Source organism: Cyprinus carpio, unplaced genomic scaffold (assembly GCF_018340385.1).
Source record: "Cyprinus carpio isolate SPL01 unplaced genomic scaffold, ASM1834038v1 S000006678, whole genome shotgun sequence".
Taxonomy (NCBI): Eukaryota; Metazoa; Chordata; class Actinopteri; order Cypriniformes; family Cyprinidae; genus Cyprinus; species Cyprinus carpio.
This window is the reverse complement of record NW_024879296.1, coordinates 1,052,681-1,124,769: the sequence shown is the minus strand read 5'-3', so window position 1 is coordinate 1,124,769 and position 72,089 is coordinate 1,052,681. Positions and strand designations below refer to the sequence as shown.

The 72,089-nt window shown below is 40.9% G+C and overlaps 1 protein-coding gene across 1 annotated transcript; it reads left to right on the top strand.

The window, feature by feature from the left end:
* Nucleotides 1-29,253: 29,253 nt before the first annotated feature.
* Nucleotides 29,254-30,000, top strand: LOC122144459. The gene is given in 1 exon segment (XM_042755370.1): nt 29,254-30,000. A coding segment is annotated over 1 exon segment (747 nt).
* Nucleotides 30,001-72,089: the final 42,089 nt, after the last annotated feature.

Sequence of the window (72,089 nt, the reverse complement as noted above, 5' to 3'; positions counted from 1 at the left end):
TTTGGTCTGTTATAATTCCTGTTATGATTATGAAAGGAATCTGAAATCATCCCGATGTTCAGTGGTGGTGGCAGAGTTGTATTAGACCTTATCGTTTATATAGTAACTGAAACAGAGTTGTAAGTTTCTAAACGTAAAGGACACAGAGTTTAGTTGTTTGTGAATAATTCTGATGAAATTCTAAAGTAACTGAATTGAACCGCGACACAGTGTGGCACATGAATTCTTTTATTGTGTGTTATAGAGTATTGAGTCAGATGCACCGTGACTCTGTGAAGTTTAAAACCTGAAGCAGTGTTGTTTTGCCCGATGTACTGTGGCGAAGTAAACTGTTTTAAAAATATAACATAAAACCTGAAGTAGTGTGGTTTTGTCCAATGTACTGTGACAGTGTTACATTTTTAAGAGTTAAGTGTTGTGAAGTGTAAGGCCCGAAGGAGTGGCGGCTTGGGTCTGGAGAAGTGAAAAACTTTGGTTTATAATCCCGATGTGGGTGTGGCTGTTTTATTCCACTTTTGCGTCCCACAGCACAGGAGCTGTGAATTATTAGACTAACTGGTATCTTAAAGTTACTAGATAAAGGTTCATTCAGTGGACAGGGAAAAGAAGCTTATTGAATTGCTGAACACAATTCAATAAGAATGTGAAAATGGAAGAGTTGATTGTTAAATACATCGCTAAGCACGGCTCAGTAGGAATGTTTTGATGGGATAGAGAAGACAGACGACCCCATACGAATAGACCTAGTGCCGCAATTCAAAAATTGTCACACAAACTTTTCCTAAAAACTAAGAGGTAAAAGTTGCTAATTGCCACTTCAAGCTCTTTTTGCCTCATACAAGGTAACTACGGGGGGGGTAGAAAGATTAGAAGAAATTAAAAATAGACAAACAAGTTTGCAAAATTCTCACTAGTCAGCGTCTCTATGCATCTATTATTGAGAAATTGTGAGGCTGAAGACATCATTTTGACAGGAACAAAATTTCAAAGTCCGAAACAGAGAGGGAAGCATTTAGATGTTTTGTATGAGGGAACAGCTAGACAGTTGGTACGAGCCCAATCCAATTCTGAATATGACAAAAATAACTGCAAGAAAGCCTTTAGTCAACAGCATAATACTTCAGATGATTCTGTGAGATTTGCAATAGCACCAGTGGCACACAAGAACTGGCTGGAATGATGAGAGTCCTTCTTGATTCAAAGAAATGACAATGGCCCAAGCTGTTAGACAACTGTCCTTTTATGGACTTTCAAAGTCTTGTTTACAGCAGTGGGTACTTTTGGTACTCTGATAAAAGGATCCTGTAGAGTTTTTGTCAGAACTGGAGAAGCTAGTGGATGTTTATTTGTGTGTCAGACAAGATGCTTGTAGACCTTCGTTATGATCTGCATACTATGCTCATTAACTAGCGATCTCTCACCAGAAGTTTTGTGTGGTTTGTGAACAAACAGAGCAGACAAAGGTGTGCAGGATAGAGAATTCTCTACTTTAAACTTGCTGGGACTAGTTTGTTTCACTTGAGAAAGATAACTGGGTGACAATGCAATTGGGAGCATTCCTCTGCATTTGCATTCAGGTAGTGGGAAAAGTTCAGCTGTTAAAGTGGTTTGCCAAATGCAACTAAACAAAACCTCATGTTTAAGTCTGCATTAATTGCACAGAGTAGTTCACACATGTGAGAAGCCATTGCTATGCATGTAAATGTAAATACACCATACGAGCAAATAATTTTCAAAAACAAAGCATTTCAATGTAAGAAGTCAAATGAAAGCTTCCGAATCTAGACATCCAGTTGCTGCATTTGGCAGAAGAGAATGTTCTAGATTATCTAACGGTTTCCATCAGAGACCAAAGAGATTAGAAAGAGTAAATTCAGAAGGTGTTACTCTCTGTTATGCATGTGGAAAAGCTGGTNTGCTGACTGAAAGTGAGTTTTGAGCTCAGCTTATTTTAAAAAGTTTTTAATGTTGATGTTATACCTGTTACCTTTCTGAAATGAACGTCGCGCTGACACTCTCCAGACGCGAAGAAACTCTGCCTCTGTTCCTAATTTTTAAAAAGTTTTAATGTTGATGTTATACCTGTTACCTTTCTGAAATGAGCGTCGCTGACACTCTCCAGGCGAAGAAGCTCCGCCTCTGTTCCCCTAACCCTCCTCCTAGCCCCAACTGTCAGCTTTGGCCCCAGGTTTTCGTCGGGGCCAAAAAGCCACAACCGTTGGCCCCGAGGAAGCTTGACGAGGCCGCGATCAAGCCCGGAAGTGATGACAGTGGAAGCAGCGACTGGCCCTGGCCGCGCGCTAACTGCGCCAGCTTTAAGCCGACAGTGGAAGCGGCTATTGCTAGACGTGTCAAGAACAGCGAGGGAACCTCATCAAAGTCTGTCATGCATGTGGAAAGTTGATGGTCACATAACAAGACATTATTTAGAGAAATTTAGGAAAGATCGGGAAGTTGCTTGCCTTGCTTGTGAGAAGTATGGGACACACGTAAGAACAATGTCACTTTTCACACACAAAAGAAGGATAAGCTATCGTGGTTTGCTTAAGAAAATAGGCAGTTTAGAAACCCAGTTGCTTTTGTTGAAAGGGAAATAGGGGAAGAAGCCATTCACACCATGCCAGGCACAGCACTGCATGAACAACATGACTGTAGCTCAGTCACAGTGCAAGATGCTGATGCGAATTGGAGGAATTGTTGTAGAGATAGCAAAACATTTTTAGAAAATATAAGTTTTACACATCAAAAAGGGAATGATTCTTTTATAATTTCTGAAAAATGTGATAATTGCATTAATATTTCCATTTAATTTATAAAAAAAATATTGAACTTGCATTTGGTGACTAAATTTCTGTATCTTTGATGGTTCAATTGAAAAGATTCCTTGTGGGGGCAAGGGGGGTGCAATCTCTATCTCGTCTTTTTGATCTCTTTTCAGGTATAATCATTGAGATGTTGTTGTGTTGAAAGGTGTACCCTCCTGGAGCAGGAAAGATGCATCCGAGTCCTCTGCATGGACAAGAATGCAAAAACAGCCAGCACACGCTGGAGACCCATGGGAATTTCCAGAAGAAAAAAAGGACACTTCTTCAGAACAGGGATATATCCACATTCAGACAGTAGTGATCATCAGAGCACATGAAATCAAAGGACTCTTCAAGACCTTGCAAGATCTAGAATTCCAAGCATTAAAAGATTTAGAAACTTGAGACCCACAACAATTGCCAACGACTACCGTAAACACCCAATGTACTGCCTCATTCAGAAGGAATCGTCCAAACTGAAAAGGACCATGGTACCATTGGAAGAATGAAAGCCAAGGAGAGATGAAACCTACTTCAGAACTAAGGACATCGGCTTTTACCACTGGGACGGAAAAAGAAGTGGGCAACCAACATACCCAAACCGAAGCAACATGCACAAGTGCCACAGACTCACATGCCACTAGGACAGAAACATACTCTGTGCATACTCGAATGCAGAAAATATATTCTTGTCCTGTTGAAATCGGCACCCATGTGGACAGAAGGACGTCCACACTGAGAGAAGGGGACACACCTGCAAGTGACAAAACAAACACACACACACACCCACACACACACACCACACTGTGTTGCCTGTTGATTCATGTTTTTGCTCCTTTGGCTTTTGGCTATTTCTTCTACTCGTAATAATGTTTAGACACATTTAGCAAATCCCTTTTGTGCTGTTGTGGTCTCTCAAGTGCTCCTCTCCCCAAATCATTTTGCCAAATTTTAAGAAATGTCTCTATGATAAATTTTGCTTAATTGGATGGAGCCGATATAACCAGTGTGCATGAGGTGAGGACCCAATGACGGGTAAGATTTTCCTTTGGCCAGAGGGGGACAACCTAAGGCAGGGCTCACCGCCACTGGAAGGGAGGTGTAATCTGTGTAAGGGAGTGGTTGCGATGCTTCTTTTGGTTCAAGAGTATTGAAGAGGGGACTGTAAGAAATTATAGTCTGCCTCGACCCAGCTTCCACTCCACAATATATTTCATCATGCTCATTTCCCAAAATGGCTTACTTAATATATGGACCAAGAACAGTCAGTGTTTTTGTTGTTTGAAAAGACCATTTGGGATGACTACATCCTGAGCAAATGGTGACCAATGTTAAGAATGGGACAGGTGTGGGCTACTGACAACCACCTCAGACAAGGGGTGTCAGACCTTAATTAACATACAGACTACATCTGTTCCAAACGGGATCAACTTCATTTACATTACGTTGTAGTAAACTGAAAAGGTATAAAAGTGTTTGATCTTAGGTTTGTTCTGTGTTCATCTCGGACGTCCGCGTGAAAAAACCATAGGTGCAACAAGTACTTTGTCACTGCTAGTCTGCAATAAACATCTTCATGCAGATCTGTTAATATCCACATCAACTTTTTCTTACAAAAAGCGATAAGAAACAGAAAGATTTATTCACGTTTTTAAAAACCTGAGGCCTCGGTCTCTGATTAGCGCACCGCTTATCTTGACAAGTCTTTTCAGTTTGGGAGTCGTTCTTTTCATCACAGGATCCAAGCCCCATAAGCTTTAACCATAGCCTGTATGAAAAGGCTTTAACCTATCATTCATTCTTTTGCTCACGTGACAGGACAGCAAGGGATAGATACGATTAATTTACAAGCTGCCTTATGGTAGTTTCAACACACTGGGGGGGGGGATGAATGATTGGCCCGCGTAGCACTCATTTGTTTTTTCGGCCTGCATGTTAATCAATGAGTGCGTGAGCATCAACACGTGAGCATTCCGGGGGGGGGGAGGAGCAGAAGCGTCGCGTGAGCAGCATTGAAGCGGTGGGTTTTTGCGCGACGAGTCCTATTTTTTGCCTGTGCTGCTGGACGCTCATTTAAGTGACAGTGACACGTTTTTGATGGACAAACAATAACGATGATTTCACACAAAAAACAGGCTAAAACCAGAATAAGCATCCCCTGCCTCGTCCTCGTAAAAAAAAATTCGGAATATGGAGAGTGCAGGAAAGAAATGAAGAATAAAAATCTGTATAGAACGAGGATTTAGGGATAGGCTACCCATTTTAAAAAACTTGTTTTGAATTTGTAATTGCCAATGATCAAATGTATAACACTTAAAACATTGTTGTCTCAAGTTCACAACGAACAATTTCATATATGCTCATGGGATCCTAAAATTACAATGGAGTATTACATACGAACTTCTTAATGCCATTCAGTATTGACAGCTTTTGTAAATTTGTGTGCGTTCTGGAAATATTGCACCCACCGTGTTTCTCTTACCCGAGTAACGGACAAACCGTACTCCCTTTGACTTTTTATTTTTCAGTGTTTGTCAGTTGCAGAACCACAATAAATGTACCTGAGCCATAACTGGACAGCTTCAACACTTTCGTCTCTAAATAAAATCTAAACGCTCAGCGTGATCACCGTGGTTTAAAACGAGCTTTTCCTTGTTTTAGATTGAATCTCTAGGAACACAATAATGACTTAACATATAATATTTCGCACTTAACACTGACCTAAAATTAGAATCGACTACCTATATTGCTCCGAGGCCTTTCAGTTAGCAACACGGCCAAGGCACAAAAAACTTTACAAACACAGGACACAAGACGAACACAGAACCACAAAAACAATCGTATAAATAATATTGACAAGCTTCTAAGAAAGATAGTAAGATTTAACATTAAGATTATCTAGAAACACCACAGCCTAATTTTTTATTTCGGCCGTCTAGCATAAATACATGTTGACATTTCCTACTTAGTCCTAACGATTAATCCAACGAATAATTCACATTTCCTCCCCGATCAACTTACAAAACTTCAATCACAGTAAATTTACATAAAAGACTAGTTGACAGCTTCTAGAGGACATGGACATGGAGATTATGGAACACACTGAGCTATAAACTTGTTAAGAAGCGCCCGGCATCTGGGCTAAGTGCCTAATGGGTAAAAGTATGTATTATTTATCAAAAATATAAATAAATAAATCCAAAATCACACCTAGGCTATATAACAGCAAGGTTCTAGGTTTGAGTAGGTCCTGAAACCGTGACCGAGTAGGAGCAAGTTTTTTGTGAGTTTGTTTACCACTTTCCATACACTCGAATCCCTGTGTTCACAAAACTTTTCAAGACTTCAAAAAAACATATGAGTCAAGTTTATAACTTGACTGCAAGACTCTAAACAAAATCACTGTTCGTTGTCTTTGTTCTACTAGAATATGTTAGCGTGTCGGGAGTCCGCTGGCTCGGGAGCTTGTATCAAAATACGTCTTCCCAGTGTGGAATACTCGGGTGCCATTTCCTCTGCAGCTGCTCTCCCACTCCGCTCCCCGGCGCTGCCGTGTGAAACAGGCGTTACAAAACGGATTGCATAGTTACCTCTTAACTATTATTTCTTTTCATTTATTCATCATTATTCTATATTATATATTTACTAGTTACGTGGTTCTTTACTCTACGCTTACAAACTACGGCATTTCTTGTCTCAAATTGAGGCTTTTTTATTCTTTACAGCTAATTATAATGTGTAATTTTCTGTCTTGATGGTTATGTTTCCAGACACTGAATGTTTTATACAAAGGTAAATAATGAGTATGGTTATTAGTATCATTATTATTAAGTTCTTTCTTTCGAGCTCAGACTGCCATAGGTTTAGTTTTAGGGGTCTGTCTCACTTGATGGAACGACCGACTCAAAATGCAACGAATCTTTGTCAAGAACTACCCACTCACTATAACCAGAGGGTAGGCATCATGTGGCAGCAAAAAATATTCAAAAATATCAGCTGCTAATCTCCTTCAGTCAATTGTCCCATTCCCCCCCCCCCCCTTTTTCAATCACGACATCAGCTTACCCATGATAAGTTTTCATATGGGTGGATGTCTCTCAATGGGGAGTTGAGTCGCATATAATGCGTACGTCTCTTTTTGTCAAGGTTATTCAAACAGGTTTAAGACAAAGCTATTGGTTTACGATATAGCGCAGACTATCGCTGCATGTTTAAAAAACCAATTTTGAAACAGATGCTGCCGATCCTGGCTTGGTGGGCAATCATTAAAAAAATGTAGTAATTAGTTTGCACTTGTTTCTCATATTATTTGTAAACTAACAGTAGGCTTACTGATATCAGGGTAACATGACGCAGAATGCTGCACGGTCTATTTTTGGAAGCTCATGTTGCACCGTTAATGTGCATTTAATTAGACGCACACCGACCTTAAAACATTATTTCATTATAGTATCTATCTTGTAATGACGCATTGTATGTTGAATTACCTGTTTATTCACAGCACAAACGAAGCCAGTTATTTAAGAGGGCGCGTGCCTTGTTTACTCTGATTACACTACATAAAGATTCACTGGTTTTGAAAATCTAGGTTGTTATGATGACATTCTTGATCATTTATTATTATGTAGGGTGGTAGGCCTATGTAATATTTTTAACTCCTGAGAAAGCCTGTGCTTGCAACCTTTTGTGAAAATATCCTATGCCTAGTCACCTTTAAGGTATCTGGTGTCCCCCTTGTTTAACTCTCAATGTTTGTGTCTATGTTCCACTACATACAGTTATTATGTTTTATTTGTGTTTATTCTGCTACAGCAATCTCTGGATACCTCATCCTGGAATGGGGTAGGCCTAAGTTTTACGAAGTATGAGTCTTATTGTGTAGCCAGTTTCTTGCAAAGTGGTCCTCGCTGACCAGTTGTTTTCTGTCCATTCCTTGACAAAATGTCCTCTGAAAGAGCATGAATGAAAACAGACACATTTTCTCACTTTTGGTCCTTAACATTAAAAGTTACATTAAACGTTGAAGTTAATCATAATATCCTTAAAAAAAAAAAATTCAGGTTGAGAAAGGTGTTTATGCTTTACCGATCCTTTTCTGTTAAAACTTAACTTCTACGCATTCCTATCAGTCTTTACTACCCTATGGCTTCTTTCGATCACACAATGCATTTGTTTTAGAATCCCATGACTGTCGCACAGACCGTGCCATCACTCATCTTTTACACAGGTGATTACTACTAATGCAGTCCTCTGTCAAGGTGATGCACACATGGTCATGCTCCCACTTTGAGATCTATGTTAGCTCTGGTCGCTAGATGCTCAGTAAGGGCCTGCTTTAAGAAGCTATAAGTCCACAAGGCATGTGTAGTCCTTAGCTATCTTCTGATGTTAGAGTTCATTTCGGTTTCCCGTCAAATCTATAGGGACATTTGGTCGTGACTTTGGTTCTAATCGTTGGCCTTCATATCACATAGTCCTATCTCGTGCCCTCTGTATAACATGGTTCTATCTAGCCTGTTTTTGCAGTATCAGACAGCCTATCATTGACTCACAAATGTCAAAAATCGACTGTGGCTAAATGTTAATATGATAATACGTAGTTGTTTTTGCCGGAAAGTCAAGGCGGTAACCTCGGAAAAGTCCCGTTATATAAGATTGTCATATGCCTTACATAAGCAAAAACCGTCTCAAATTTCATTTTGCTAGGCAAAACATCGACAGATCAATCTTGAAACCTTAGTCTTATAGGGATGCAACTTAGTTTATAGTACTTATTCCTCCGTCAGCTCAGCAAAAAACAATAGCTAGCTGGAGTAGACATTAATATACAATTGATAAACAACAAGAGACGCGAGGCGGCGGCTCAGACGCTGTGAAGAAAAGCGTGCTCAAATTGCCGAAAAGTGAGTGAACGTTTAATGTATTTCAAATGCGCTCTAGCACAGGCCACCTTGCATATTATGTCTAAACAAGACACTAGAATATGTTTTGTTGCATGGTAAATTTTAGCAATGGTACAGGTAGAATTTCCAACTGCCCGCAAAAATACACAAAAATTAACAAATTAAACATATTAAAAAAAAAATAAATAAAATAAAAATCCCCCCACTGAAAATCAAAAGCCTAAATATACTACCTGCATCCTGCTCAACACCAACCCCCCAAAAAAAATGCACAGCCATCCTAAATATAAGTAATTACCTTTATGGTAAACTGGACACTCCTTAGGAGCGCCGTCTCAACTTCCCAACACAAACCGCATCTAAAGCAAGCTGACAGACCAGACAACTGATCTCATAGAGTTCACGTCAAACGGCGCAATAAAGCTTGCAGAAAAAAGAGAGACTATTTCTACAACGACAATCAAGTCGACAACTTGTTTGTTTTATTGGTCAACACGTCGCGTCATGCTCAGTTATTTTTGTTCAATTGTCACCCCACCGCACTGATACGGTGCCTTGGTGCACCCTGTGCAAAAATAACATCACAAGACATTGCCTGCCAGATGACTGCCTGTGCAGTTGTTTTAGCACTACATAAAACTATCACGACGAAGTGTGCTGAGACACCACTAAATTTAATATCCTGTTGAATAATAAACTATGAGCACGGGGAAACATATCATGCAACACGAAGGAACCCAGAGATTTTCTGGTTCTAAGCCCGGACTAGCGCCGGGGAATGTTTGAAATCCTAACCAGGAACAGCGATCCTGAAACCACCGCGCAACTTCTGGCTTTCGCGCCCGCGCGGACGTAGGATGCTTGAATCTGGGGTTACCAATATAAACCCTTACAATGCTAGACTACCTTCATATACGACAAGTATACCCACCATGAAAAAAAAAAACGTGAAAGTCACTTACCAAAGTTTGTATCACTCCTCTTGCCTTAACGTTAATCTCGACCGTTGTAGTGATCCAATGATGCTGCCTCTTGAAGATTTAATTTACACAGCAATATGCTGTAAATTGGAGTCAACCCAACACGTGACCCCCAGAATGCATTGCAGTGGAATGTCTCAAGTGATGCTGTAGGAGTGCGTGTGCGCGCGCACATGCTGTGGTGTTAGTAAGCTGTATTTTTATTTTGGCAAACCATTCATGTACGTTGCATCCCACTACACGACATATAACCACACAGCTAGTGATACAAGGCGAGATGCATACACCACACAGAAACCCAGCGATCACGTCAAAGATAGTATGATCAAACATAGGACATAAACCATATACATTTTGGAAATGGCCAGGTATGTGACGTGCATGTTATAGATTGCCCATGACACATGTGGCCTGCTTTTAGTTGTCCCAAATACAGACCGTTGCATGTTGCCTAAAGACGTATATTGTAGAATATTTGTACTATTTTAAATAACTGCTTGTCTATTTAATAATTTAAAAAGTGAATTTATTCCTGTGATCAAAGCTTAATTTTCAGCATCATGACTCCAGTCCCCTTAATCCAAGTGTAACAAGATACACTATACCATTAAAAAGTTTGGGAGTCAGGACTATATTTATATATAGAAACGTTATAATAGGCACACGTAGCGGTGGATTAATACAACTAATCATGTAGAAACAATGCGGTGCTGGCAAGTATATAAAAAAATCTATTTGAAAAAATAGATAATAAGAAGAATAAGAACAGTAATTACCCAACAACAATAAATAAAATTACTGCGGTGAAAGTGCACTTGTTTGGGCGTTTTGCCTATCGCCGGGACTGGCCATTTTCGGGCTGCTAAATAGGGAGGCGTGACCATCAGCCATTGAAAGTTATAATAAACGAGCTATTTTGGAAGCGCTTGTCAGAAGAACAGTCGAGCAACAGATAAGGACAGCATTTTTGTAAGCTGTTTGTTCTCGTTTTTTCCTCATTATACTACGGCGTGATCGTTTTGTTGCGAGCAAAAACTTTGCGTTATTTACTCTGCGTTGTCTTAACCCTAGGTAAATACGTGGGAACGTGGCGCTTGGTCTCTGTTTTGCGGTTGCCTATCGCGGACCTGCCCATTTTTTCGGTCTGCTAAATAGGGAGAGTGACAAGCTGACCGTCAAGCACAGGTAATCAGTCAAATATATAAGTGGTCGGTGTCACCACGAGGCAGCGGATGCAGTGCTGGCAGAGCCCTCCGTGTGAAGCCTCCTCGTATGAAGACCGACGCGTGTAAAGACCATCACCTCATACCCTGCGGATCTCCACTGAGCAAGCGACACCGCGAACAGGGCACGTGATTATTGCTTTTCTACCCTCCCCTTCAATGTTTGTAGCAGCGTGTTCTGCAAATACTTATTTTTGGTCCACTTGTCGTCACTATGTGCTTTCGATCTCTACGTTTCACTACTAACAACTCGGAGCGCACGCTATGTACTATATCGAAGGAGGCCTGCCCGATCAATCGTAGCCTCTGTCCCTCTGACCTTCTACTACTATGCCTCTCTCTTCCAGCTTGTTCTCTGGAACGGCCAGTACTGGGCTGTTTAACAAAGCAGACTTTCATGTTCTGTCTATTGCTACTCATTCCGGTCATCCAACTCATGGCACTTCGACATGAGACCTGGATCAAACCTGAAGACCCTGCCCTTTCACATCCCCTCACCACTCCTCCATACTAATTTCACTTTGATTCCCGCACACCCTCGTACACGACTGGGATAGGTGGAGGTAACTGGGTCTCCTGATACTCGAAAAATTGGAAATTTGATCATATACAAAACCTCCAACCTACAGAGATACGGTTTCATTTATGAACTCACATGCGGGTATCATGCGTAACCCCCACCCACTGTATAGCAAAATCGAACATTTGTGGTCATTTATTCGTCCCCCCAGGGTCAATTTGGGCAATTTCCTTGGAGGAGTTGCATGTTCTGCTACTACAAACTAAAATCCTGAAGATGGGACTCCTCTGGTACTTGCTTGTATGAACTTCAACATCCACCATAGATAAACCCCAGTGCTGCGCACCCCTTGCAACTCTCTGCTCGCCTCATTTTGAATCACAAGCGAGTGTCTAACTAACAACGCGACTCACAAATCTGATAGCAACCATACTGGGACCCTCATCTACACACGGCATGTTCGCTCCGTGGACAACGCGTTAGGTGCTGCTCCACTGTCACAACGCGCATGTCACCATTAATTACCTACCCTCACATCTGCTCCATCTACTGCCTATCACCCTGTGGTTTCATCAAGCACGTACTTCACTAGCTGCAGTTGTTCAGCTCGGGCACGAACATGCTAACGGACACTTGTTGCTCCCTCTCAAACCCTCTTGCTTGACAACTTTTGCACCCACCTTCTCGTCTAGCAACCACAGCACGCACCCCCCCAACTGCCCCCGTGGCTGTCCGTGTTCTCCGTGAACTCCGCTCTACTCTCAGGGCTGCAGAGAGGAAAGGGCATAAATCAAGAAACACGAACCGGGGGGGGGGGGATCCTACAGTGTGTATAATTCTCCTCCACTTCCTTATACCTTCTCTGCAAATGCCTTCACTGCTAACACTATACATACTACCCAGAACAAAATTAACAACTGTTGTGATGCTCGACACACACTCGTCACAACTTTCCTACGATGCTCTTCTTAATCCGCCTCCCACTCCTCCCCTCCATCGACTCTTTCAGCTTGACGACTTTGCCGTTTTTCCTTCACAAATAAGACAAGAACCCATCAGTGACCAATTTCTCCACACCGCAGACTGAGGATACTTCCACAACAACTAAAGCACAACGCTCTCCTGCTTCTTCTCTTCACTCTCAGAGATGGACATTTCCAAACTTATCCTGAGTCCAGTCATCCTACGACTTGCCCACAGTGAGCATTCTCGATCCCCCCTCACCTCCTTCAGCGATTTCTTCGTCTCAGGCCATACCTTCACTTACTCCCCTTATCAACTCCTCTCCTTCACTACTGGAACATTTCCCTCAGCATTTAAAGCGGTTCTCGGTTAAGTCCCCACATGCCTGAAGAACCCATCTCTTAATCCAGCACTTCTAGACAAACTACAGACCTTAACATCCACCTCGTCCATTTCATTGGCAAAGACACTGAACGCGCTTGATTGTTCAACCAGCGCTCTCTATGGTTCTTAGTACAACAACAACACCTCCTGCGACAAGTCGACCCAATCTGGCTTCTAAAGCGGTCCACAAGTCAACTGAGCCCTGCCAATGCTCATCCGGCTTACTGACAGCACCTGCGACTGTGGCCAATAGCAGCTTCAAAATCCTCGAGGAGCACTGGCCTTTTATGCTAGGACCTGTCTGGCTGGCTTTTTGACACGTTTTATCCACCAGATTCTCCTAGTCCCACCTACCTCAGAAAGTGATGAGCATCGTCGAGGCTACCGCCACTCGAGTGGTTTTAAAAGTCACTAACCTTTCTGATATATCCTTCCATGGTGGTGCTGGAGGGGTGAAGTCATTTTCTAAGTCTACAACAACTTGCTACTGGGTTTTCCTCAAGGCTCAAGTACTATGGACCACTTCTCTTCTCTAGCTACATGACGTCATTAGGATCTGTCATTCAGAAGCAGGGCTTTTCCTAGCATCTGCTACGCTGATGACATCAACTCTACTCCTCATTCCATCCAATGAGTCCCCCGAACACTGAGTTGCTCCGCAGTTCAGCCAGTCGGATTGACATGTCACTAACTGGATCGAATGCGCATCACCTTCAGCTCAAACCGTTACTCAAGACACAACGAGCTGTATGGTTGCCAGCGAACCTCCATCGTTTTCAGCACAACTTCTCTATACAGCTGTGGTCGGCAACCATTAACTCCTTCCAGGACAGCCAGAAACCTAGAAGTTTGATGGAGTCATCAGTTAAGCTTCACAGACCATATGGCTACAATGACCCTGGTCCTGGCAGATTTGCCTTATACAACATTAGGCAAGATTATACCCGTCCTGTCAGAGCAAATCCACCCCAACTGCGTTGTCCAAGCTCTTGTTCTCCCTCCAGACTGGACTAGTGTAGATGCTCTGCCCGGCGGGCCTTCCTGCATGTACTATCAAGCCTCCTCTGTCCACTGATTTCCAGAATGCAACACCCTCGAGGGTTGGTCTTCAATGAGCCCAGCGAACACAACATCCACACTTACTCCTCAGCCTCAGCGGTTCACGTGGCTACCAGGAGCCAGGTATAGCGCATCAAACATTCAACCTTTGGCTAGGTGTTGCTGCTACTCAGAGCTCACTGAGAACTTGGTTCATAGCACTTGTTATAACCCTCGGGTTTGTTCTCTATCGTTGATCTGATTACGTTTTCTATTGTTCTTCATATTGTAAGGATGATTCGCTTTGGAGAAAAGCGTCTGACTAACTGAATTAAATGTAAAGAACTAGAATAGTTTTTTTTTTTTGAGTAACACATCAGAATATTAGAACTGATCTCTGGAAGTATCGTGTGAATGGAGTAATGATGCTAAAAATTCAGCGTTGAAAAGTCAGCTTCGTGATTGTTCCTAATAAACGGGTTTTTTTTTAAAAAACTGGAACTCGCAAGTGTGAATGATCTCAGTTATTTTAGGGGCGACTTAAATAGAATTCTAATTCTAAACTGACAAACATACAAAAGAGTCTACATATTATACTGATGTCTCACATTCTTTCTTGTAACTCTTCCCTCTCAGTCACTCACCATGGCTGAAACGGCTCATTATGCAGCTCATTATGTGTGGGTCTTGTGTCTTCTCAGGTGTTGAATCAAACTAAGATTCATGATAGTTGACACGCCTACTCGCATAATGTAGCCCTTTTGAAACAAAAGTGTCCTTAGAAAATTCTAAATTAATCTATTGTTTTCTGTGTGAGGATGTAACAATGAATTTCTTTCACCATCATTTTTGAAGCAAACTTCTAAGGCTACAAGCTCCAGGTTTGACAGTCGTGGGAACAAAAGGCGCTGTATGTGTTTTAATGACCGTATTTCAGTGGCTTTCAAACTTTGTTAGTTTGTTACTACAACCATGCCTAATCTCGGTTGTGCTCGCGCCCTTCAACAACACCCAATCATGTTACAATGCATGCTATTTACATAGTATTGTTAGCCCATTTTTAAGTACGTACGATTACAGTGTTAGTAGAACTTTAGCCATGTATCTATGTATAGAGCAAATGAAAAAAGCACAAAAGTAAGGTGTGTGTGTCAAATTGTTGCTACAGGCCACCAACACCCCCTTGCAATCTCCGAGGGGTTAACCTGCCACAAGGAGCTGCCGGAAATCAGTTGTACCTAAGCAACTCAGTTGAGTCTGTCCCCTGTGCACTGATTTTCATAAAAACCTGTATGTTTTACGAAGTCACGGGTGTTTACAAAAATCAGATATCACGACAGACCTGTTCAAGAGAAGGGTTCGGACTGCTGAAAGGCAATTATTGGTGCTCGCTACCTCCTTCCCACCCTCCAATAACTGTATAACATGCCAGAGTGAGGAAAAGGGCTCAGGGAAAAATCACTCTGGATACTTCACATCAAAAGTTACACCCTGTCTTTGAACTTTTTGCAATACTGGCCGGGCGTCTCATGCAGCCACAAATACCGAGGAGCCCGTTCAGGCACAAGAACAGTTGTTCTTCCGCCCAGGCTAATTATACCTGCAGGAACAGTTTAAATGTTTCCCCACCTAGGCAATAAAAAGGTGCAATATCCTTATATGTATGTGTGTTTCCTACCTCCATTCCTTAGGACATCCAGGCCTATACCTCATCTCTATTCCATTATCATACTATAGAACAAGGACTGTTTATACAATTTATTTGGTTCATGCAATTTGTAGTTTACATTTTTATGACTTAGTTTTTTGGTCTGTGTGGTGGTTGTCTCTGCATAAGCGAGGGAAGAACTTACACTGAAAAGGCCCGCACCCACTGGTGAATTATTGTGTCTGTTCTGGCCTCACTGCAAGATGGTCTGCATGGGATTCCCTGACTTTGGCAGCTTGATAAGAGTAAGGTCTTAAGTTAAGTACAGACCACTTTACAAAGTATGCTGTGGCCATTTCCCCCACCGAACCAGAATGCCAAAATGGTGGTGGAAATGTTTGTGGGGTCAACAATTGATTTGTCTGTCTGGAAAGCATGAAAAATTGCATAGGCTACCAAGGTCAAGATTTGAAATCCACACATCTCGAGCAGGAAGGTTATGTGAAGTGACGGGAGTATGGAAAGGGCCATACAACCACTTATCATCCCGGGGGAAATCCAGTCAAAAAGATTGTGAGTAGGAATTCTTTGAGTATGCTTTGGACACCCCTGGCAAAACAAGAAGAAAAAAAGTAAAATCGAAAAGGGACTATGATTCCGACCAACTGAATTCAGTCGCAGATAACACTCGGTTTGGAACGGAACCCGAAGATCTAAACTTCATGTTGGTACTTTACTTATTCGAGATTACCCTCGTGAAGGGACAGTGACGAGGAAAGTTAACATTCACATACATGTGAGAAAAACTTGTTTAAAATCCAACATCAAGGAAAAAATGTAAATTAAAACATTGAAACTGAAGCATGCTTAAGAAAAAATGTGGCGGGTCAATAAACAAAAGTCTGTTTGGATAAACCGAGTTACTGCATCACACGTTGCACCAAAGATGGACCTGGTCCCTAGTACAAAATGTTCACCTGAGAGGGAAGAGAATAAAACTGCAGATAATGGGAGGGAGTGGTTCTATTGAAGTGGTGTATCAGCGTGGTTGACTTTACTTGATATAAGGTACGACCTACGAAGAACAAATGCTGGGCCTATCGTCACTCCGAAACATTACATAGGAGGGATCTGCTACTCCATTGTGGAAACCGTCATTCTGAAGTGGATGATCATGTGACTCAAATTAAATTTTCAAAACGTAAAAACCATTGAAGCAAACCTGTAATTATGGCTACGTTTACATGCAACCAAATAGTCCGGTTTTGTAAATCAGATTGGATGGCTTAATCGGACTGAAAAAGCCTTGCATCTACAAAACCAAAAACACCCTTTACTGGCTACAATTTGAGCTGTGATTCAGAATGATGGGGAGGGGCTTTTTTTTTTTAAACATGATACTAGGGAGCAGCAGGGCCCTCAGCGGTTTATATTTATTTTACAATAAATTGTAAATATTAATTCTGCTGTTAAAAGAAACAAATAAAGGAAACCATTTCAAGTAGAGGTAGGTGCAAAAAACAGTGAAAACTCTATATTTGTGAATGTGGCAACTGTAACGAGGAGTCAGGAGACACTGGCATCCAATGTGTGCAATGTCTTTCATTAGGACAAAAACGCAGGGAAAGAGTACACAGGCAGGAGGTTCAGACAACCAGCGGCAAGGCTTATATCAGCGGAAAATCAAGGCATCAAGGGTCGGTACTCAAGGCCTTGAATCAGGGCAGGCGGGAGACAACAGGTAGGTCGAAGACCAGGCAGAGAGTCCAATGGGGCAGGCAGCGGAGGATTGGTAGAATCAGAACAGTCCATAAACGGTAATACACCGATAATTCAGGCATAGGATAAATGCTCAGGAAATGCTAGACAGGCTAACAAGTACTTCGCAAAAGGGTGTTTGGCCCCTTCAGCATATATGGGGAGTGAAATGAGGAACACCTTGGTGGGGGGGTTGGGAATTTTTTTTTTTAGTTTTCACCCCGAGGGTACGGGGCATTATGGGAAATTGTAGGGCCATTGAGAATTTATTCCTCCGGGTTAGGGTGCCCTTTTCCGCTGGCCGTCGGATAGAGCCACACAAGGCCTGGGGTCGTAAAAAACAGTGGGCATGTACAAAAAACAAAAAAATCAATGCCGAGATTGAAGCTTGTGCCATATAAAAGTGCGCAGCAAACCGATCTATACTTTTATTAGCGTTCATGTAAAACACTTAAACAATCAGATTCATCAATTGGAACTGCACTCACGCGGAATTTCAGTCCGATGGGCCCAAAAAATGGTGCAGATGTCAATTTAGCCATGAAGGCTCCTGAAAACCAAGAGGCCAAAATTTTTTCGTTCTGTTTTCTGGATGAACGGGGATGTAGTTCTAGTGTTTAAGAACCCTGTTTCAAAATGTGGATGAGGTCCTCTGGTCTCCCAAAAAGGCAGTTATGTGAAAAAACAATTCTGGACACCCCCAAGTGGAAGTTGCTCAGTCACATCAAAAAAAGCAAACTGGATGGAAAATCAAGAATGTAGCAGTTGACCGTTAACCTGAGGGAGTCCACAGTTACTGAGCCGCGAAAATTGAGTGGATCCTGATGTTTTGGACGGGTTAACGGTTGATGAAACCTGTGAAAGAAGAAAACTTACTGGGGAATTCCGAAATCCAAAATGTGGGGAAAAGAGTCCCACATGAAAGTAGTTCACTCACATTGAAAATATGCTAGGAGAATGAGGGAAAAATCTTTTTGATTCAAATGAAGGGGACTTTGGCAAGAGGAAGTACCAAAATGATTCAGAACAAGAGCAGTCATGCCAATGATAAAAAACACTGAAACAGAACAATATGAGAATGAAGTGAGGAAGGTCTTTTCCAAACAAACAGAGATGCATTTATCAAGATTTTTAGCTTATACACTGACAACTGGGCAATCTTCTTGGAGGATAGTTAATTCCCTTCTCTTCCACGTTGTCTTACGTATGGGCCCCTTGCAGATCCTTAACAAAAGTTTTACTTGGCATGGTAAACAACAAAGTTGCAAAAGGGGACTTTGCACATATTAATAAAGGGGAGGGTGTAGGGCCCAGGTCCAAGCATGCATAACTGATAAACCATCGGTGGCCGGGGAAATACAATAACCCAAATTCTTAGTTGTCCCAGCAAGGTTATGTTAAATAAAAATAAAAATGCAAGTTACATTGTTCATATAAAATTTACTAGAAATATGTTGGCCGAAAAACAACCTTACCCTTTTTTTTTTTTTTTAAGGTTGAAATACAGGATTGAAGATGACGATCCACCAATACTTATGATCTGGACAGACGATCGGTCGGCTCCGCCGCTATGAAAAACAACAAATGTTTACCAGTAGAGAATGCTGATTCGGTTGTTGACCTATAGGTAGAGAGGTTTTGGCAGAATGCCTCCTGGAAAACGATACGGTTAGAGGAAAAAAAAGAACTGAAAATAGAACCTAATTCGACACTGTGATTTGGAAGTTAATAGTTCGCAATAACCTGTGGGGTTGCGTGCGTTATTGTATTTTTAGTGTAAAGAAATACTACATCTTTTAGAAAGAGTTTGAGTTAAGTGTGTCAACTGCATCACAAACGGCGTGGCATTCAACATTTGAGCCGTTCATTTGTTTTGCAAACGCGGGCTAGGGTGAGTTTTCCATTTAGATTGAGAACTGTTTTTGGTGTGGGGGGGACAATGCATTATATGAAACCATGAGATAAAGTAGTGGTATTTGGTTTCTAGGTATTTCGACTTTAATTTCTCTGATGTAAGATGACTGGAATTGTTTGACCAACTAAAAAAAAAAATGTGTCAATAAGTGCTTAGGTGAATAATTGTTCGGGGATGCAAAATGAATTTAAAGATTGTGAGAGTTTCATGCACAGTTTCATAATTAATTGTCCAGTGTTTGTTCAGGCCGCGGTTTTTTTTTTGTTGTTGTTGGTTGGTTGACGTGGATTGTGGTTTGGGACAACACTCCACAGATGTCAGTTGGGAGCTGCTTCCATTCGTAGACCGGACATTGATGGCAAAACCAACCCCATAGAAGCTCACTGGTTGTCTTGGATTTTTCTGCTTGGGGATACTGTATGAGTATTATTTTTGAGTTTCTTTCAGCATCATAAGACCAACAGTTCGAACAACTGAGCCATTAAAGCAACTCACCTATTTGTTGGCCTGAAGTGTTCATACAAACACAAACTGGATATTGGTTATTTTTCCACCGTACAGGGACTGCGGACCGGGGTTCATAAACAATGTTTATGTGACTATTGACTGTTGTAATTTGTTATTTAAGTTGGCTTTGACTTGAGGTGTTTAATTTGTTATGTTTGTTGAATTTTTTCTTAATGGTGAGGTTGGTATTTTTACTCGACCCTGCGTATTCAGGTGGTTATTAATTAGAGTTTAGTTACGGGACCTGGAACTGTGGGGACATAACCTCTGGGACAAATTAATATAAATTTAATATAAATATATATCTATATATATATATATAAATAGATATATATATATATATATCTATATATACTTAGTTAGTTATATTATTTACAAATAGCTTTCAAGATAGCATTTGAAATAGTGTTTCTTTTCCACAATTAATAGGTGGGTTAAAGAAACCTCAAACAGGGAGATTTCAGTTATTTGACTGTGACCAATTTTCTTTTGCATTTTCCATTGGATTGGAAATTATTTTATTTTAATATAACATGTCTGCACTATGATTTTTTAATACTCTGAATTTGTTTTTAATTGGTTTCCTTCTTATTTCACGTATTGTGTTCCAATTGTAAACTGTATAAATTTTTCCAAAGCTTTCAGTTTTTGAGATAAAAATTAGATTAGCTATTGTAATTTTTGTTTTTCCACAAACGGCAATACATACAGAAAAAAGTTAAATACTTTTCCTCGAGAGTGCGTGTGTTTTATGCCTCCTGCGATTACCGACAGCTTATGATTGGCCCTTTAATTTTTGTAAAATGATCTAAGGAAAGTTTTACTTAACCTGTACTGGGTAAAAAGGTGTTACTTAAATTTAATATTTGTGTCTGTATGCACGAAAATGGGGGTGGCAGTGAAAGGGGGTAAATCAATCAAAATATTTTGCACAAACAATTTATTTGGAATTAAATTTATTTTAAAATTCTATAAAGGTAGTTACATCTACAGTATGTGAGCACATTATTTTTGAGAATGCTCATTAATATGTATGCAATACTTAACAAACTGCATTACAACAACTGTATTGTTAAAACAACATTACTGTACGTGCCTCAGCTGTGCTCTGTTGGGCCTTGATTATATTACTGCTTATTGATCTCTGGTAATGTTCATGTCCATCCTGGCCCTTCTTCTGATTTTTCTTTCTAGTGTGTGTTTTTCCTATGGATTTTGTGGCCTTAAATAACATATGTTTTGATGATTTTTGTAAACCGCAATAACGCCTTGGGTTTTGCATGTAACCGCAAGAACCATATTACCTAAACTGGACCAGCTTAAAGTATGGGTTGAGAGTTTCTAACCCTGACGTTTTTTTTAGTAATCACTGAGACATGGTTGCGTAACTCTATTCCCTACCCTGACTTGTATTTATCTGGTTACAACCTGTTTCGGCAGGATAGGTCATCTAAGGGGCGGCGCTGGTGGGGTTTGGTGGCAATTTTGATGGTGTGGACACCAAAGAATAATCTTCAAATGTAGTATAGCCCTGGCAAAGTCTATACCCAAACAGTATGATCTTCTTGGTTCTTAACATGGGAAATTATCAAACAGCTTTTCTTTATCTGTGGCTGGCTGCTATCGCCCTCCATCTGCACCAGCATGTACCCTAGAGGCCTTAAGCAATGCTGTTGCACCTTTCATTTCACCAGGTCCGAGGTGATCATACTTGGGCGATCTTAACTGGGACATGCTTAAGCCCCCCCTGAGAAATTTGTACAACAATTTGACTGCCTAAACCTTCACCAAAATCATAAACCTGGCCTACTAGATACAACCCAAAAAGTTGTCGACAAGGACTACATCGATAGATGTTGTGTTTACAAACGCCCCACCTCATGTACCCTATCGGGTGTTTTTTTGCAATGACCTCAGTGACCCACTGTTTCATTGCCTGTGTTTAGAGAGGGAGAAAACAAACCTCCTGCTCAAACAGCATGTTGTAATCACTACTAAACGATTATCTGAAACATTTCGATGCTCAAGCTTTCTTACTTACGATCTGACCCATGTAAGCTGGTAGAGGAGTCCAGCCTGATTCCCACACGTGAGTGATGCATGGGTGGTGTTGTTTAAAGATCTTGCTTTTTACTTTTTTTTTTTTGCTAGTGACGCAACAACATTGCCCCATAACAAAAAGATACACATAAAAAAACGCAGATAGCCCATGGTATATTAATCGTGATCTAGCTGTTCTGCTTCAGCAGAAAAATACAGCCTGGCGCAAAGCATGCAAGCCACATTCTGTCAAAGACACCCTTTTATTTCGTCAAATTAGGAACAACGCCACACAAGCGGTGAGGGAGGCTTCTAAAGCTGGCTTCTTTAAAGAACAGTTCACACAGTTCACACTCCCTTCACAAACGCCGTAAAATTCACTGGTTCACCTTCATTTACAAGACCCTTCTCGGACACTCACCTTCATTACTTAGGTCACCTGCTGCAGCCAAAGCCCGTCACATATAACACCCGGTCCTCACTTCATCTTCAATTAAGCATTCCCAAAACCAACTCTGCGTTTGGTCTTGCATCTTTTCAATCTGCTGCCGCTCGTGACTGGAATGCTCTGCAAAATATTCTCAAACTGGATAAACTAATTACAATTTTCATCCTTCAAAATATTATATCATACTTGTTCACGGACATATGCAGTTGCTTCTCTACATATCTATTTTTTACAGCAACATAGATTGATGATTCACCACGCTATCACTTTCCTATGTACCTGTACACTTAGCTGGTTATAAGTGTCTGTTGTTCCACTCTGTTGTGTTTTTTAAATTGTATTTATGTAATGCTAACCTGGTATGTTTTCTAATGTTTTGTATTTATTTTAGTCCGCCTGCTTCCCTTTCCCTAAGTGGTTATTCCCACTTGTCAGGCCGACCATTGTAAATAAGAACCTATTCTTAACTCACTTGCCTGTCTAAAAATAAAGGTTTAAAAATTACTAGAGCTTCCACAAGTCCCTAACCTTTTAAAACTTCTCTTCTATTACGGTCACTGATTTATATATAAAATGTTCTATATATTAATGTTTGGCACACATTAGCTTTTTCAAATATCAAATATATGAGGCTGATTATGGGCTTAAAGCAGGAAAATCGAAATGACTTACTGCTACAAAGAAATGACTATCAATAAAACACTCTTGCAGAGAAGATGCAACCGGTAATATGTATTACATCGCAGAAACGGCATTTCAAACTTACAGATACTGGTCAATAATTAGCAATATCATCAAAAAAGTTGATTTATATATCACTAATTCCATTCAAAAAGTGAAGTCTCACTGTCTATTATTCTTCATTCATTACACACAAACTGTACTACGTTGCAGCTGATGTAAACATCATGACGATTACCGTTGCGCTTATCTGTAGGATAGTAAACTGCAGTTGTTTTTAACGCAGTGTTTTGTGACATCCCTTATCTAAAAACGTGCATTTAGCCAAAAAACAAATCATTAATGGTTACCTCTCACTCTAATATGTCTTGCAATTATCCATCTGCGTGGCAAAGGGCTTCTGCATGATCCTCTTGTTTAATATTGCTCAGAGGGTCTGAATCCGGCTCAAACTGATATAGACAATATTGATGCACTCCTTAAGCTAAACTGGAGCAGACAGAACTTGCTGCTTTGGCAAGGGGCGGGTGGTAGTACTGAACACCATCTGAGCTGTTCGCCAAACTCACTACACAGGCGCGGGGACACGCTAACCAATCACAACAACATTTTGTTTTTTTGGAAGGCGTGCAGGAGGAGGACCTTCATCAACCCGGAACTAATCGAGCCGCCGTTTGTGCAGGACTGGGGGAGAAAGGTTTGTAATTAATGTAAATTATGTGAAAAATAATGGCGTTTTACAAACAACCAAGCATGAGCAGCATGTTTCTAGTACAACCTGCCAAAATGAAATCAAGACTTTATAAAAAGAGCATAATAGGACCCCTTAAAACACTCCTATCCCGCCCAAGGTTTTGAAGTTAGAAATTCCTGTATCTTACCACTAATTCACGTACTTTGTCAATAAGATAAAGTTGGTTTTGTTCAAAGTTGCTATTTATCCAGCAGGTCTTTGATATGAATTTTTTTTGGTACATAAATATCGCCGGCTAAAAAGGTAATTACTAATTAGTACTGACTGAGTAGTTTTTGTAGAGGAGTACTTTGTACTTTTTACTTACAAGTTATACTTTTTGACAACCAGTAACTTTTACTTGTAATTGAATAGTATTTCAGCAGTGGAACAGTACTTGTACTTAAGTACAAATTTTTCAGTACTCTTCCACCACTGGTGATATTGTTCATGAGTCTCTCTTTCTGTTTGTCCTCCTACTGAACAGTTAAACCTTGCCTGCTGTTCTTCAGAAAAATCCTTTAGCTCCCACAAATTCTGTGGTTTTCCAACCTTTTTGTGTAATTGAACCCTTTCCAACAATGACTGTATGATTTTGAGATCCATCTTTTCACACTGAGGACAACTGAGGGACTCATATGCAACTATTGCAGAAGGTTCAAACATTCACTGATGCTCCAGAAGGAAACACAATGCATTAAGGGGGTTAAAACTTTTTGAATTTGAAGATCAGGGTAAATTTAACTTATTTTGTCTTCTGGGAAACATGCAAGTATCTTTTGTAGCTCCTGAATTGCAGTACTAAATGAAAAAATATATTTAGGCAAAATAAAATAGATAAATGCACCCATCTTCATTCTGCTTCAAGAAAGTTTTCAGCCCTTTTAATTGTGTTTCCTTCTGGAGCAACAGTGAATGTTTTCACTTTCCAGTTAATTACTATAATTATAAGATATATGAATTGTAAACAAAAATTAATAGTGACTGGTGTGGTTTGGGAAGATTGGATCATTTGCTTTAAAAATCACCATGATCAGAATATTGACAAACGCGTAATTATGCATGCACTTTATATGGCTTTTCCACATCATAAATATTATCCAAGGTAAAGCATTTTGTGATTTTCCTGTAATTTTCCATTACACACTTACTTTAATTATTGACTTGAACATGAAAAATAGTTTTGTGCCTAAATTGACACACAGACACTATAGCATAGCTAGAGGACTATGACTGTCATGACCGGGTATATTGTTCAGTATGATCCTGAGTGTGAAGTTATTTGAAAGAGCATTTCTCCAGAAAGCTGCAAGCCACAATCGGACCTAACAAACAGTATGTTTTGAACAGCACTAGTAACATTATCAGGCACTCAATATTATCAATACTCAGTTATACATCGTGGCATTCAAATAGCTTGAATAACTCAACCTGCACTGAACACTTAAAAAAAAGAAAAAAAAAGAAAAGGGACTCACCTTGCTATTTGACAGTCCCAGCTCTCAAGTGGAACCTGAAATTGACACAGATTGTTATATAGTGTTGCTGGACAATTTCTCAATTCATTTACTCAAATAACATGGAGCATATCGTTAATAGAAATAAAAGCATCTTTTTGCAAATATTTTTTTTAGATAAAAAATCATACCAAACAATATAATGTAATACATGTCTCTCTCCTCTCTCGGTGCCTTCACCCTGTCTGGACACACCTCCCATATTGGGGGGGGGGGGTCGCTATATGGTGTGTGTGGCCATCCCACACTATCCATAAAGAGACTCACAAATTCCCCAAACCCACCCACCCACCCACCCTCCCTTTCCTGCCTCTTCCTGTTATCCCTGTTTCACAATCACCACCGATGACTCCTGTCTGCTCCTCTGCTCACTCTCAGACCACAATATGTACGCTTAATACGCGCTGGCAGGTCTGCCACTCTCCATCGGCGTCATGGCTAGAGGATCCCTTGGCTGGAGGATCTCTTCGACCCAGCGGCTCCACCATAGCTCCCTTCGACCCAGCGGCTCCACCATAGCTCCTAGCTCTCCACCATGGCCTCTCAGTGCACTAGCTTCCACCCAGGCTCCCGCGTACCTCCGACTCTGTCCTTGGTCTGTGTCATCGAGCCAGCCACTACGCGGTCGAGACTCCACTCCCCGTGCACCTCAGTCCTCTGTCGCTCTCGGCTCCACCAACGTGCCTTCCAGCATCCTCACCTCGGTCCACGGTGCCATCAGCTCCAACCTTGGCCTTCCGGATCCTCTCTGTCACCCTGGCTCATCGGCCTCCGTCTCCGCCTCGGCTCCTCCTCCACCTGCTCCAACTGCCGTCGGTCGGCCCCCTAGGAGTCCTCAGCCCTTCCGTAGGCTCCCTACCGTCCTCATCGCCCTCGCAAAGCCCGCTTGGCTCCACCGTGGGCCACCATCATGGCTGTGGCCTGGGTCCTGCCTGGCTCCTCCTCCTGATCTGGTTCGGTTCTGCTGTTTTCTGTTGTCACCTCTGGCCTCCTCCTGCAATCATCACATACCCTGGGACTCTGTTTTATCGTCCTCTCCCGTTCATCTCGTTTTTAACCACCTCCTGAACCTTCTCTAATCTCTTTTTTCCATCCCACATTCACTCCTTTGTCCTCCTCCATAGTTCCCCTCCATCCCATCCCTTTTTCTCCAAATCGTGAGGTTGCACCTTCCGGGAGGGGGGTGAAATGTCACAGTTACGGATGTTTTGTTGTGTTTTTCATTCCCCATGTTCTCTGTGTGACCTAGTTTCTGTCTCCTGTTGATTGTGTCATTATGTTGAGGTGGTTGTCTAGTAATTATCCCCCTTTACGTTCCCTACTATATAAGTTGCAGTTCTGTTCAGTGTTTGGTGGTACCGGGTCTCATCTATGGATGACATCTGTACATTGACCCTGTGTGTGTGTGTGTGAGCTCACTGGGTTGTGTGTGTGTGGTGTGGGTGCTTTGGGTGTGCCTGATCGTCGTGTTTCCCTGGCTGTGGATTTTACCTTCTGGGGAGTATTTTGTAAGACTGTTTATTTTAAATGTTTCTATTTGTTCTTCGCGCTGACTTCTCTCATGAAACACACAGTTACATATTTAGAATTGTCTTGATAACTGATGAACAAGTATTTTCTTTAAAAAGTTATTTGTTGTCCCTGTTTAGTTATGGATTCCCAGGAATAATCCCTGTTTACTGATATACATGAACAGATAGTATTATATACTAATTTGTTCACGGAGAGGGCCAAGAAACAAAATTTTTTTGCACTCACGTGAGACAAATTACAATATGTTTGGTCTTTAGCAAGCATTTTAGCTAAACTTAAAGGGTTAGGTATAGTTTTTCAAATATGAAAATTCTGTCATTAATTAATCACCCTCACCTCCGGTACGTTTTCAGCACGTAAGATTCTCTCGTTTTTCACTTCCGTTACACCAATTAAGATTTTTTTTTTTTCCGATAGAATCTGTGGAGCGGTCTGACCCTGCATTACAGATGTTGACGGGCAACTTACAGTTAGTGAGTAAATAATATAAAAATTATATATTATACTATACTATATCTATATATATATACATCATATATATATATATACAGGGCCTTCTCAAAAAGTGAAGCATTTGGGGGGGGCGGTGCGTGATAAAGTTCAGTATTTTCCATAATGTAATGATTACAATATAAACTTTCATATATTTTAGATTCATTGCACCACCAACGAAAATATTTCAGTTCTTTTAATTGTTTGAATACTGATGATTTTGGCATACAGCGCATGAAAACCCAAAATTCCTATCTCACAAATTAGCATATTTCAATGCCGACAAATAAAAGAAAAGTGTTGTTCATACACAAAAAGTCACCTTCAAATAATTTTGTTTCAGTTATGCACTCAATACTTGGGCGGGAATCCTTTTGCAGGAAATTACTGCTTCCAATGCGGCGTGGCATGGAGGCAATCAGCCCTTTCTGTGGCACTGCTGAGGTGTTATGGAGGCCCAGGATGCTTCGATAGCGGCCTTAAGCTCATCCAGAGTGTTGGGTCTTGCGTCTCTCAACTTTCTCTTCACAATATCCCACAGATTCTCTATGGGGTTCAGGTCAGGAGAGTTGGCAGGCCAATTGAGCACAGTAATACCATGGTCAGTAAACCATTTACCAGTGGTTTTGGCACTGTGAGCAGGTGCCAGGTCGTGCTGAAAAAAAACGAAATCTTCATCTCCATAAAGCTTTTCAGCAGATGGAAGCATGAAGTGCTCCAAAATCTCCTGATAGCTAGCTGCATTGACCCTGCCCTTGATAAAACACAGTGGACCAACACCAGCAGCTGACATGGCACCCCAGACCATCACTGACTGTGGGTACTTGACACTGGACTTCAGGCATTTTGGCATTTCCTTCTCCCCAGTCTTCCTCCAGACTCTGGCACCTTGATTTCCGAATGACATGCAAAATTTGCTTTCATCCGAAAAAAAAAAAAAGTACTTTGGACCACTGAGCAAACAGTCCCAGTGCTGCTTCTCTGTAGCCCAGGTCAGGCGCTTCTGCCGCTGTTTCTGGTTCAAAAGCACACGCCTGTGCACGGTGGCTCTGGATGTTTCTACTCCAGACTCAGTCCACTGCTTCCGCAGGTCCCCCAAGGTCTGGAATCGGTCCTTCTCCACAATCTTCCTCAGGGTCCGGTCACCTCTTCTCGTTGTGCAGCGTTTTTTTGACACACTTTTTCCTTTCCACAGACTTCCCACTGAGGTGCCTTGATACAGCACTCTGGGAACAGCCTATTCGTTCAGAAATTTTCTTTCTGTGTCTTACCCTCTCGCTTGAGGGTGTCAATGATGGCCTTCTGGACAGCAGTCAGGTCGGCAGTCTTACCCATGATTGCGGTTTTGAGTAATGAACCAGGCTGGGAGTTTTTAAAAGCCTCAGGAATCTTTTGCAGGTGTTTAGAGTTAATTAGTTGATTCAGATGATTAGGTTAATAGCTCGTTTAGAGAACCTTTTCATGATATGCTAATTTTTTGAGATAGGAATTTTTGGGTTTTCATGAGCTGTATGCCAAAATCATCAGTATTAAAACAATAAAAGACCTGAAATATTTCAGTTGGTGTGCAATGAATCTAAAATATATGAAAGTTTAATTTTTATCATTACATTATGAAAAATAATGAACTTTTATCACAATATGCTAATTTTTGAGAAGGACCTGTATATATAATATATATATATATATATATATATATATATATATATATATATATATATATTAGAAGTTAAATCTACTTGAATTTGAATGGATATTTACAAGAGAAATGTGCACTCCATCATGCACTGACATTGTGTCAGTATGTACCAATTCAAGTAGAATTGAAAACGCCCAGTTTGTTAGATCAGAGGAAGTTCACAACCACAGGAGGGGCTGATAGTATTTAAAAGAAAGAGTTGTGAGCAAATAATGAAGCAAAGATTTAGAGAAAGAGGCAATGGGCTCATAAGTGTCATTTGTGCCTTCTGGAATATATCTCTCTCTCCACACCTCACACGTAAAAAAAAATATTATACTGTACAGTGTTTGCATTAAGTGAGGAAAAAGACTATGATTTGAATATTCTGCTTTTTATGTTGGTATGTTTTCATTTAATTAATGTATAACATAGTTATTATTCAAATATTCTTGTGTTTTCAGGTACCAGTGGAGTGACTGAGACTCATGTGTTTCATCAGTTCTGGTGAAAATGTCAGTCTGCCCTGTAATAATGCTCTTCATGACTGCACATCAACTACATGGCTCTATAACAGACATTCAGCAGCAGTTGAACTGATTGCTGGAGGGATAATTATGAAACAAATCAAGAGACATGAGAGACTGAGTCTGGGGTCTGACTGCTCTCTGAACATCAACAACATCTCAAAAGAAGATTATGGATCTTACAGCTGCAGACAATATGTGAATGGACAACAAGGAACTGATGCTCGTGTTTTTCTGCTGTTCTTCATGGTATTTTTAAAATCATGTGGTCATTTTAAAAGGGCAAATTCTTGGTTTAAACTCCCATGATTTTTTGTGTTTTAGTCTCTTCACCAAACCTCATCCTCATCCTCACAGACTGAGATCAGTGCAGGTCTCTCTGTGACTCTCTTCTGTCAGCTGTATTCATATCCTCGAGTCTCTTGTGATGATTGGATCCGTTCTGAGAGAATTCAGCTGTTCTGGGTGAATCAGGCTGGTGTTAAACTGACGAGATCAGACTCCAGATATCAGATATCATCCTCATCAGATCACTGTATCATCACTCAGAGTATAACACTCCTGAATGAAGATCAGAACAGAGAGTGGAGATGTGAAGTTACTCAGAGAGATCAACTCAAGATCTCAGTCACATACACTGTCAAGAGTTGTGAGAAAACAAGCCTATCAGTCAGTTATGAAGAGTTTCTGTTAGATGTGCAAATATAATGATAGATTGATGAGTTATTATATTGTAAGGTATAAATAATTAAAAAATTATTGGTTCGATGAATCTGACCAGTAAAAAATCATCTGATTAACAATATTCATTCTTTTTCCAGGTCAAGCGTAATTCCCCAGGTCCCGCCAAAGCAAGTGATTTTCAGTCCAAATCACAAACTCTCAAGTATCCTCAAGAACGGACCCCACCCAAACCCCAATTTAACTAAACGGACATCGTCAACTGTATTTCTGCAGACATAGTGTTTGACAAGTGGCTGTACAGATACCGTGTATCTTAGAATCAGGTCTCTAAATATAATGTGATTTCTCTATGAAGACATTTAAGAGATACAGGGGATTCGAAAGACTGTGCACCTTATTAACTCTAATTAACTCGCATTGTGTGTGTGTGTGTGTGTGTGTGTGTGTGTTGTGGGTGTGTGCCGCACGTGTATCCCATTGCAACCCCCATATGTCAGAAGTAACTTTTAATGTTTGCAAGGCAAACTCCTAGCAATTGAACATGAGTGATGAACACGAAAATGTTTCTCTTGATGTTCACGCTCTCAGTCATTCATTTCGAGTGGATTGCACATTTTTGCCTACATATAAAGCTTCAGATACTTTGAGTCGCATGGAACAAACCCGGTTTCACAAAAGAATTACCATTTCTTTCGATCTTTTTAAATTTGATTAAAATAGAAATAGAATTTATGCTTGTTATAGAAAACTAAGAGTGATGTAATATTAACCTGGAGTGTAAGTTCAGTTTATGAAAGAGGCTTCTGAACTTATTCCTTAAGAGAAATAGATGCAGTTAAATGCACAATAGCGAGAGCACAATTAAAAAAGAGAAGAGGACAGTGTGATTGCACAGCATCGGACAGCCTAATCTGGGTTCAGAGATGATCAATGATCTTTTGTGGTCAATTTTTCTTACAGGGTTACACCAACACCAAAAAAAGTGTAAATCACAGCTCTGAAAGAACCCAACTCCGCAACCTGCCTATAACTAATTCCTGATTGTAGTTATTGAACAGTGTTTTAAAATGCTTGAAAGCAAAGTCGCGACATCACTGTTAAATTCATATGTAATAGTCTGTATGATGATGATTCCATAATCACAACAAACAAATTACCTTTTATGTTTACTCATTATTATTAACTTTTCTTCTTTTATTAGTTCAGTTGCTGTGTAGTGCTTTTCGTATCAATGCATCTTTGAAAAACATCAATCATGATGTGTTACAACCTCGGTATCTCATTCCACTGTTTCATGTTTCAGAGAATCTTAGGTTGAAGCATATTCTCTGTTCCTTTTGTTCTGCTGTGTCACTTCCTGGGTTTATTTCCTGTTGTCCTTGTTTTCATTCTGCCGTGTTGTTCCATAGGTTACCCTAGTTTGTTGTCATGGTGTGATTCATTGAGCCCTCACATTGTCTTTGTTATCCTGTGTATTATAGGCTCTTGTGTTTCATTAGTCTGCTGTAGTGAATGTATGGGAATGTAAACATCACCAAAAACTTGTTATCATATTGTATAACATAGTAGGAAGAGAGGAATAGTCTAAGGCAAAAGAGTAATCAGGGCTGAAAGGGAAATGGACCCTTGAGGGTATATTGGGAACAACAGGCGAAGGGGTACAGGATGCCACAGAAAAAGGTTTGCGTGGAATATCAAAAAGGATTCTAGTGGGATATTATAGGATTTAGTTTATTGTTTTCATTTATTATGGGTATAGATGTGTGTGTGTATATATATATGTCTGTACATGTGTGTGTGTGTGTGTGTGTATATGTGTGTGTGTATATGTATTATGAGGTGCCAAACAGGAGAAAATTGCATAAAAATCTGAATATATAGTTATAAGTCTGAATATATAAATGTAAATCTGAATATATGCTTATTAAGGTCTTCTGAATATTGTATGAAATAATTTAGGGGGAAGTCAGGGCCCGTACTGGTTACGAGGAGGTATGACTCCAACACTAAGGGTTGTGGGTTTAAAGTCTCGGGCCGGCCGGCAATAACACGACCTGAGGTGCCATTGAGCAAGGGCAATCGAATCACACAACTGCTCATTCCGGAGATAGCCGCAGGAATAATAGGAGTTCCTGCCCACTGCTCCGCGTTAGGTGTTGTTAAATCTATGTAGCGTAGCACGGTTGCGGTGCTCAGTGCGTGCGTGTGCCGACGCGTGCAGTGCGTGCTGCCTGCGTGCGGTTGTCTGTGCGGCGAGCAACACTTTGATATCGGGTAATATGCAGAGCACGACTTCTGAGTATGGGTATCCCCAGTACTTGGCTGTTGTTCACGTCACGTGTTTTTTTCGACTTTCACATATAGAAGTAAATCTGAACTTATATCGTAACTAAAAAATGGCATCTCATGTATCCACGTTGAAGAGTTCTAGACAGTAATCTGAATATGTCTGTTAAATAAATCGCCCAACTATATAAGTAAAATCTAGGGAATATATAGTTAGGTAAATCTGAATGTATGCCTTTACCTGTAAGGTCTGACTATATCTAGTCAATACTATGTATACTCCGTTATACATCTGAAAAATAGAAGTAAAAATCGGAAATATTTAGTGTATAAATCTGAATATCACGAAGTAAATCCTTGAATATTATAGATATAAATCTGAATATATGCTTACATAAGTCTGCATGTATATAATAAGTAAAAGTCAGATAGTGTCTAGTTAGACACTGAATACTAGGCTAACTACGTCGAATCGAAGACGGAACTCAGCATAGTATTCGTATCTCCCGGCTAGAATTATATATAATTACATCTGAAAATAGATCTTACTTATACCGTCCAACTATACTGAGTGTATCTGACTATCTACTTCTCAGGTCAGGATATATAGACCATAACTATCTGAATTATTATTGTTCTAAGTCTTGAATATCTGTTTATCAATCGGAATATTATGTTTATGTAACAGTCTGAAATATAATAATAGTAATATCTTATAATCTAATAGTTATAAGTTTAATGAATAAGACAGGTTGCATCTCACATAATAGCTTTGTCCGTGGAAAAGTTTCCTTATATTTCAGTATTCTACCTCACATTGTGAATAACTTCATGTATTAAATAGAAATTCTATATGCCACACACAGCTGAAGTAAGTTTAAGGGTCTTTTGGTATCATAATTAACTTGTGATTTTGTTTTTTTTTTTTTTTTTTTGCTTTGGGCTTCCCAGGTAACAAAAACCCACAATTGTTTACTATTCTCGAACAAAGGATATATACTTGCATACGACCATAAAATAAAAATCATTTTTTATGGAATGTGGGCCTTAGCTGGAAGATAGGTAATTTAACTGTACCTGTACTCAATACTATGGTAGGCCTCCTTTTTCCGTTTTGTTTGCTATTTAATTTTCCTGCCCTACATTTGGGCGTGGCCATGAAGCGCGTGATCAGTTTGTGGCTACTGCTGAGGTTGGTAGTGAGACAGCCCAGGTTTCTTTGACAAGTGGCCTTCAGCTTCATACTAGCCATTTTTTGGTCACTTGTTTCTCAATGTCCGCTTGACTCCATAGGCTTCTCCTCTTGGGGGGATTGAGGGTCTGGTGAGTCTTCGAACTGGCCAGATCCACAGCACCACGAACCACACCTGGTCCTCTTTAACCCACAACTTTGGTGCTTTTGGCAGAATTGGGTTCGTGAATTACGAGAAACCACTCTATTGTGAATTGTAATACTATAACCGAGGGCCAGCTGCACATGGCATGTGACTTATATTCATCCAGCTGCCGCTGATCACAGCATGAGTCGAAATAAGGCAGTCGCTGCAGCGCCAATATCAGCTTTTTTTGCTTTGGAGCCAAGCAATAGAACATTGTTCTGCGTCCTGAGTACATCTAACTGACAGAGAATAGGTCTACCTGAAGTTAAGGTTCACCGTGCTCTTGAGAGTTTCTTTGTGTTGCGTGGTACAGTGCTTCAGCTTGTGGTGAGTGTTCCACATGTTTGGTGGTTGCTATACTACCCCTGTTTGTCGTTGAAGGTGTTACCCTCCTCCCATGTGTGCTTTCAGCACACTTAACATAGAGCATTCTCAGGTGCGTGCTGTTTATAAGACAACGGTGCCATGGCCACACATCACGTCACCGTCACTGTAAGCGACGACAATGTAAGGGTCTAGCTATAGGCAACACAACGTATCCCGTGGGCTATTGTCTTGGATGTGTCAAGGTGTTGTGCCAATGGTTGCTTGAGTGATGAGTTCACCGTTCGCTGACCGCGAGCGTGCTGGGGTGTCCTTCAGCTGAAATGTTGACGCACACACCAAATAGGTCTAGAAATTGCGTACACCAATGGTTCCACGCACATTCGGGTTTTATAAAAATAAACCTTGCCCGATAAATATGTACGCACCTTATGGGAATTCTGATAACCATGTGTACACCCTCGTTTTCCTTGAGTGAGATCAAGGTACTCAATTCACCAGTCTGCTTTATTGTCAATACTTCCACACCCTGTCCATTACCATACACTAATAGAGATATTGACGAATGCATCTACTTCCCCTCAATGACAGCTGACAGTAGAGGCAGAACAATACACGATAGATATATATGCAAATGTATAATAATACAACTCTACAAATAAGGGCATTCTTAAAACAAACAACACGTTAAATTACATGCCGTGCCAAGTGCCTAATCGGCAGCTAGGGTGCAAAACAGCGTAGAACAAACAGGGCAGAGTAAATTTGTAGTTGTATGCAACAAAAGCTGTATGCCAGTCTGATTCAGTTCAGTAAAGTTAAAGGGAAAAAAGGGCTCAAGAGAGCGGTTCTTTTATTTAAACTGCTGAGGAGGGTATGTGTATGAAGGATGTTCAGTTGTCATGCTGAGGACTGAGGGCAGTGGGAGAAGACCAATGGTGCTTCACATAAGTGAACTGGTGCATGTCACGTCATGTGCGTGGGGACGGGGGTAGGGTGGAAGAGACTGAAGAGGTGGGATCTTGGGGGGGTTACATAGTTTCAGTGGTGGCCTGGGGCAGAAGAGGGAAAAGGGGGGAAGCATGTTTCGGGAGGGTTCAGGTTTCCTCAGCGCTGAGAATAGAGCTGTCCTGCAGTCCTGCTGGCCTGGCTGGACACTCCGCAGTCTCCTCCTGATGGCAGCAGCCCTGATAGCGGTGTGACAGTGGGTGGATCACCGCTGCTATGCTTTCTTGGCCAGTGCTGCGTGTTGTCAGGCAGGAGAGGCCCTCTGTGATGTGCACACCCAGGAACCTGTGCTGCTCACTCTCTCCACAGCGGCAGACCGTTGAATTGTCAGAGGAGCATTGTTGTAATCACTCTCCTGAAGTCAACAACAATCTCCTTCGTCTTCTCCACGTTCAGAGAGAGATTGTTGTCATTGCCATCACCGGCCGGCCAGCTCACCCCTCTATCCTGTATTTGTCCCCTCATCTCGTATGCTAATTGAGACCCACCCAGTCCGTCGTTGGTCTTGTAGACCGTATGGTCTGTATCCCTCCACAGGCTACCGAGTGTCTCTCTGCTGTCCGCTGAAACGATGGGCTATCCTCCTGGAGTACTGTCTCTTAGCCTGTCTGATTGACGCGGGATAGGTTGGCCCTAGCGGTCCTCAGGACCCAACTCATCTCCAGCTGTACTGAAGGCAGCGTTCGCGGCGTCTTCAGGAGTCTGTAGACCTCCCCTGTCATCAGAGGTGGGTTAGTAACTAGTTACATTTACTTCGTTACATTACTTGAATAAATTTTTGGATAACTAATACTTTTGGAGTATATTTTACAGATGGGTACTTTTACTCTTAAGTAAATTTTTTGGGGGGGGAAAATCTGTAAACTTTTGGTACTTCGTTACTGGTGGGCGACGCTCCTCCTCGTTACTTTATCTTAATGCAATAAAAGTTATAATGCTTCAGTTTCTTCCAAACGCGCCGTCTACTTTCTCTTGGCAATGAGCGATGCCCATTTGGGAATGATTCATTCTTTTGAGTCAATTCTATTCAAAGGCTTGATCAAACCAGTTGGCAAAGCAGTGAATTGGTTTGTGAATCAGTTTGAATGATTCGTTCAGTTCCCTGCCACGCGCGCTGAGCCGTCTGAAGCGGTCCACTCAGAGTTGTAACAGAAAGTTTATGAACATCAAGAACGTTGAAGACGTGGCTTTGGATCTGCACTGAATTAAAAGCAAATCTGCAAAGGATATTGTTTGCTTGCGATGAAGATCTTTATTAGCTGAACACCGCCGTGCTGTCGTGCGGTTCAACAGGTATACAGGCTACATTCCGATTACAGTACACGATGACATAAACCGCTGTTTTAGTTGTATGTGGCAACTTCTAACAGAGGGAAAGCCAAGTTGAATGCCAGCTTCCAAAAGACAAAAAATAGCCGATTACTATTTTTCCATATTTGATACAATCACAACCGGCATGAGAACGTTCAGTGAGTCATATCATCAGCTGCTAAATTCAGATCTGCGATTCGCTGGCACTGAGCCATAGGACCAGACGCGGTTTTTTTTTTTTTTTACAGCGCTGCGCATTATAACTCAATCAGTACATGATTCTGTTTGAAGGCTTATGAATGCAATGCACCACTCAGGGGACTGTTCAGGTGAGTATCGATAACAGAAGCCCAGTGTGCTTCCTTCACTCACTCGCTGACTGAATACCTCTTTCTGGAGAATTCTCTCAGAAACAACACAAGTGCAGATGTGTGTACGAAGCTCTAAATAGATATTGAATTTCACATCGATGTTAAAGGAGTTTTTGAGAGTGCTTGACTCTAGACTGTCATGTGAAAATGTTACTTTGATAATGTTAATGTTCTTTGGCTCTCTTTCTGTCCAATGAAGATTAGTAGCCGTTTTTAATATCACATATTACTTTCAATGTTATTATTCACATTTAATCTAAAGTCTAAGGTTTTTCTCGCACTCGTTAATAGTGACTAAAATGTTAGGCTACTTTGACCCATCGCATATTATCTAACATAAGTCTATGACAGCCTGAGCATCAAGACTATTTCATGACTATAGTTCTTGCGTCTGGGAATGTTCCGTACTAAAACATTAAAATACAATAAATAATGTCTTTCCATAATAATTTGCCAATATGCTGTTGGAAAGGCTGCTGTGTGTCACCATGAGCGACCCCCCCCCCCCTCCCATCTCGTGAACCCCCTTCAAATAATGGACCGAAAAGTCACTGATGTCAGAGTAGGAGTTGAACTAAATACCCTCCGAACCCGCCGCCACACCGACCTTTAGCTCTGGTTCCAGGGAGGAATGCTTTCACCTAGCCACACAATTAATATGTGCTCACAGACATTTCCACAATATTTGAGTGAGGCGTGTTTTTATAACATAAATTGGTCGGCTACAATATGTTTACAGTTTGCAGAACCGGCTTTGTTACTGTTCAGCATGTCCGGTACTTAGGCTGTCATGTGAGGAGTTTTCACTCTTCTCTGTGTCAGAGGTTATTTTAATATATAATACTAATACATCAACTTAAAATATAATTTATTTTCAGTGAAGCAAATCAGAATTTTTCACAGCTGTTACTCCAGTTTTTCAGAGTCATGATCCTTCAAAAAATACATGTCTAAATATATGATTTATTACCAGTGCTGGAAAACAGTTTTGCTGCTTAAGATTTTTTTGGAACGTCGACATTTTGTTTAGGATTCTTGATGAATAATGAAAACTAAAAGACTACATGGATGGTAGATCAACATATTGGAATGATTTCTGAAGGATTATGTGACACTGAAGACTGGAGTAAAGGCTGATATTCCAGTCAGTTGTTTTAAAAGTGTTCCTGTGGCTCAGTGGTAGAGCATTGCGTTAGCAGCGCAAAGGTTGTGGGTTCGATCCCATCAAACACATGATTGGGTAAAATATGTTAGCCTGACATGCATTGTAAGGCACTTTGGATAAAAGCGTACTGACTAAATGCATAAAAATGTTAAAACGTCTTGAAGAACCTCTGACTACCGACTCCTCTGGCGACACTTGAATTCATTTGTGAACTGAGTTTGGCGACTTTAACGAGCAGTCAGTATGCAGCAAGGCAAGTTTATTTATATAGCACATTTCGTACACAGTGCTAATTCAAAAGTGCTTTACATAAAGACAAGTAACTACAATATTGCATGGAAGAAAACTACTTAAACCCCAAACAAACAAGCAATTTTAAAACTTGAAAATGATTATTATACAAATTGACTTATTAAAACAATGAATTTAAACATGTAAAAATAGAAAATGATTTTACATAAATCCAGTGAATACGTACAGTAGGTAGACATCCAAAAACGTCGTTTCTACCGCCGCTTCGTACCGCCGCAGCGGCGTCCTGCAAAGTGCATTTGCAGCTTATTGACAGCTGATTGGCGCTATTAATTCACAGGTTTTCAAACAGCCGCATCAAGCACATTCTCGTAATAGACGTCATCTTTGCCCTCAACCGAAGTGTTTATATTGGATTGCAGTCGGGGAAATGAAAAGAAAATATTTTAAGTCTTCACAGATGAAAGTTTAGTCCTTAATGCAGATCAGTTCGGTTTTTCTTAGAAACGAATTTGCATGGCAGGATACTGTCAGCCTATGCGCCTGTGCTGATATTTTTCGCTAACACCATATTTTTGATTAGACCACCCTGTATAGTGTGCAGTATTTATTTATACTCAATATGACTGATGTGTTATATTTTTACCAAAAGAACATGTGGTTTACTTTGGCGCTCGAATCATTAAAGTGATCGCCTATTGTTGAGCTAGGCTTGCGTGTTTTATAAATTATTTTTCGTTATTTTTAGTCCAAACGTAAGGCACTGCCACTATTTCGCTCACCCTTCATTTAGAGCCCTAATTAAACAAGACACGAGTATATGACACACTGAACAGATTCACTAAAAGCATGGCACCTCTAAAGAATGGATGGATTAATAAAACGGCCTCACTTATCAACACAGGTGCATGCACGATTTAAAACAAAAAATAAAAAAAAAAGAGCTCATTAATTGACCCCTTCAGTGTTTTTCAGGGAGTCTTCTTTGCTCGCTTTCATATAATTTTCAGTAAAGTCAAATAAATAATAAAAACATAATAATAAATTGCAGTGCCGCCTTTAAATGCAGGTTTGTAGAGCTAATATTCGTACAATATCAGTGCAAGATTTGGTGCTGGCAGATGCTGAGGCACGCAGCATTTATTCTTTTGTCCTACATCTTTTTCTTCCATGCAAATCTGTTTTGGTTTTTTTTGGATAATTGCAGTACAAAAATTATTTACTTTGTAATGCATATGCAAAATGGTGATATTATTATTTACTTCAAGTGTTTGTGCAACATTATTATGCATGACAGGAGTCGCCCTCAATTCGCTCACAGTATTTTTTTCCTAAACTGAATAACTGAAAATTTGTGGCGTCTTCACTCCATGAGAACATATATCTACAGAAAGCTTAAGACATTTTTTTTAAACATCATTCAAACAAAAAAGAGAAGCACATTATGTAATCCTGGGAAGGTTGTATTTCTGTTTAAAGGCGGCGTCTCCTTGTGGAGAGAGTCATCACTTTGTGATTTATCATCTTTGCACCGCCGCAAGAAACATTTGTTTAGTAATCAATACTTAAAATGTCTCTCCTTTTTCATAATTATTAGGCTACTTCTGCCTGTGCTTTGGTGACAAACTTAATGCATGTTCTTGAGCGTGGAAATATCTTTTAGCTGATTTTTAAATATGTTTTTTTTATTAAATACTTAAAAATAAATATTTTATTTTTTGAGAATGATTGTGCTCACCCTCCCGCGCGTTTAGAGATCACCGGCCGAGCAGTATGAAGCGGAGCGGAGTGATTCCTGACGGCGGGAGCGCGATTTTTTAAAAGTCAGGACGTCGTGGTATTCACTCGCTCCAGAACGCTCCATCACGAATACAATTCATGGTAATGCACCTACAGCCCGTAATATAACTGCATATTTTTGGTCCTAGCAAGAATTCACATGATAAACATATTTAGCTATATGCTCGATTTTTGGTGATACACATCAATACATTGGCAGAGGAACGGAGTCAATGGGGCTGTAGTCATTTGGCGATAAGGCTAGGCTGTAAATCTGTGGTATCATCAGCATAGCTGTGATAGGCGAATTTGGTTTCTTTCTCATTTTTGACTCAGTGGGAGCAATACAGCTAAACCAGAGCGGGTGGACAAATTGAGCCTTGTGGAGACACTATCCCCATGTCATGGACGTCCACGTAGATTATTGCTGCTCCTAGACTCACATATAGCCTCTCCCTTCTAATTATGACCTGAAACCATTTGAGTACAATCCCAGAAAGCCCGACCCAGTTATTCCCAGTCTCCCCCTTCTCTACCCAGCTAAGTTTTTTGTTTTAAAAAAATGTTCTAAGAACATTACCCATGTATTGTTCGAACTGTTTTTTAGCAGGTAGTTTTAATTTTTGTTTCCCATATGTTCCTCTCAAATATAGGATACAATTCTCTAAAAAACAGTCTAAAAATGTTTATTTATTAATAACCGTATAGAACAGTATCCCCTAACATTCTAATATTGAGATTTAATGCAGAGGTTTGGAATTTTGATGTCTTTTAAAAGGAATAGTTTTGGTTTGATGGTCACCGTACTGGTGTGGTACTTGTTGGCTTTAGTTGTGGACATTTGACACATTGAACTTGCCAGCATGTTGTTTTTTAAAGCGGCTGCTACTATGATTTTTAATTATGGGCAAACCGCACAAGAAAAAATGTGGTTAGATGATGCTGGTTACTTGCTGATGATTAAACCAATTGCACCACATATGTGGTCTGGTTTACCTGGTTTCACCCAATCTAATGTGTGGCTCAATGGTTTAGCAACAGGCTTTTGAATATAATAATCCCAAGCATAAAACTTCAATAAATTCAAAAAAAAAAAAACTTTTCTTTGTCACACAAACATCAAGATTCAAGTGTAATGAATCTCTATAATGGTGGACATGCTTCATGCTGCAAGTGCCTTGTATTCTGGGTACAATCATACAAAACTCATCCATGGCACCAAGAATGCATTGCGGCATGGAGCATGTCACCATTGTTCGAGATTCATACACTAAATTCTTGAGGCTCTCTGTGTGTCGTCTAGGCATTCTGTGATTCATGAACAATAAAATTTCCAAATAGCAGGACAAAAATATTCAAATATATGAAATAAAATCTGCAGGATCTTGTGTGTTGCAACCACATTCGCTATCGTAAGCAAACCATGCGTGATCAGATCGTAGTTACATTATGAAATTTCTAAACATCACCAAAGTAACCAACGTCACCTGATGACATTTTTCGCTCAATGTTTTTTCACCGCAATAAATATAGTTACATTGTTGCAGGTTACCCAACAAAAAGTAATATTAAAAAATCAGCGTCATCAATACTGGGCCCGTAAACCCTGGGCCTAGTACTGAAAAAAATCACCATAATGGTGGACTTATTTCCAATAACACCATCCACCACCTCTGCTAATTCTTAATAAGAACTTTTTTTACATTATGGGCACAGAAATAAATCTTGTTTTATAATAAGTGAAGATGGTAATGTTGGTTTTTGGAGTTATTTATGCTGGGAAGTTGACATCAAACCCGGTGGGTGTTTTCACTTTCAACGAGAATCCCAACATTTGACTTCTGAGCAACGGTTAAATCCATATCTAGTGTGATGTGAAGTTTTATTAGAATGTTAGAGGATAATGTTCGAAAACAAACAATCAATCTTATGACATTTTGTGAAGAATGTTTTTAGAGAATGTTATCCTACCTTTTAGCAGAAACATTCTGGGAACTAAAATAAAAACATTGCCGCTGGACCAACACATTTCTCGAACATGAACAATTTCTAGGTGGGTAGTGGTATGTTATGATCGGACAGTTTCCAAACGCGTAGCAAACGAAGATCTAGCCATACCAGCAATGACTAGTTTGCCAGAATCAGCATTTAAGCGAATATCAGTATATTAAACTCAATGAGCGCTGTCTCTTGTGCTGTGATGCGGTCGGGAACTAGATTGCAAAATTGTCCAAGGTATCCATTTGAGTTAAGTATTTGTTCAGCTGATTAGGCACGACCTTTTCTATAATTTTGCCATTAAAAGGAAGCTTTGATCAGTGGTCTATAATTGCTTAAAATGGTGTTATCAAGACTTGCGCTTTTTCAGGAGGTGGCTTAACAACTCTGCCGTTTTCAGCGAAGTTTGAAATTGTCCCAGATCGAAGTGAGGCGTTCACCACTCTAAGATGATCTGCTTCTTAAAACAGTACGCCAACTATTGAAAAAAAGATGTGGGAATGGGTGTCAATTGAACGATAGCCGGGCTGACGATTTAAGGTGCTGTACTATTTCTTCCAAAAAATTTGCTAATCAATTGCTCAAAACTAGACTTAGTTAAACATAATAAAACTGGGTCTGACCTCCGCCTTGCTTTTGAGATGTGCTAATCTCCTTCCGTATATATGATGACTCTCCTCAGAAAAGAAGGAAGTTCAAACTCATGACATTTGATGTCTTGAGAGAATTCTACACTCGGACATCCTGACCTTGGGGTTGGTTGGTCAGTCGCTCAACAGTGCAAAAAGAGAGCAACGAGTGTTGTTTATTTAAGTTACTGTTTATAAGGTTGATGAGAAATTCTGTCTAGCTGTGGTCAGTTCTCACATTAAAAAGCATGAAAGTGCTGTCCCGCCCTATTAGTCTGCTATTATGATATTTGTCTTTCCGTCTACGCTACATGGACGCTCGGCTTTTCTGCCTTGTCTTTTTCAGTGTCTGAACTGCTGTTGCTCTTCTCCAAAATGATTTCTGTCTTGCTGGTTTTATGCTTGACTCATTATTGAAGCAAGAGCATCTAATAAAACATTCTTCACTTTGGTCTAAAGGGAATGAAAAGAGAATATCAGTAAGAGTTATGTCAGATAAGAAACTATGCTTGGTGTCACAGCTCATGCCTCCAGTAACAGCACACTAGTGTTCTAGTTAATGCATTCTGCATTTGCCAGAGACAAGCCCCTTTTCACACTGCGATTCGGCACAATACACGGGTATATGTTTCCCGGCATTTGTACCTGGGTCGCTAGATTGGCACTGTTAACACTGCCCATTGATTACCCGGGATATGTGCAGGCGTTCACATCAAAACCAGCCTAAGGTCCCCGTAAAGACACGTGATACCAGGGTGGTGCCGCTGGTAATGTACGAGTCGAACACGCTTAGGCACGTTAAATTTAACTAACGCTGATGAACGATCTCAGCTTTCAGAGTGGAAAGTGACGGTACTAACTTTATCTCTGCTTTCGTTACAGGTTTGAACATATTTTGCTTTCACGTCCCTGCGAAAGGTGATCTGCCTCTTGCCAAACAACGCTAAATAGAGCACACGGACCACAAAATTACACGTGGGTTACTTCACTTACGACACGGCATTAGTCCTCTGGCTTTTGTTCAGCACATCGCTTGTTCCGGGGGACTGAACCCCCAAATGTTAACTAGGTCCCAGACCAGGGTTCAAATCAACGGAATCAATCCCGGGGACGTGCTTGCTTTCAGCACAGAAGGGACCCGGGAACTGTTCCCGGCAATTTGCCGGGTCCAGTATGTGCAGTGTGAAAGGGGCTACAGCAAGGAGTGGTTAGCAGGAGATCACTATATCAAATGAACACTCCAGACGTGATCAGATAGTGCTACGTTCTCGTAAGAACAATGGATGATCAATGTTTTAGACCCCTACTGCTGATGAGATCTAGAGTGTGTCCAGATTTGTGTGGGGGTCCTGCACCTGATGGATCAGCGCCAAACAGTGTGTTTAAAAACCCATATCATTTATTGTGTAGTTTTGTTGTTTTGCATTATCTATGTTGAATATTAACATACCCTGCAATAGCAAACCAGTCCAAACTCTGAGTCGAAATCATTGATAGCATTTCTGGTGAACCTCTTCAACAAAGGCTGGAGAGTATTTTGGAGGGCTGGTAAATAATGATAAACAGAATGCGTGGAGAACATTTCAGCAACAATCCCTAGACATTCAAAAAGACAAGTCACTGACCAAATGACACTTGATAGACATCTCTTTAAATAGAGCAGCTAAACCTCCACCTCTCCTAAACAGTCCTGCAGACACTCTTGAAAGTAAGTTAGGAGGGGCTGCTTCATTTAGGACGGTTGCACTGCATCTGTCTTCTAGTAATGTTCGTTTAGAAACATAAAATCCCAGATTGTTTGTGGTTAATAAAGTAATTGATTAGAAAATGATTGATTTTTTAGTGAGTGAATGTTATAAAAATGCTAACTTGATGGCAAGTGCTTTGTGCCTTTACATTAATCTAAGATTGATGCATAATAGGCGCCGCAGATTAGATGAGTTTTGCCCCATTACAGCCTTGAGAAGGCCTTGGACTCTATTCACGTGATAAAACTCGAAAAATAGAGAAAAGCTACAGGCACACTGTACATTAGCATGACAGTGATGTGGTATTGAGGCACCAAGGTGGCGGGAGGAGGAGTGCTTCTTCGTAAGCTCCTCTGTGTGGTGTGTAAACAGAGTCTAAAATTGTTATTACCTCATCTTGGAAAGTTGAATGTGTGGTGTATTTTTGGAAACACGCTCTTTAAGTCAGCATGGTTGAAATGACCCAAGCTATGATGAGAAAAAGCATCAGGGTGGGCTGTCTGCTGCCTCAATGATGTGCTGGTACAGTTCATTACAGTCCCTAACTCCTGTTGGTTGCTGTTGGAGGCTGGGAAGGAATGTATACCCCGCAATGAGCATTTTGGCTTGTATCCTTCCCTCGTAGTTAGAACAGCCTGGCACTGTAATAATCATAAACTCATCAGGGAGTGAGAAGTGTTTGCAGACCACAACCAGCATGGTGGCACCACGCGGCAATCTGATGTAAACACACAAAGCCCGCCGCTCATGGCTTTTTCACTCCGCGACGAGAGCTCTGGTATGCTCCGATAGCACGTCAGCTGGTCGAGAGCTGAAATAGCGCCACCAGTCCGGAACGCTGTTGCTAAGCCATGTTTCCATGAACACAAAAATACAACAGTCTCTTACAGTTGAGCGTAGTTGTCGGATGTAGTTCAGTTTATTGTCCAAAGAGCGTACGTTAGCCAGTACGATGGTGGGGATAGGCCTGGGCTTGTGAGGGTTAGCCGTTAGCCTAGCCGGATACCTCCGCGCTTACCCTTTCTGACTCCTCTCACAAAGCCGCTTGTGGCGCCTACGCTGTGGGCGAGACTGCAGCAGTGGGGGTCGGTGATGGTGTAGGCCTCCGGAGCAGACCGAGGGCCCGTCTAGCTGTTCCATGTGCGCGGACGTTTATACTCTAAAACATGTGGCGTTCTGCCGAACATCCAAGCACAGAGAACAGAACTCACGAACTGTATGGCGCGCGCTTAAAGACAGGTAGACGCAGATGAATTCATACAAAAAAACACTGCGACTCACAAGACAAAAAAAAACACGAAAACACACCATTCTGACAGGACAGAGAGAAGCCGATGCTTGTGTGGAACGCGCCCGGCCATCTTGTGATTATATCCTGTTAATGAAGTAAGCAATCTGTTTTCATTTCGATATACACTTTTACATTAAATATTACACTTTCATTAAAGGAGATAAGCACTGAAAATACAATAAATAAGTACATTACGCAGAAGAAGTTAAACAACAATTCTATGAATTTAAACCATATTTAGTGGAATGCACTTGATCACTTTTCCTGTGGCATGCTGTTTTAATGATTCAGCGAGCTGAGTGTATAGGTGCAACCTGCTAATTCAATCTTTAAACTTAAACTGCAGATCTCATGCTATGCGGAAAAATTTTAGTGAGAACAATGATTAAAATGCGCACTTACTTCGATATTATGGCAGACACTGGTGGATTCCGTGGCCAGACGGTCCATTGTCTGGTTTGAATAGGTCCAAGGATAATAGCTTACTGTACAACCGCAGCTGCACAGAGGTGTTGATGCCCTGTGAAGGCATCTCCACAACATTATGAAAAATACCACTGTATTTGAAGGATACAACTTGAAGAACAATGGTTAATTTGCATGTTTTCTTTTAAAATAGGCTCCTTTGTCAGTGATGTCGCAAGGTCAGATCCATTCTACGTTACCACTGCAATAAATATAGGCTAATAAAATAGCTAAAAGATGTTCACCAGTATATCAGCAAAACTGCATAATTAAATTTGCATTTGAATTGTTTCAAAACAATTTAAATACTGTTTGGCCAGTGGAAAAACAATGAGAGAAAATCTTTCTAAAATATTTTATTTTTCTGAAAACTATTTTAAACAGTTTTGTTTTTATGGATTTTTATTTTTTATCAATTATATGCTTAAAAACATAACAAGGGATTACTGGTGATTTTAGCAATAAAAAATTGTGTATTGCACACAAATTGCATTTATAGTCAGTATCTCATATTTCCTTAATGTCTTGTACTTTAACGGTGTTAATACTATGGCGTTCATGTGGATGGAAATATGCATGGAAAATGATATGCAGATGAGGTTATGCATAGTAAAAATAGGCGTTTGCAAGCTCCATATATATTGTGATTTCGGGGAGGAGTCAGGGTGGAGAAGCACGTAAGCACAATCTTCCCCTGACTGGGATTTATAAAGGGATTTTTACTCCGGTTCTGGCTATCTAGCTTTTGTGCATACATACACTTTTAGGATGAAATCTACAGAGAGTTTTATAAATGAGACCCTGGGACATTAAACACTCTGAGGTGGAGTTTATGGATGAAGTCATGTTCTCCATTGCGGGAGATGATCATCTCGGAGTAGGGGCCAAAGCTCTGTTTCAGTCAAAGGGGCGGAGCTCCGTTTGCCTCTGACTCAATCTAGGTTCTCGTCATGGCGTTTAGCCCTTGCGGAGGGGGCTAATTAAGGCTCAGTTAGCAATGGGCGGTTTGGGGGCGGTAACAATGCATGGCAAGCCTTCCGGGGGTACCAACCCGTCAGGGGGGGCCATCGCTCCTCTGCACTCCAAACCTATTGAGCTCTGCCCAATTGAGACAGTGCATTGGCCACTTGTTGTAAAGGATGCATAAGACAGTAGGACGACTTTTGAAGATCCTCCCGGATGACCTGAATGCTCGATAGCTGCCATCGGCGGGTGAGCCGGGAGGCGTTACGGAATCGGCTGCTGGTCCAAGGTTCCCACTACTCACCTTCAGGGATCAGGTGGTGAGCTGGCTGCAAGCGACTACCACCTTCTCGCGGGAGGTAGACCTCCTTGGCACATAGCTGTGTGTCCCGTACGAGCAAGGCTATGGTATGGACGGCTCCAAAGCTTCAGGACCTCAGACCCAGCTCTTTGTCTGGTATGGAGGCCGGCACAGGAAGGGGATGCCATTTCTAAGCAGAGGCTGTGCCTAAGGCGTAGTGAAACGCCCTTATCAGAATCCGAATCAGAAAGAGCCTTTTTTTCCAAGTATGCTTGCGATTACACCACCGCATTCGCGTTTTAGTGAACATAAGCTTTCCCGTACACCAAACGACAACCAACACACAGCAAAAAAAATATAAAAAAATATAAAAAAACCCTTTGCAGATAAATAAGTGATACACAAGTGTGCGTATAAATGATACTGGAAATTGGATTGAGTAAGATGCAGGGATTTACTAGGCCTGAGGCCCCCGGTAACAAATAAATATAATTGGTATTGCACATTTTGTATTTTTATATTAGTGGGGAACTTTACTGTTCATGAGGTAGATTGCCTGGGGGAAGACAACCTGTTCTTGTGCCTGGACTGCTCTGGTATTTGCCGGCACTCGATAGCAGCCGGCCAGATGGCAAACCGTTTCAAAGATGGGGTAGAACTTGGGTTGTGAGGGACCAGAGTGATTTTCCTGAGCCTTTCCTCCACTCTGGGTGTATACAGTTTTGAAGGGTCGGGCAGGCGGTCGAGCATTCCCCCACGCTAATCATTTCAGCAGGTCGAAACGTCTCTGTAGTGTTCTGATGTCCTGATTTCGTAGCTGAACCAAACCACAGCACAGCTATTGAAGTTCTTTTTTTTTTTTTTTGACACACCCGGACACCCTCATTGATGCGTGCTTGTAGAAATGTTCAAGCAGCTCCCTGTGGAAGGTTAATACTTTGACTCAGCGGCCGAACCGGAAGTACAACACTTCTGTTGGGCCTTTTTTTGTTAACCTGAGAGTCAATGTGATTGTCTCCCCTTCAGGTCCTGAGAGATGGTGGCTTCCAGAATCTGAATGATTCTCACCTTGCACAGCAACAGTGCTTGTTCATGATCGCTGACGTGGGGGGAGTGCAGGGGGCGCCTCGTTCTGAAGTCTACTTGATCAGCATCTCCCACTGTTTTTGAGCGTGTTCCGCTACAGGTTGTTTAAGACCCTGCACCAGACCAGCCAGCTGTCAACCTCTTGTCTGTACGCACGGGACTCGTCACCGTCCTTGGGGGGGGGGATGCGACCGATGAGTGTCGGTTGTCGTCGCCACACTTCGGAGCTTGACAGATGGGTCATGTGGGCCAGGTGCAGTCGTTAGGTGCCTACGCGAGAAGACGCATGTTGGGCGTAGTAGAACACACACCTTTATCGTTCTGAGGGGCCCGTGTTGGGTGGAGCAAGCTGTTGGAAATGATTTTCCCCTATGTCTCATAGGCTGCTTTGCCTAATCTGTCAGAAAGCATGGTGATCCACCTGACTAGCTAGCAGCTAGGAACCGACGAGGCTGGGTCAGTTGTGGTCCTGGAGGACTCCGTTTTGGGATGCTGTGTGTGGAAAGACGAACTGAAGTCCACACAACAGGTCAATCCTCACATAAGCCCTGTTTTGTCGAGTTTGCAGGAATGATAGTGCAATCAGGCTGCAGTCTCAAGCCCATGTTAATTGCCATCATACAACTGACCTTGTGTTGCTAGGATCGGTCTAAGGCAAACGGCAGGGGGTTCCAGTAAGGGTCCAGTGACTGTCCTCTCACGATAAGTACAGAACCAGTGTCTTTCACCAACGACTTCATGAAGCGACAGAGGTAAGAGCACACATGGTCTGTAGTCCGTTATAGTCCCTTGGTAATCTTGGGCTTCTTTGGAATGGGGATGAATGTGGAGTATTCCAGCCTTTTTAAATCGAAATATTGCGTTGAAGCATATGCCAGGCACTTCACACAATCTCCAGAGATCTGTGCAACGCATCTGTGAAAAGATGGGGACAGCTCGGTCAGCAAAGGGTTTCAAAAACAGGCTGGTGTATAAGCACATCTGGGCCTGGTGCTTTCTCTTTCTTTTTACTTCCTGAAGATCGGCCGCACACGTCATTCTTCACAGTTTTGACGGCGCAGGAGGTGTGGCGAGCGGTGGATTTGCAGGAGGTGTTAACGGTTGATGTAGAGAGATGTCAGATGGGGTTGTGGGGTTCTCCAAATCTACAATCAAAACTCATCCCAGGTTGTTAGCAGTTCGTCTGATCTTATGCCCAGTGCAGAAGGATGTTGTCTTGTAGTTCGTGAATGTCTCCTCAGTCACTCCAAACTGAGTAGTAGTACGTTCGGACGTAAAACTTGGTCTCGCCACACTTTCTACGCGTAGGTCTTTTTAAGCCACTCAACTCTCTTTGTTCATGTGTGGTCCCTGGCCTGAGATTTGTACCCGACTCTGTCCCCATTTCGTGTAGGCATCCTCTTTTGGCCTGACGACGATGTTTGAGTTTTGCTGAAATACCATGGCTTATCATTGTTGGAATGTTAAATAAGTCCTGGTAGGAATGGCATATATTCTCACCCCCCCCAAACTAATATAGATGTTTACGGTCTCTTGTGGAGTTCTTCAAGATCGGCTGGTAGCAGCTTCAAAAAAACTTCCTCCTCAGTGAGGTCAAACAACAGGTTTTAACTCCTGCCTCTGGTTTCGTTGCCTTCATCTCTATTTACAGGTCTTTACTTACAGGTTTAGCAGAGTTTAGTTTCTGTCGTAAGGTTGGTATAGAACGATGACCCAGCCCAGTGATCAGACATTGTCCCACACGACTGCTCGTGGAACAAGCGTGCTATTGCATGCTTTATTGTGGTGTCCCCAGTGATCCAACATATTAACTGCTCTTTGGTGGTCACATGTAACATGTCTGTCTGTATTTTGGCAGTTCACGGGGGCCGAGTATTGGCTTATTTCACGTCCCCAAGGCTGATTAAAAACAGAGTCCGGGTGTTGTGTGTCTGTGTTCTCTGTGATTCTGGTCAGAGCAGTTTCTGTCAAAGCCAGACTTATTACGTGCGCCCCTTGCGGGGGTATATAGACCCTCACACAGAATGACACGAGTGACACTCCCGGCGGCTGGATAGAGTTAGCCGCGGTGGTGATACGGCAATTGCTTTACATGGCACGGTGTTTCTTGAGTCATGACAGCACACAAGTCTTCTTTAACGACAGTTACATCTGTGCACCACGCGTTCATTGATGTAAATGCATGTCCACGCCGCCGCCGATTTACCCCGTTGATTCTGCGTCGCGCATCCGCTGTTGACAGCTGACAAAGCCCGGAGATGGAGCGGCCCCCCGCTGTCGATGGCGCACCATTGAGCCAGGTTTCCGTGGAAACACAGAGCAGCAGCGTGTGCCGCAATCCTTATTTGTCCGATTGAGAGCAGAAGGATTTTCGTTCGCTGTTTGCTTGGATAGAGAGGAGTGTGTAGATTTGCTGCAGGGGTGGATGCTACGGAGCAAGAACGCGTTTGCGAGCTCCTGCGCTTGGGGGGGGCTGATCCTGCGTCTAACGAGCGCACCAGTCGCTCCCTCACTGTTGCCCTTTGCGAATCCTGAACGCGGTTGATCAGCGCCGGCTGCTAATTCCGCGTACAACAACGGTCAGTAAAAACGTCTGACTAATTTCGAAATCCGGTAAAAAGATCTTGCTGGTCGTGTTCGTGCCGAATGCTCAGCAGTAGTTCTTCCCTCTTTGGTGCAAAACTATGATCGTTGTTTGTATACCACACACACCAGCATAACCGACAAAACCGTAAGAGACCATACAGATCGATAAGCGGAGGACGCCACCGGGATCTGACCTCTCGAACGGTAGTCTTGGCGCCCCAAGTCGGCGGCTGGCCATCTGAGCGCTAGCATTACCCTGGCTATCAGCAACAGAGTTCGTGCCCCTGCCCGCTCAGGTTGCGCAGCTCACTTTATTAAAAGTTTTGCAATCCTATGGGCGCTTGCCTTGTGGTGCCCTCGCTGACGAGTTATTTGGTCTGTTTTGCTGGCTGGTGACCCCAAAATTGTTCCGCTCGATTCTTTAGCCTTCCTCGTGTGGTGCTGCTATCCTCTGTGGTTTCTCACCTCCAACAGGGAGGAAGCCCTGAGTGGCCCTGCGCTTCGGATTTCGATCTGCTTGTACCTGCTCCATAGAGTCCATACAATAAAACCTGTGGCTCCTCCACCCCTCGCAAGCCAAGACGTGGACGGATACGTCTAGTGCCAGGCCTTCACTTGAAGAGAGATCTGTAGAATCGGTCTTGATTTTGTCGCTGGCTTCTATACTGGGTATTTCCTCCGTCTTAGTTCTCACATATGTGTTAAGTCCACGGTATAGCGTGTATCAGAGCCCGCCCCTGTTTCAGCTCCACACGCCGGGGGCACTTCTGCACTTTTCCCCAGAGTGTTACACTTCACCTTCCCTTTTATCTGCCCAAATCAACAGCGGTGACGGTTGCTTTGCCGTATGGTGGGGATATGGCTACACTTGTGCACAGCCAGCCCATGATGTCTGCGCGTTGGACGAGCGCGATTATGTATCACTTCTATAATATATTATATATATATTTATCTACTACATATATATGTTGTGGCCAGATCGGCCGAGGGCAGGGGATGACTTAAGTGAATTCTATTAATCGACTAAGCGAACCAAAGGGTTATACTTCACATGCCTGATATACGCCACCCGGGGAATCTCACCAAGGAATTTATAACAGATCTATACTATTAAACGGCCCCCCAGCTCCTGGCCAAAATAGACAATGGAGGACAGAGTTTCTGGTAGTAAAAATAGAACAATTTATTTTGAATTCAATAACAACAGAAATTTAAAACACATTTCACTGAAAAGCAGGAACTGCGGCCCAAATTACACAAAAGGTCAGGGGAAAGCCAACAATGAGGAGCTGCAGCCTGGGCTACATGACGGTCCGTACAGGCCTTTACTCTACGAACACTGCACAATCACAATCAATCCAAAAGCCCCAGTGCCCACACGCAAATCACAGCACTCTGTGAGGCCACCAACACCATCACCACCTTAAAGAAAGACTCAGTCCCTGCTCTCCATCAAAGGTCTGCAGCTACTGTAAAAAAAAAAAAACAGCAATAGCACACTCACACACACACATCACACAACAAACACACACTCAACACACAAACAAAATAATTAACACAAGATTTTAGCAGCAACACACTGACACTTAATGCCTGCCAAACCACAATAACAGAAATTAACCCAACTTATCAAACACAACTGGACCATATAATGCAAAAAAGCACCCCACACTCACCGGTTCACAACGCTATTAACAAACTTCATGAATGGTCAAACAGACAAGACAGCGGTACCTCACTGCGTGCCCCTCTCCTCCACAACCACAGGAAAACTAGTCATGTTACCGTCACCATAAAAACATTTATATAAAAAACCCCACATGATTGACCTTAACAAATATACATGCACAGCGGTGACCCGGGAGTCAGAAGAAGTGAAATACATAACTCCATCAGGATGCAGTATGAGATGACAACTACGTACCGGACTACTCGCTCAGCGAGTTGTCTAGCAGTCTTCTACGCTGGACCTTGTGTAAATCACTCACCGCGAGCTCCGGTACACAAGCAAATTAACTCAGCATATACGTCCGCAGCCGCCCCTACACAGCCATTAATTGACTACAATCAAAGCATGAAATTACTAACGAAACGCAAGCAAATCCCACACCATTACAGCCTTACAACGCATAACTTACCTGAATTGTGGTCGCCTATGCAAGAGCCGATACACACGCCGCCACAACAATAAGTCAAAGCCACAATATCTTGCAGAGCACGGATATACTACAGGTTGCCGCAATCGCCTTCAAGAGCCAAATCACAGCACCCTCAGTCCAGGAACCAAGCGAAACGGGATCCCATGAATTGACCTCATCTAGTCACACACCCAATGTTGTTTTATACACATAATCCACCCCCTCTATCGCCCCCAACCAATGAAAACCTCATGCCTCGTGAAACTTTCCGCATTCACTCCCTGCCACATAGTAGGGGATTCAAGAATTATTACTATATTTTCAGATTTTACTTCTATAACATTCCACAATTTACATTTATATGTTCACTGCTTAACTACTAATATTCAGGATTTACTTCTATCTTTCAGGCTTTTTAACTATATATTTCAGTTTATCATGTAAACAGTCATGGGCAAAATATTTGTAATATGGTAATATGACCAAAGGAGGATTATTGTACTGTTGGAAGATCCAAGCCGTGGTCCCCTTATAAGATGTTTCTAACAGAGTCAGTCACTTATGGATTTTTTTTATATGTGTTGTATTTGAATAGAATCAAAGATGCCATGTGTCTAAACAAGAGGCCATAACCTCCAGCAGAAATATAGGCCCACAAACATCAAAAAATACAGCAGTATAGGTCATTGTTCACATGGGGTCACGTTTTACCCTGCATGTGACCAAGCCCATATTGATGTTTTGCTGCCTACAAAGCTAATTTTTTAGTTTCACTCTGATCTAAGAAACCCTTCCCATTTGAAGTTCCCAGTCATGGCTGATATACTGAATATGCTGGAGTTTTGTTTATTTGGATGAGCGAGGATAATTTTCCTTGAAACCCTCCCAAACACATGTGTTTTGGAGGTAGGATGCTGTTTGGACAATTTTTTTTAGGGTTTTCTGAACCAAAGAGCCTGTGGTCCTTGTGAGAGCTCGTTAGCTACTCAAACTCTCCTTCTCACCGCACATTAGGACGATATAGACATATGTCCTACTTCCAGGCAGTTTCGTAACAGTTTCCTGTTGAATTGGAATTCTTAATTATTGCCCTGAGGGTGGAAAATGGGAATTTTTTCACTGCTCTAGCTCTTTGCTGTACAGCCACATCCCTAATGTGTGAAGCTCAATGAAGCTTTTGCTGTCACATCAGAAAATATATTCTTTGGTGGTTTCTCGGTGTGATTGATGATGTATCTGGAAAAACAAAAAAATTGTGCTTTGTTTTCCCTCCCCTTTATATTTCTGTGAAAACAGGAAGCCTTGGATGTATAACTTTCATGTTCATAATCCCCACTGGAGTGGCTCAAAAAAATTGTGAATCTAATGGGAATATACTTCGAGAGATATTTATTTCTACGAATTGTAGGGGTGGCAATAATTGTTGTAGAACGTGTAGTTGAGAAAAAACATTAATTTCACAAGGATGTTTCCCCCCAGGTTAAATTCTTTTATCCATGAAAGGTTTGAGATTTTTTGTGAATTTTTCATATAAAATATCACAAGGATCATACAATGCAGATTCATTTTCACAGCCTCCTTGTCATCATGGACCAAGGTGCCCACATTTTTTGCCCATCGACTGTATATTCAGAAGTATAACTATATATTCATATTTACTCGATATTCTTCAGATTCACAGTTAGATACTCAGTATTATCAACTATAGGTTAGATTTACTGTTATATATTCAAAATTCTATTATCCTAGCTAGATATTCGATAGTTTATATAATTATTTTCCGGTTTGGCACCTCATATACAGTGTTCTATATATATATATAGCACACACACACATACCCTGCGTTCCACCCTTCAAAGGGTCTACCCTTCGTAGTGAGAGCTTTGAAAGGTGTAGGGGACCAAACAACTGTTTATTGAAGTGCCCTTCTGTGTCATCATCACCTGCTCCATGCGGAGGCGCTGTCAATCATGCCACGAATATTGGCAAAGGACGCTGGGAGCCTGAAGTGTTCTCCAGTTTCCTTTCGAAATCCTTCAGTCCAAATGGGGCCCTTTTAAGTAACCAGGTTTTGAGCACTTCATTTGGAACGACGACCCCTCAATATGGCGGCCATGATCTGGTTTCCCCTCTGAAATGCCCTTTCCGATGGCAATATAACCTGTTCGAGAAAACGCACCGATTATCAATTTTAAATACTGGGTCAATTATTTCATTTTGTGTTAGTTTTATTGACAACAGTTTATTCGGTGTACGAACATACTGGGATATTCCTGAAAGCACTAATACTAGACCTATATGGAGAAGGCATTTTCTGCCAATTTTAATAAATCACTTTATTCATACAACTAAAAATGAAAACCAGATTTAACAATTTAATTGTAGAAAACTAGATGCAAAATGTGGTGCCCAATGAATTAAATTGAGTTAATTTTATTTTCCACTGTGACTATGAATGGCCCTGACAAATTGAAAAATAAAATGCAGTTGGTGATTTGACATTCACAAAGCTGCCAATTCTTAAGAATGCAAGGCAACCGGGCAAAAAGCTTTTTATCAATGCTCACGCAATAGTGACAATTTTCCAATTAAATGCCAAGTTTACTTTTTGTTTTATTGTCCACTTTATTTCAACCATTTTTTTGTTTTGTAAATTTCAGTTTCAATGTCACTTATTTGCAAATTCCTTGTTGATCGGTGTGGGTCTTATTTTTCACCACGATGGACGGTACAGATGAACCGTTCCCACCCACAGTTCGGTAAAACAATATGATTTCTGTAAGTCAGAATAATTAAATGCCTCATAAGAAACTCTCGATATCAAGTGAGAAACTGTTTATTACTTTCTACGGGATGTTCCCAAGCACTGGCGGGCAGAAGGAGGCGGCACGCTCGGGACAGCCGCTGGTCATGGACGATTCACCGCACGCGTCTTCAAAACACTGGCGTGTATTCATAAATAGCAATTAATGAGAAGTGATTAGTATTTTAGAGGGGCTTTCCATAGTAGAGTGCTTTAGCTTGTGTTACATTCACATTTTTGTTTGCTTCAACAAAACTTTACTGTATAAGCGTGATCCAAACAAGCAAGTTTGGAACAGATGATTATAAACAAGAGGATTCTTAAAAGACGTACCACGCAGCAATATTGTCCATCGGTCGCTGCAAGGAAAACTTCACCTGGGGAATATGTGTGCAGTGGGCCACTACATAACTCATCGCCATCTGTTTCACATCCGTTTAGCATACATTCATAAATATCATCTTAACAATGGATGTCTTCTCTGTTCTAAGCCTATCCTTTAGATCAGTGGTGCCTCAATTGGTGCCCACGGGCCCATCCAGCCGAGCGAGGAGAAAAAATGTTTTTGGTCCGCGCTAATTTCAACACATAATGTGGCATGAAAATTTCAATGGCAGCATAATAAGAGCTACATTAACTTACATTAGTGTCTACACATGACGCAGCGGCGACTGCCGCTACACAACAATATCAACATAAGCTTATTTAATCAAATGATGCTGTCTACACTGGTGTGGCGTGAGCAACAAATCCCTGAAAGAAAACTTGCTGACGGCTCGTTCTAATTTATGACGTGCGACACAAAGTTCAAATGAATCTAGCAATGGTTTCGATCGAGTCCCAGTGTAGATACATGTGACAGAAAAAACCTGGTGAGTGTTCAGTACTAAATGTGGACACTGCAAGAATGCATTCAGATGTGAATGGACTGAACGTTTATTGTTGGAGTTGCGTGATATTATCTTGTTATTGATTTGGTTTCGCAGTGAGTTCACGTTTTGAACGCAAGTTTTCTTTAAGCCTTATTCTTATGTTTCACGATCTTAGGTAAAATTGCTGTTGTTGCTTCCCTATGGCATAAAGGATTACGTCAAAATAATATTCACACTCAAATTATACCCGTTTAACACTGAATAAAGCACCTACTTTACCCTGAGAGTTATCACTGTCAGTTGTTGTTTGTTGTTTCCTGATGCGACTGTCATCAGCAAATAAAAAACCATTTTCTAAATAGAATTCCTGTGTCGCTTATTTTCACGTGTCGCTGTCGCGGGTGTTTTTAGACATGAAACTACATGGACAAGATATTTTTATTCACATTGGCATCACGATCGGTTGTGGTGACAACACAGTGGTTACGTTTGATCCAGACCACAAAATCGAAGTAGAAAAATAAGTGCTGCGGACAGATCTAATCGTGTGAATCCTGCAATTAGGGAAAGTGCGGAGGAGAAATAGATCGGTCTTGAGATGAGCCGGCACAGCTGCTTTTAGCATGACGACATGGAGATCCAGATTCTGTGTTTGTTTCAATGTTGTGTTTTAATATTCAATCAGGCAAAGTTTTTCTGTATCTACATTGCAAAAATGTTCAATAATTGATTTGAAATAAACAGTATTATACTGGTTGGGTTGGGTCTGAATATTTATCTTGTGCCCAAGTTTTGCATTATTTTAACAAAACGCACAATATAATAATTGTAATAATTATAATACTACTAATAAAGTATATCTACAGATCTAGGTTCCGCTGCCCTATGGCTTGCGTAGTTGTTGGCATAATTCGGCCCTCAGCGAAAACTAATTGAGGAACCTGCTTTAGATGAATGCACTCGAAATCAGAGGCCTTCCTGCAGTGTTAGCTATATTAACACATAAAACCCTCCATTTGAATGTGAAGACATTACTATCAAGCTTCATAATGAATACGAGGCGTATTTTATTTCAGTCTTCCTTGTTAGATTTTGTCAACACCCCTTTACGAAAAAGTTGTAACTATTTTTCTTTAGCAGATTGATTTAGCATTGATATATCACCGCTTTACTTCCTAATTCCATGTTTAAAGACTGTTGTTAGTGTAGCAAAACCACATGGTTAAATCTGCATTGCTTTAAACTATAAATTAATGTTTTGTTTGGTGTTTGTGTTTTGAAGCGTCAGTGCTGTTACGTTTGAACCAGGCAGATGTTCCGCTAGCATGCCGCTCCCTTCTGCTCCACTGCGTGGCACATGTGTAGAAGTAATAGACAGTTTCTCACTGATACAAGAGTTAATATGAGATATTAAGTCATTAATATGAGAGCGTTTCATCTGGAACGGGCATCTGTACTCTGTACATGCACAAACAATAAGCCCTGCCCCCTGATCAACATAGAATTTGCATATAAGTTGACACTGAAAATGAAAACGAAAATGAAAACTATGAAATAAAATTGAAGATAACACGAAATAATAAACTTTACATTTTGATTTGAATTGTGTCCACTATTAGTTGGCAATGAGCATTATAAAAAAGCTTTGTAACAACTGGCTTTTCATTTTCTTTTGCACGTTTGCTCCTGGTTTTCCACGTCTGGTTTAGGATTGGCACTTTGCCTCGAGAGTGCAGTGCACATCCAATGTCAAATCACCCAACTGCATGTTATTTTGGTCAATTTTCAGGGACAATGCATAGTCCCACAGTGAAATTTGGAAATTAAATTAAATTTTTAATCAATAATTTTTCATCCTTAAAAATGGAAGCTTGTGACGTTAAAATTAAATACAAAATCTGTCGTTTAACAACGTTCACTTGTAACGGAATACTATTTGACCAGCAGTATCTTTCCTTGTATAGTCAAGGAATTGAGTTGATGTACTTTGTCACACCTACTGCGACTGAAACTAACAGACACGAAGACAATCCAGCAGAAGTCTGAAGGTCGCTATGACTGCTGGATTATATTTCGGAGGTATCACACCACAGCTTTACATTGTTTCATGGTTTCCATAGCTTTGATGTTTCATTCCCCAGGTTCCCATACTGAGTCCTCTGTTGTCTCTTGATTGTTTCTGCTCATCTGTCCTGCAGTGATGGGTGATTCTTGTAAGTTTGGCAGTGTGTTGCTGCTCCTACTGTGATTCTTCTTCAGATCATCTGTGCAAGAAAGATCTGGTGATTTTTTTGAGATCGATTTCACATGGAATGGAACGCATCTTGCACTCATGAGAGCTCTTCAGTCAATGCGTTTTGTGTTTTGATTTATTTTTGCCGGTAGGAAGGACGCGCATCTATCCATAGGAAATAGAGATTCAGATGCAATATTATAGTAAAGCCTCCTCTAAAACCAAACTAAACAGAATCCGCAAGATTTGTCCCCTTCATCTCGATGATATGATGTATAGTATATAACGCTTACGGTGCATATTTGCTCTATATACGGTACTGAATGCTTTAATATAATAGTAATACATAGATCAACAGAAGTGCTTTTAATCCCCTGACTAATATTACAGACATTCTAATATAAACCCATGGTAATTTTCTAATCTTGATTCATCTAATCATTTCATTCGAACTTTTTACAGAAAGCCTTTTTAAATGTGTGTCATAGTCCCATTTTAACTGATGCTCTACAACGTCTGTTAATTATCATACAACACTATTCACAGCTTATATTAGATTTATTATTATTAATTAGTATTATTGTTAGCACTGGATGCCGTTGACGCCGAGACAAATCCTTGCTTAAATATCCTAATGATTGTCTTCCCCACCTACATCATGCTGTCAACAATGTTTTTATGGTCAAGCATCCAATGCAGATATGCTGGTTTGATCTGGTTTGAGCTGGTTTAAGGTGGTCCTAAGTTAGTTTCTGAGGACCAGCACATGACCAGATCAAACCAGCAGTCATGCTTCAAAACATACCTAACCAGCATATGCTGTTTTTTTAGCAGGGATTTATTAACTTAATACACCAGAAGCCTTTAGATTTTATAATAATAATAATAATAATAATAATGATAATAATAATAAAGGAATATTTATCAATATTAAAGCAATACTGAGAGGAAAAACAGAAATCCACTCATATCTCTTGGTACATTAACACAAAAATAGGCCTTAAAAAAATAAAGTAGCTTTATATCTAAAGTCCACTGCGTCAGTCAACTTTAGACATTATAGCCTCCATGCATATTATTCACGAAAGTCATTTTACAGCAGAACCAGTTGGGAAGCTCAGAACAGTTTTTTGTTATAATTATTATCAGATATCATGCTGTTTGTAACAATATTAGTAGCTGAACTAGCTTGTTAGCCAGTTAGCCAGTTGTTTGACTCGGGCCAGTAGAGGGTCACTATTCGCACTATTTCTCTATAGCTATAGGCATACTGAAGACTAGAAAGTTGCTTTGAGCTGGAGTTTACTTTGAGCCTCGCTGAGGACATTGTGTTAGTGCAGCATTGCTTTCTCTCACACAGTCCAGATTAAAAGCTTGTTTTTCTGGTGATTGTTTCAAGGGAGTGTCCCTCTCCATCACAAGGCGAGCATCTCCTTTAACTGTGCTTTTTAGGTGGAGGCTGACTCTCTTCTATCTCAAAGCGGATCTGTTTTTCTGTTTCATTGCTTCACTCCAGTCTCAGTAGGGCGGGACAGCAGAAGTTTAACTGAAACTGAACCAGTGTTCAAGTCTAATACAGACATATGATTTTGTCTGCTTGTTGGATTTCTGGCACCTCTGGGGACAGGACTTTAATTATGACTGTCCAGAATATCAAACTCTGACGGAACAGAAACATTATTAGATGACCGAATCAGTTTGTTGAATGAAAAGTTCCCTGCTTCATATTAATTTAAAAAGTGTCTGACGACAATATCTTATTTGGAAGGCACAGATAATGACTTAAAAATGTATGGACAAATTCTTAATAGAATATAATAGGAAAAACATTCGACACAGTCACTCCTCATGTTTGCTGGACAACAGCACAATATATAGACCCAAAACACTCAAATCACTATGCAACCAACAGAAATATCAACCAAACACTGAATCATACAATACAGCGCCAGATAATCATACAAATAATCAGGCAGTACTCCCCCGTTCTAAACACTTAAATTCAGCAATTAGCGCACAACTCCTTACTTAAAAGACATGTTAGGCTTCTTTGGAGTTATAATGTTCCATGCACAAACATGCTTGATCGCTGATTTATCCCAGAAGAATGTCAAGATTATTCAGCAAATAAGATTTCTTATCAAAGTGATACAGTTATTTTTTCTGCAATAAATGTGTGTACACCGCTCCTGAAATATTACTAAAAAAAAAAAAAGACAGGCAGTTTTACGGCAATTTTTGGATCAACAGGTAAGTATATTGAATAGTTGGACCAAACTTTTAAAACAGGCAAGTAATTTCCTGACAATTAAAAGGTTATTAATTAGTATTTAATTATTGTAAAGGGTACTGTTAAGGCTATGTAGGTGTAGACGTTAATAAAAACACAATCTAACAGGTATAAATTAAATTAGCACCATCTAAGCTTTTCAGAATGCGGCAACGTGCACCGCTGGTCATGTGACAAGATCAACCAACCAATCGCTTTATCCTTTCCCCTAACAAAATATTGAAACTGAGCCAAGACTGAAAACAGCTGATCATAGCTTGTTACAAGGATAGCCTTTTTTAAACATTATTTATTATCAGAGCTACAACTCTAAAACTAATTCAGAGGACCTTATAGTCATTCTTAATATTATATTTGTTTGTTTGGAAATATAAAAATCAGTTCTGAGATACTGTTTAGACTTTTTGTAATTGTAATTGTTTTATTTTCTATTAAGCTGGGATGATACACAACATAGTTATGCCTAGTTTGGATGAAATATACTAATAATGACCTTGTCAGAGTTTAACATTTTCGCAGTTTTATCAAAAAACAATTTAATTTTTAAAGGTTCTGGTTAATGTAACAAAAAAACAATTTGTATGACGCGTAAAGGCGCGCTCGCAGTTTTTCAAGGGCCAGACGAACGAGAACGAGACGAGTGAAGCATGTGGTGAATGGTAAGTATTTTATGCTTAATTACACAATTCGCATTCCGTCAGGAGGTCAGTTGGTGATAGCCTACTATTAACCGAAATACCGAAAATCTGCAAGTTTTTTACTCCTGAAATTTAGGCAGTGTTGATAGTAACGTTATAGTCCCCCTGTGTGCCGAGGTAAAGTTAGCTATAACGTTGCTGTAGCCTGGCACTGATTGAGTAGCTACACTGATTTGTTCAGATAATTGCCTCCAAACCAGTCGGATTTATTAGGCCCTATGAATTCCGTTTGTTTTTTGTCTCCCTAAATTTCTGTTTTCTTTTATTCTCCAAATTTCGTTTTGTTTTTCTGCTATGTTTTATATTTTTTTAACCTCTGCTTGTATTTTAACCAAAAAAGAGGGTCTTTTACAACCTGCTCCTCAGTGTGTCTGTTAAGAAGTCTATTTTTGAAGAACCATATTTCATTTTATAAGGTATCATTCACGTAAGACACCGTTAATGTGATAAGCTAGTTAAACACATTCCGATAAAACTTTCGATATATATATATATATTTCTTCGTCGGAAGAAACCAGAGGTTGCGAAGCAAGGTTGTTTGCTGAACAAAGGCATTCGCTCTCTGGTAACCGAGCATCGTAGGGAGTAGCACGCTAACCCGCGAGCCAATCAGGTACGTTAACATTTTTGGTTGCGCTATAGTCGTGTGTCTCATGCTGGATTCGTTACAACAACCAGCGTGGAAGTGATAAGCTGGAAAGCGTCAATTTGATACTGACTGCTGGGCGACCATTCTGACAGGCGCACCGCAACATGTTTAGAGAGACGAGAGAAGAGAGAGAGAGCCTTTCTATGCATCTGTCGGTCCCACTGGGCCTGTTTCTCATATAGTTGAACGCTCGCATTCGGGGAGACCTCTTCGGTGTGTTACACCTTTACTTTCTTTTCTTTGGCATACTAGTACTGGAGATTACTTCATTCACAGATCATTGACCAGTGCTCTCTCATAGCATTCACAGTCAGTCCTCAAACACCTCTGTACAGACCACTGATAACATTACACGATATTTTAAGACGAACTCATAGCGCAATGAATAACCCAGACAGCCTCTCACTGTACGAAGCTGCAACCACCCTACAATGTGGAACCACTAACAGCACAGAAAATTATCACAATGCAATAGAAAGTCAACGATCAATTTATTATTGAAAATTATATTGAACAACATATTCACAAAATAAATTAGAATCGAATCTGGCACTTAGTGACATTACCAAAATATTCCCCCCACCCAAAAAACAGTCAGCCATCCCATGTGCAATTTGAAAAATAAATCTTCCAAAAAGGAAACCAAAAAACCCAAGAAATGTGGTTTGACAGTGATGCGCAAAATCCGAACAAGCAGTAGAAATCTTTCAAATCAAAAACAAATCCTGACAATGAAGAACTCCGCCATCAATATCACAAGCTCCTTCGACTGGTACAAACTAACTTCACGAGTAAAAAGGAGAACACACAGACAATTTTTCACAGCAATGGAGATCAATACATCCCAGTAACTTCTGGAGCAACTGGAACCGCGCTCTATAGACGCCACAACAGAAGAACCTGGTCATGTCAAACGGGAACATTTGTGACGGACAACTTGAAAATCTGTACCAAACAACTCAAACAATCCTGCGCGAAACTATTAAACCAATTAGAAATCCTAAAAGAGACAACATAAGAACAATCGACCCCCTGGATTCCCAATCACAGTTAATTGAGCTGACAGGACCAGAAATCCTGCTTTAACCCTAATACCAACACAGGCATGTTGGCATTGATGGAATATTGGAACGAAATGATCAAATTACACCACCTGCCCAATTTTCAAAAACCGCAATAATCAAATTAATTCAACTTTTGTTTTTGAGAGTAGGATAATTTCCCCGACACCTGAACCAAGGCCTAATTACACCACTTTTAAACAGGAGACAATAGCAACAATTACAGAGGCTTGTGTCATAGCAACCTGGGACAATATTCTGTTCATTATTAATACAGAGTGCAAACTTTCTCAAACCCACCAAATCCTGGACAAAAGTCAAATTGGATTTCGCCCAAAACAGAACGTCTTACCACATCTACACCCTCCACAAATCATGGATATACATGTATCCAAAATAATCCAAGATCTTTGCTTGCTTTATTGCTTTGTAAAATGCTTTTCTATTCGATCTTGCACGAAGGCCGCGTCCTAACCTAGCTGGAAATGGGATTGGAGGAAAACCTTGCTGTTAAATCAGCACCATGTAGACAACAATACATGTGCTGTAAAAAATTGGAATAAACAAACCGAAATTTTCCCTCCCAACAAACGAGGAGGGTCAGACCACGGTTTCCCACTTAGCCCCTCATTACATATAGGTATAACCGAATGAGAAGCCCAAGCCTTATAATCTTCCACTGCCCCCGCCACCCTTACGGAATCAGAGTTAAATGTCTCCTCTTCGCAATGATTATTCATTCTGTCAAAAACAAAAGAGGACACGACGCAGCTCCTCGACGTCGTCGCTACATTCATCATACTTGGGCGCCTCAAATTACCTCAGCAAAACAAAATCTGATTTTTTCAAAATGAATCCAGATGTAAGGAAAATAACTACATCTTTCGAGCAGGAAACCAAGTCCTCCAACACAACCCCAGGAATACACAATAATCTTGTATTTAAAACTGAGTTTCAACAGGGAACTTCAATCTGGCTGTGCATGAACTGGAAGGCAAAAAGCACTGGGGGGGGGAGAGCTTCTACATGATTAAAAGGCGATTTCGACATGAATTCCAATTCAAACCTGGTCTAAAATCCTAAAAGCAAATACTTGAACCAATTATGCTCTGTATGGCAGCGAGATATTGGGGACCTCTAAAAACCAAGATTTTCTCTAATTGGAAAAAGAGGAAATCGAAACTCTGCAGACACAAATTTTGTAAAACATCCTAAAAGTAAACAGAGCAACACCAAACAACTCATGCAGAGCTTGATTAGTACAATACCCACTTTTGATCAGTATCCAGAACAGAGCTGTGAAGTGCTACCACACCTGCAAGCCGCAGCGAGCGAGCTCATAACCAGGCGATCCCGGCGGTGGTCAGGAGCAGAACCGCACCGGAGCGCACGTCCTCACAGCGTATGCCTCAAACTTACACCTACCATCACAGCACCATCTGGCCACCAATTTATACAACTCAAAACCAACTACCACCTATGGCAACAGAGCTAAAAAACAAAAATAAAATAAATAAATATATATATATAAAAATACACAACACAAAATATACTCAAACCAATAGATTTTCAAAACACAAAACATTTTCCACAACCGAGCACAAGACATTTTCGTAAACCCAAATGTGCAGGAATTCCTCCACATTATTTGTGATGCTGTAAAAATCAAAATCAATCTTCAATCTGGCTTTTAACATTCTCACAAAAATTGTATTTGCATCAGAGTCCAAAGACCCCTCTGTCTTATGTAGGCCCTTTTTGCTTGTCCAAAGAGAAAGTTAACAATTGGCATTTCATTTCTTTTACCCTTTTTGATTGTACCTGAATCCAAAGATGAATTCTTGTTTAAGAACAAATTCTCCAAACAATTGGAACATTTGCTGTAACGCTCAATCCAAACAGACAATCTATCAACACTCCAAAAGCAATGAAGACTGTTTCTCTGTTTAAAACAGCAAAAGGGACAGTTATCTTTAACTTAGGTTGATAACGAAACAAAAGCATGTACAGCCACCAGCCATGCAATATTTTTTCCACTGGTAAATCCCAATCTTTTTGTCAATGGTGGTTTTATAGATCGTTCGCACACACAGGTCTGATTTCACGGTTACTTTAAATGATCTCTCCATGAGTCTCAGCTCGACCATTTATTTTTTTGGTTCAAATGTTAACAAGTTGTTTATACATTGTGTTTGTTGCCCTCCCATAACTCCAACTCATTGGAGAGTCCTCACTGACTTTACAGTTTACCAGTACAGTTTTTAAATCAGGAGAAAGTGACAAAACGGAAAAGGGTCTTCAACATTTGGATTGACAAAAATCATTACCGGGACTCTTTAATAAAGCAGTTCAGTTTTTCTGTGAGTTCACACTTCAAGAGCCTTAGCTCTGATTCAAATCCTGGTGAGTCTAACTCTCACATGAGAAGCCAGACATCAGAATCAGTTACATGGGTCCACATATGTTACTACATGTCCCAGAGTCCTACCCCAGCAGAACGGAAAAGCTGTAGCCAGAATGTCCCTGGTTGTACGGGTCAACAATTAAAGCGGGAATCCTATATAATTGGCTCTTTCAGCAGCCACGAAGGGGAAGTGCAGTTTCTCTGCTCTCTGTTAATAAAACCAGCCCCCAAAATGTGAATAGTCCAAGATAGAATTTTGGTAGATGTGCTTAATTTTCGAGGCATTTAAGTACATCAACAACCAAAGCTTCAGCTAGACCCAGATCTCCTCCTCGGCCCAGTATTGTGACGAGCCAAAGGTCTCCAAACAAGGTCGTGCAGGTCCAGGTAATGAAAATCTTTTTCTTTGAATAAACTGGAGTCGAAAAGGCAGCACCTTCTACTTGCAATATGCAATAAGACCTTGTCCTCCAATCTTCCTTGACAGAAAAAGAACACTTTGAGTGGACCCAGTGCAGCGGATCCCAGAAGTAAGTCCTACAAGTACTGACTGTATTTTTATTAAGCAGTTGTGTTGGAGGTTCCAATCCAGTCAGTCGACGGTGGCCACAACATAGAGGCACCACCAACGTTGTTTATGATTGAAAGTCCGTCCTATAAAGGACGAGTGTGGCAAAAGCCATTCCATTTTTCTTAGAAGCGTCTCCATCAACTTTCTCACAAAAACATTTTCCCAATTTTTCAAATACAAGAGGACGTTATCACCACAGATAGAACACCAAGGTATTTTAAACCATCTTTTTTCCACACTAACCCACCAGGTAAGCAAAAAGCTCTTTGCTGCAGCTCATCACCCCACGGCATAGTGCTTCACTTTTTCCCCCAGCGCGATTTCGTTTGTGATCACCGCACACACCAAAAGTCATTAATAGCTTTTGTAAGGGATTAACATCATTTTGTTGATTAACACACAAAAAAAAAAAAAAGAAAAAAAAACCCCCCTCAACCAACCCAAAAAAATGACAATGACACAATCAACATCCTCACATAGGACCGATTAGTTCGGCATACAGACTTGCACTCACAACCAGCGCACAAATGGAACCAACTAAACACCAGAAATGGTTAATGTCTTAATTTATGGCAAAAAGATGGACTCTATAGCAATAGAGTCACAGCATTCCAGAAAGTGGAGCAACCTTGTCTGATCTCCTCGTGAGACCCCACTCGCTTAAACTAGGCAAAACGCGCACTTAAAAAACCCCGTGTATGTGTGTTTTAATAAGTTCTCAATGTCCACAATATAAAACCTGAAATCATGGCTGTAAGATTAGAGTCGAACACCAAAGGTGCTTTGGGGGGGGGGGGGGGGCCACAGATATTGGCTGTTCGAATCCACAGATCGATTGCCTTTTCTGATCTATCTGAAGCCTCATTCTGTCTATTTAAATCAGACCAATTTCATACCTAATGAACTGGAGAGGTCCAAAAATATCACTAATTAGTAAAAATATGTAAGTTCAGATATCAATCTGTTGGGGTATACAGTAGGTTTTGAATCCAACATGAATAATATCTTCCATCACTTTTTTAAGTCTCATGTCCAACACCTTTTAGACAAGGCTTGATTATTCGGGTGGCAGAGCAGAGCCAGAGACCACGGGTCCCGCCACTTCTTAATTTCTTGTAAGTCCCCTTTTTTAGGGAAGGAGTGTAAGAAATTCCTCTCCTGCAGACCTGTCGTAGTGTTAAAGTGTCCTTTTGGTTTTAAAACTGTCTCTGAGAACACCCCAGAACAAAGTCCTGCCTATGATAGTGCCACAAAAACTTGTTGTAAAAGTACACAGGAGAGGCCATCGACTGCCTGGAGCCTTTCGCATGTTTTCTATTTGTCTTTGTAGTGCAGTATGTAGCTGCTTCAGCCCCGAGATCCGCCCTCAGCCTGCGTGTGCTGCTCTTGTTGCCCTTAGGCTCAGTTCTCAAAGCACTGGGGGGCACGTGCGTTGGCCTTCTCTGGACCTTCTGCAATTCTAGTTTCAGCACCTGTGCCACCTCTGATTTTCTTGATATTTCTTTTTTAACAGCTCGGTGTTCAGAAAAAAGTCCCTGCGGCACTTACGGATTTCGTTCACTCCCATTTAGCAGCTGTCCCATTGCTGGACCCGCAGAGAGATGAGCTGTCTACGTCTTTTCTGTCCATTTTTGCGTTCTAAGCCAAAAAAGAAGTGGGAGGGTGGCATCCATTTTAATCACATTTTGAAAACGGGGATTGGACAAGGGCAACTTTAGCAGAAACCCCAAAAGATTGGACAGAGCTGATTTTTTCTTTTTGAGAGCTTTAATATGTTCCTACATTTTCCTGTGAAATCGGCCCAAATCTTGCAACGCAACGTACACTATTGCATTCTCCAGGCGGCCATTGATTTAGTCATAATCCTTTGTGACATTTAGCGAATAATGTTATACACAGCTTTTTTATCAGAATTTTTCCTATGTCCCACCATTGTTGTAAGATGTATACTCGACTTTGCTTTGAATATTGTTCCAGAAGGTATACTCAGACTGTGATCTTGAATAATTGTTCAGAAAAAAGTTAAAGGCTCTTAAAAACTTGATCACGGAAAGTAATGTTTACATTAAAGGCCAATAAGCGCTTCTTACATCTCAGCATCTTTGATGAGAAATTGAGACTTGTACAAGAACAGCATTGATTCAGAAATTGCCCACTGCGATGTATTGAGCAACTTTTACGAATATTAATTTGATGCTTGAAAACAATAAAATCCTATCAAGCCTAGCCATAGACCGGACATTATCTTGACATGAGTCCAAGTATTTGACTGATGAGTAGGATGTAAGAACCTCTACAAACATCACTCCAGATCATGCATTTCAATTAAACTTGATGTATTCTATCTAAGGATGCATTGACCGTGCAATTAAAATCAACCACCCAGACAAATGTAACCCTCATTTGTACGGTTATTTAACTGCAGGTTAAAGTGTTGAAAAAAATAGCTCTTTTCGTGGCCAAAGAGGCGATAAAATCGTGAAAGGCCTAAAGTTTGGATGTCCTAAAACCATTGAAGAAAAGTCTATTTTAACATTTTCAAACACAGCTTCTATTGTTTTTAACAAACGGAGCCTTACAATTATCTTCATCAATATCACAAAGATAGGGTGATAAAAGGTCTCCTAGAAAACAAGATGCCAACACCACAATTTTATACTCTGTGACTGAGGAAAATTTCCCCATCCCATTCTTTTCGTCACCAACAGGCTATCATGTGTCCTGTGTACTATGTGTTCTAGATTAGCAAAAAGATTTACATTTAGCCTCTTACTCTTGAACAGATTGAAAAGAGAATCTCTCTTAGCATCCTCCCTAGCACCATTAATGTTTAAAGAGCCCAGTTTTGAAAATCACCAATTTTGACAAGTTAAAGCTGCTTTCCAATAACACTTGAAAATAAAACAAAAAGGAAAATAATAAAAATAATATCTCTTAAAACATCATATCTTTAACCTCACTCAACCTGTGCTCTACTTTTACAAGCAATTTTTTTAGACGGTAAATTTCTTGATCAGTAAACACGCATGATCACTTTGTCAGGGTTTTTCATAAGCGTCCTGGCCCAAAATCAGGAACACTTTAGATCGGGAAAAAGTCCTTCACTTTGGTATCAGGGTTTTTTCCTTCAAGCCGTTGTAAAGGAATCTAAGGAGAGAAAGGGTAGATCGGGGAATCCATATCCACCTGCGTGTCACATACTTTAACACACATCTTCACTTTCTTGCGTCCGGTGGTAAAAAGATTAGCCTCGAGACTGAGAGGACGGGTACAAACACAATTAGCTATCCCCCTGCTGCCGTTACTTAGTTCATATGCAATTTGCTTGCGGTTTTCCATCATTTTTCCTCTAGAGTGAGAATTTTGACAACACTTCCTGATTTTAGAATCCTCGCCCACATATCATTACGATGTTGGCACAGATCCGCCCCTTGTTTTCAAGATTTTTCACCACTATTTAAATCTGGCATTCAAATGACTGCTCAATCATTTCTGTCATCTTTTTACACAAACTCACTGTGTTCCCGCCACTCAAGTTGGTGTGGTCTCACTGATTGTTACCTCGCATTTCCTCGTTTACTGCACATGCTTTTGTACATTTCACTGTATTTGATCTACTCGTGTGATTTCCATCACTGCGTTGTCCAGCACTGTAACTTTCACGCCTGTTCCGCTACTTAGCGCTAACTTGATACATGTCCCGGTGGATTTTTCGGTAGCTTAGAAACTCATAGTGTAAGCAATAACCCCCCCCCCAACAGCACCGCCTGTTCCGCTACATTAGCGGTATATGGTATGTTTGTTTGTAAGGACACGAACACGAATTAGGGAACACCAGATCCCGCACCAAAAACACTTCATTGTTTATGAGAGTACAGTAATACATGTGCTCCCCACAACGAACTGTAATTCAAATCATCCACTTTAAACTGTTGATCCATACCAAGTCTATTAAATCACTACATACTTTTTAGGGATCATCACTATTTCTCTCCCGAAAAGACATTACAGTTGACGATGCCCTCTGGGAGGATTTGAGAATGATAGCCGATCATTTTAGATTGGAGACACTGACATTTTCCGTGCCTTCCGAGCAAAATTCGAACATCTCATTCTTCAGAAACGGTGATTACATTGGAACTCAATTCTCTTTTTTGCGTGGAACTTCCGTAGTCAGACAGAACAAGGGTAAAAATACCTTAAGTCCTATGCACTTCAAGCTACCTGTTAGCCTGTTTCTACCCACATTTAAATCTGTATCTAATTCACAACATGCTTTCTCTTCTGCTCCATTTTTCTCTGTCACAGCCGATTTCTAATACTCTCATTCTCCTGAATGTTAATCTCTACCGCCTATACTACATGCACAATTTGTGGTTGATTTCTGGTGATCTTGGACAATGAAACAGCATGCCTGCGGGTCAGCTTGTGAACGCTAAAAGTATCGACCCGAAGCCAGTTGACAAGCACGCTGTGGCAGCACTTCTTCGCAGACCAAACAAAAGTTGAAAACCTTATGAATACACAAATACAGGCAAACGCGAAAAACGCGAAAAGGAATAGTATAAGAAAAAAACTTACAGTCTGCAAACACGCTCTCAGCAACATGCACCACGGATCACAGCAGCCACAACTGCTCGCTCACCATCACGCTGTCAGCCAACTCAACCGGAACCACGCGCACACAGGGGGGGGAAGAGAGAGGGAGGGTGGGGGAGGCAAAGGAGGAGGGGAAGAAAGGGGGCCCGTTCCGCGCTGGGCACGCTGATACTTCAAATGTTTTTCTTCCTCCCTCCCGCATATTAATCAAAATGATATTAACCAATACAATCAATGAGATTTTTGTGTTCCCATGAGTAACGTTACCTTTGGGGGTGAAGTACGAAATTAACGTTGCCTTATTTCATCTGAACACTGTGCCGCACAACTTCAGATGACAATAACCACCCACTTTAATAAACGTAACAAAACCTTTCAGGGATGAGGTGTTTTCAGTGTTGACAAAAATCTTGCTCGAGGTTTTAAATACCGGGATAATCCACACGTGCTGTCGCCGCGTCATGATAGATGAGTTGCGACCTGCGCCTTATATTTTCCTGTTTTTTTTTGTCCTTTGCCAATCACACCTATGAATCAGAGGAAGGTTAAGTTAAAAATAAAAATGTTTAAGTGTAATATATTTTTCTCCTGGTCCTTTTTTTAAATAGTAGGTAATATAAAGAGATCAATAATTAGCTTTATTTTAAGCTTAAGTTGTCCGGACCATACTCATAGCTTTAGAACATTCTGCTGTCACTTCTGCCATGCAAAGATCAGTTGTTGCTGTCTTTATAACCAACATGATTCCCAGAGCTGTCAGACTTCTACTACAGGCTACAACCACTGTCTACAGTGGATGTTAGTGTGCTGAGCGGGATGGTCAAGAAGCACTGCAGGATAAGTTCCTGGGGAG